Source organism: Notamacropus eugenii, chromosome 5 (genome assembly GCF_028372415.1).
Source record: "Notamacropus eugenii isolate mMacEug1 chromosome 5, mMacEug1.pri_v2, whole genome shotgun sequence".
NCBI classification, from domain to species: domain Eukaryota; kingdom Metazoa; phylum Chordata; class Mammalia; order Diprotodontia; family Macropodidae; genus Notamacropus; species Notamacropus eugenii.
Window position 1 is genome coordinate 93050134 of NC_092876.1, and position 72089 is coordinate 93122222.

The 72089-nt window shown below is 36.9% G+C and overlaps 4 protein-coding genes across 5 annotated transcripts; 2 read left to right on the top strand and 2 right to left on the bottom strand.

Moving 5' to 3' along the window:
- Nucleotides 1–1183: 1183 nt before the first annotated feature.
- Nucleotides 1184–2131, bottom strand: LOC140508786 (olfactory receptor 51L1-like). Its single transcript, XM_072616659.1, has one exon. The coding sequence runs from the start codon at nt 2129–2131 to the stop codon at nt 1184–1186; it is 948 nt and encodes a 315-aa protein (XP_072472760.1).
- Nucleotides 2132–21415: 19284 nt separating this feature from the next.
- LOC140504852 (collagenase 3-like) lies at nt 21416–40322 on the bottom strand. Of its 2 annotated transcripts, none has more exons than XM_072610211.1 (6): nt 40218–40322; nt 24118–24341; nt 23496–23644; nt 22502–22627; nt 22030–22194; nt 21416–21716 (listed from the first exon to the last, which is right to left on the bottom strand). In XM_072610211.1, the coding sequence occupies exons 1-5, from the start codon at nt 40224–40226 to the stop codon at nt 22031–22033; spliced, it is 672 nt and encodes a 223-aa protein (XP_072466312.1). In that variant the 5' UTR covers nt 40227–40322; the 3' UTR covers nt 21416–21716; nt 22030. The 2 variants fall into 2 exon arrangements, with proteins under 2 accessions (XP_072466312.1, XP_072466311.1); XM_072610210.1 differs by lacking the exon at nt 40218–40322 and adding an exon at nt 25163–25353.
- Nucleotides 40323–43146: 2824 nt separating this feature from the next.
- On the top strand, nt 43147–44088 carry LOC140508787 (olfactory receptor 51A7-like). Its single transcript, XM_072616660.1, has one exon. The coding sequence runs from the start codon at nt 43147–43149 to the stop codon at nt 44086–44088; it is 942 nt and encodes a 313-aa protein (XP_072472761.1).
- A 24048-nt stretch (nt 44089–68136) lies between these two features.
- LOC140508788 (olfactory receptor 51A7-like) lies at nt 68137–69078 on the top strand. Its single transcript, XM_072616661.1, has one exon. It carries the CDS (start codon nt 68137–68139, stop codon nt 69076–69078), a length of 942 nt encoding a protein of 313 aa, XP_072472762.1.
- The last annotated feature ends 3011 nt before the right edge of the window (nt 69079–72089 follow it).

A 72089-nucleotide genomic window follows, 5' to 3' on the forward strand; every position in this document is an offset into this window, starting at 1 on the left:
CCAAGAAGCCCTGTCCATTACTGGGATGGTTATTGTGGTTGGGAAAGAGTTGTTGTGACCATCAAATGAAACTGTGTGTGACCTATGAAAGCTACATAATCCTGGGCAAGTCAATTAACCTCTGTTTGCCTCAGTTTCCTCAACTGTACAGTAGGGATAACAGTAACAGGGTTGTTGTGAAGATCAAGTGAGATAATATTTAGAAAAGGCATTTAGCATGGTCAACAATATATGTTTATTCCCAAAAGAGATAATATATGCAAAGCACTATATTGAATGCAAGGTAAACCTTGGAAAACTACATGAACGTGAGCTATCAGCATCATTTGCCCTGTCTCTCAACTGGCTGAATGTAAGGGGAACTGACCGCCACACCATCTGGGACTCCACACTGACGGACATCAGGTAAACTAAGTCCGGTGCAGGGAAGGGTGAACAAGATGGTGGGGGAAGGGACGGCCCCACCCCTGGTTTGTGTTTGTCACTATAGTTCCAGCTTGTGTTCATTACTATAGCTTCGGGTTTGCTTGTGTGTGTTACCATGGTTCATTGGGCTGGCTGGCGGAGACTATATAATCAGAGGACTTGCTTGAATAAATCGGAGTTGCTTCATGACCCGCTCTCCCGCCTCATTCTTTTACTCGCAAGCTCCACAGGAGGACGAGCAGCCTGCTGGTCAGGTATAAGACTTGCTCCTCTTGGTAAGCTATGCTGTCACCATAGCAGCTGAACAGCTGGATATTAAAGATCAACTAAGCTCCAGTTACTTCCAGGGAGAAGTGTGTGTCTCAGCATCAGGAGAGTGCATATTAACAGAGTGGGAAGAAGTAGGGGTAGGGCAAGGAGGGACAACACAAAGAGAAACTTCTCAATGCTTAAGGGGTTGATACAGTCTATAGCCAACAAATATGCCATCAGGGATGTGGAATTTTCAAGGTGCCAAAGTTCTGACTTTATATTAAGAGTTGGGTAAACTGAAACAGTAAGGCATATCCTATGTCATAAAATCTTTCTTAGGAATATGTCCTAGTTGAGAAGGGAGACATTTAGAATGGGAAGAAACATTCAATGAAAGGTCTCTCATTGGAAATAATAGTTCAGTATCAGTCTTGGAGAAATGAGTACTAATCCCATAACTATCAGATGGAGAGTTGGTGGGAGGTTTGTGGGAGGAAAGTATCCCCTAAAATAATTTCCTTGTACTGAATTTGCGGATGATCCCTGCACGGATCTGCTTGGTCCTGACACTGTAGACAATTGGGTTCAGTACAGGTGGAAGAAGTAAGTAGATATCAGCCATAATGATGTGTATGGTGGGTGACAAATGCCTCCCAAAGCGGTGCACCATAGAAACACCAATTACAGGCACAAAGAAAATAAGCACCACACAAACATGGGAGACACATGTGTTGAGAGTCTTAAGCCGCTCTTCATGGGATGCAATGCCCAGCACAGTCCAAAGTATCAGCAGATAGGAGAGTAGGATGAAAACTGAGTCTATGCCCAGGGTGACAATGACCACACACAGTCCATAGATGCTGTTAACCCTAGCATCTGAGCAGGACAACTTCAGTACATCCTGGTGGAGACAGAAGGCATGAGAGAGGGTATTGGCACGACAGTACTGATACTGTTGTAGAAGCAGGGGTGTGGGCAAGACAACCCCCATACTCCTCAGCAAGCAAACCAGTGCAATTTTGACAATGACACCATTGGTGAGGATAGTAGAGTAGTGGAGTGGGAAGCAGATGGCAACATAACGGTCAAAGGCCATGGCCAACAGCACTGAAGACTCCAAGAAGGTGAAGGTATGGATGAAGAAGAGCTGGGCGTAGCAGGCACTTGCTTGGATATCCCGTGTATACTGCCATAGAACTCCAAGCATGGTAGGCAGCGTGGAGAGTGACATGCCCAGGTCAGTCAAGGCCAGAATGGACAGGAAGTAATACATGGGCTGTTGAAGAGAGGGCTCTGTCCAGATGACAGCCAAGATAGTGACATTGCCTCCAAAAGACACTAGGTAAGCAAGGCAGAAGGGGATAGAGAGCCAGACATGCATTGATTCAAGTCCTGGGAAACCTTTCAGAATGAAAATAGGATCCAAGGTATCACTGTTGTTTGATGACACCATGATGGGCCTGGGGATGCCTCATGAAGGGAAATGCTTGACCTGCCAGAGTGAAAAAGAAGTCACAGTGTCAACAGCTGAGAAGAAGCCCTCTATGTTCATCCATTAAACTATAATTAAATTCTCTTCTTATGGGTTTAGATTATATATTAGAATGAATCCCTGAAATTTAGAAATTCAAAGCACTATCATATCTAAGATGTGCAAGATGTCTTATTTGGGTTGTCATTTTAAATGATCTGGAACTTATCAGGTCAGAATTCTATCATTTTTGACCAAACATTAGTGCAAGACTTAGAGAGCCAAAGGGGATGTAAAGAAGTTTTGACATGTTGACACTATAGTATAATGAGAGAAAACAAGAATAAGATTAAGGATATATCACTTTTTAGAGGTGATTATGTAGAAATAGAGAAGCTAGGTAGTGGATATTCTCCACTGTAGTGGACAAAGCATCAGGCAGATATCAGGAAGATCTGAATTCAGGCCTTGCCTCAGATACCCTCTAGCTGTGTGACAGTAGGCAAACCACAACCCTGTTTGCCTCAGTTTCCTCATCTGTAAAATGAGCTGAAGAAGAAAATGATGAACCACTTTAGTATTTTAGCCAAGAAAACCCCAAATGGTGTCATGAAGAGTTGGACACAATAGAAATGACTAAACGGCATGTCAAAATAATCATTACTACATCAACCTGTTGTAGTTTAATGTCTATAACAAATGGAACATGACATAGTAGGAAGAACATTGGCTCTAAAGTTAGGAGTTGTTTTCAGTCACTTTTTCTTTTCTTTTTTTATTAATTATTAAATTTATTTTTAGTTACAACATTCAGTTCCACTTTTGGGTTCCAAAATTTCTCCTCCTCGCTCCTCTTCTCCCTTCCCACTTCCCCACTACAGCATGCCATCTGGTATAGGTTCTACATATACATTTAAATTAAACATATTTTCACATTAGTCATGTTGCAAAGAAGAATTATAACAAATGGAATGAACCACGAGAAATAAGAAACAAAACAAAAAAGCAAGAGATTAAATAGTATGCTTCAATCTGTTTTCAGGCTCTCTAGTCCTTTTCCTGGATGTGGGTAGCATCTTCTATCATGAGACTTTTGGAGTTGTCTTAGAACCTTGCCTTGCTGAGAAGAGCCAAATCTATCAAAGTTAGTCATCACACAATGTGACTGCAACGGTGTACAATGTTCTCCTGGTTCTTCTCCCCTCACTCAGCATCAGTTCATTTAAGTCTTCTCAAGTTTTTCTGAAGTTGGCCTGTCCATCAGTCATTTTTTATTGTGTTCATTTCTTTGTGACCTCATTTGGAGTTTCCTTGGCAGTATTAGAGTGATTTGCTATTTCCTTCTCCAGCTCATTTTATAGATCAGGAAACTGAAGGAAACAGGGTTAAGTGACCTGCCCAGCATTATATAGCCAGTAAGTGTCTGAGGTCAAATTCGAACTCAGAAAGACTCATCTTCCTGACTCTTGGCCCAGTGCTCTATCCATTGAATCAGCTACACTCAGGAGTCCAGAAATCAAATGCTGCCTCTGATTCTCATCACCTTTGTGAACTTTTACAAGACAATTTACATCCTTAGGCTTCAGGTTCCTCTTCTGTAATATAAGTGGATTGGACTAGATGATCTCTGATGTGCCTTCCAGCTCAAAATCCATGATCCTCTGAATGATTGTAAGGAGGACTGAAGGTATAGAGAGCCTTCTAGAGTTTGAAGTGAAGACCTTAGCTTATAGCTTACCTCAGACACTTCTTAGCTGTATGAATAACATTACCTAAGCAAGTAACATTACCTATCTAGGCATATTTTGTCATCTTTATAAAACATGTAGCATTTACCTCAAAAGGTTGTCATGACTGAAGCACACTACCCCAAGTAATGTTGACTCCCCTGGTTTTCTTTAAGTCCCATCTAAAATCCTTCCTCATACAGGAAGCCTTCTCCAAACTCTTAATTCTAGTGCCTTCTCTCTGATAATTATTTGCACTTATTCAGTACATACCATATTTTGTATATATTTGTTTGCATATTGTCTCCCCCATTAGACCATAAGATCTTTGAGGACAAGAACAGTCTATTATATATTTTTTTTATATTCCAAACCCTTAGCACAGTGTCTACCATACATTTTGTGCTTGATAAAATTTACTGAATGAATGAAACGAATGAAATAACATATAGAAAATGCTGGGTTCCCTGAAATTATTTTTTTCCTTTGTTTTCCCTTCCTTTGTTTTCCCTTTATCTCCCAATAGTAGGGCAAGATGATCAATTTTTTAATTTATTATTTTTCCAATTACATGTAAAATCAATTTTTGACATTTCTTTTTAAATTTTGAGTTCCAAACACTCTACCTCCTTCCCTTCCATCCCCCACTCTCACCCCCTAGTTTCACAGATAACACACTGGAAGCACTAGAGTTTTCAGTCTCCAGCTTCTAACAGGTTCACACTTGATCTGATCAAATAGGCAGACACCTTCAGAGGGGTTAATAGTCAGCTTTATTCTAGTCTAGTCTTCTCAAAGGATTGTTGATAATGGGACAACCAGCTCCTACATCATTCCTTAATCACCCTTCTTACAGGGGTTGGTGAGAAGTGGGGGACAACTACTCCTACATCTTAGTTGAGTCAATCAAGACAAGAATAACTTGTGCACTCCCTTAAATACCCTCAATCCTTGATGGGGGCAATCAAGGCACACACGATTCCTCTTTGGGTTCCCCATGGTTCCCTCACTCACTGACCAGTGCCCACTTATCTTACAGGGCAGAAGACAAAGAAGACATATTGCCAGCAATAGCCTCACAGGTTGACTTTAGTAATATTTTCATTAGGTGCAAGTGTAGTAAATATCAATTATGTCAGTCCCATATCTCATGGCAGAGCTTCAGCAGGACTGCCTATCACTATAAATCCAGGAATTACTATCTAGGGTCCTAGGGGCTATTCTGGGAGTTATTATCTAACACATGGAAACTAGACATTGTATGTCTAGATCTAGAAACCAGATCCATGGCCATGGATCCTGAGAAACTGAACTCTGAAAGGATAACAAAATCCTCCTTACACACACCCTCTCATTGAGAAAGCAAGAAGTTTGAAAAAGGTTATACATGTATATTCATGTAAAATATATTTACATATTAATCATGTTGTGAAATAAAACAGGCAAAGCAACAACAAGAAAAATAAAGCAATTTTTTTTTGTTTGTTTTGTTTTGTTTTTTAAAGTATACCTCAATGTACATCCAGACTCCATCAGTTCTTTCCCTGGAGGTAGATAGCATTTTTCATTATAAGTCATTTGGAATTCTCCCGGGTCATTAATTTACTGAAAATAACTAAGTCATTCACAGTGGGGATAATTTTTTTTTGTCCTTTAGCACTCCTTGGCTGTTTTGGGATATAGTGACTCATCCATTCCAGTTCTCTCTGCCCCAGTTCATATGGAAGAATCTCCTTTATATTGCTTTCCATAGTCCCCACTAGCCTTGTCTGCACCAGTCTCTCCAACCAAGGCACTGCTTTTTTTTTTCCTTAAATGTTCTCTTCATTGTTATATTGTTTAGACTACCTCAAGTACTTTAGTAATAGAGCATTTCTTTATTGGCTAAATTACCTTTGGTGTTGTAGAAAAATATTGAGCACAACCTCCATTTAAGACTTTGTATCACAAAATAATCTTAAAACAGTACTTTAGTCTAAAGCCCTTTGTCTCACTTCAATAAGATACCTTAATTTAACTATCAATTCTGACAAAAATGTCAGATACTATAATTTTTCAGATTCTTTTGCAATGCCTAACTCACTGCCCAGGCTCCATATCAACCCAGATAGAAATGTTCATAGAGTGGTTAGGGAAATCTCTCCCTATCCATTGTTTCTTTCTCTGCTACCTACAAACAAGGACATGTCTTCCTTATCCTCACCACACCCCAAAAAGCCCCTCACTTGATCAAATCCATCCTCATTAACTATCACTCCATATCCTTTCTTTCTTTTATGGCTAAATTTCTCAGAAGTCAATCTGTGAGGGGTGGAGCCAAGATGACAGAGAGAAGGCAAGGACTTTCCTAAACTCTCCCAAACCCCTCCAAAGATGGTTAAATAATGCCCTAAACAAATTCTGGAGAAGCAGAATGCACAAAAGGATGAAATGAAACAATTTTCCAACCCAAGACCACTTGGAAGTTTGGCAGGAAAGGTCTGTTGCACTGAGGTGAGAATGGAGCACAGTTCAGTGCAGGCTGTGCCAGCACAGACCAGGGCTCAGACAGCCAGTTGCAGACTTTGGGAGTAACTGAATCAGCAGCAGCAGATTCTGCTTCCTGACCTCTTAGCCCATAAGGTAAGAGGAGATTACAGGAGTCTCTTTGCTGGCACTGGTGGCAGGACTGTCACCCATGCTCAGATCCAGATTACAGTTCTGGGAGGTAGTCCCAGGACTAAGGAAGAGTTAGTAGAATATCAGAGCTTGTGGCTGCAGGGGAGAGGGGACCCTCATCACAGTTCCAGGGAAGAAAAGATGCACAAAAACCAGAGCACCTGCCAAGAGAGTAATAAACACATCTCTCTTTAACTTATAGGTCCCTAGAAATATCTCTGTAAGTAGCTGCATAAAACCTCTGAAGCTTAGGAAAGTGCACACTCCTCCCTGGAAGCAGAGTCCCACTTTAGTAAATACCTAAAAGTCAAAAGATAGATAGGGAAAATGAGCAAACAAGAGAAAACAATTCTGATAATAGAAAGTTACTATGGCAACAAGAAAGGTTAAAACATTCAGTAGAAGAGAGCAAAGTCAAAACTCCTACATCCAAAGCATCAGGAAAATATGAACTGTTCTCAGGCCATGAAAGGGCTCAAATAGGTTTTTTTTTGTTTTGTTTTGTTTTTTTTTAATCATGGATGGGGCAGCTAGGTGGCACAGAGAATAGAGCATCAACCCTGGAGTCAGGAGGACCTGAGTTCAAATCTGGCCTCAGACACTAGACATTTACTAGCTGTGTGAACTTGGGCAAGTCTTTTAACACCAATTGTCTTGCCTTCCCCCTTCCAAAACAAAAAAATCAAGTAAGATAGAAAGAAAAAAATTGAGAAGAGAAATCAAAGTAATGCAAGGAAGTCATGAAAAATGAGTCAATAGCCTGGTAAAGGAGGTACAAAAGATATTGAAGAAAAGAACACCTTAGAAAACAGGCTAGGCCAAATGGTTAAAGAGGTACAAAATCCAATGAGGAAAAGAATGCCTTAAAAAGCATAATTGACTAAATGAAAAAGGAGACATGAAAATTCACTGAAGAAAAATACATATTAAAAAAAATAAAATTGGCCAAATGGGAAAGGGGTACAAAAGATCACTTAACAAAATAACCCCTTAAAAATTAGAATTGAACAAATGGAAGCTAATGACTTTACGATACAGTAAGAAACAATAAAACAAAACCAAAAGAATGAAAAAAAGACAATGTGAAATATCTCATCAGAAAACAACTGACCTAGAAAACAGATCCAGGAGAGATAACATAAAAAATATTTTAAAATTATGAAAGCCATGATAAAAAAAGAGCCTACACATTATCCTTCAAGAAATTATCAAGGGAAACTGCCTCAATATTTTAGAACCAGAGGGTAAAATAGAGATTAAAAGAATCCACTGATCACCTCAGGAAAGAGATCCCAAAATGGAAACTGCCAGGAATATTATAGTCAAATTTCTGGGCTCCCAGGTCAAGGAGAAAATACTGCAAACAACCAGAAAGAAACAATTCAAGTTCTGTGGAGCCACAGTCAGGATAACCCAAGCTATATCAGCTTCTACATTAAAGGATAACAGAGCTTAAAATGTTATATTCCAGATGGCAAAGGATCTAGGATTACAATCAAGAATCACCTACCCAGCAAAACTGAATATAATCCTTCAGGGGAAAAAAGAGGACATCCGGTGAGATAGAGGACTTTCAAGCATTCCTGATGAAAAGATCAGAACTAAAGAGAAAATTAGACTTTCAAATACAAGATTCAAGAGAAGCATAAAAATGTGAACAGGAAAGGGAAATCACAAAACACTTAATAAAGTTAAATTGTTTACATTACTGCATGGGGAAGCTGATACTTATAACTCATTAGAACTTTCTCATTATTAGGGCATTTAGGAGTATATCTAGAAAGAGGTATGAATTGAGTATGATGGGATAATATATTAAAAAGTAAAATTAAGGAGTAAGAAAGAGAAATCCACTGAATGAAAAGAAAAGGGAGAGGTACAATGGGGTAAATTATCTGACCTAAAAGAGGCATGAAAGAGCTTTTACAGTAGACAGGAAGATGGGAGAAGTGGTTGGAAATGCTTAAACCTTACTGTCATTGGAATTAGTTCAAAGAGGAAATAACATATATACTCATTTGGATATAGAAATCTATTTTACACTATAAGAAAATGGAGAGAAAGAGAATAAAAGAAGAGGGCTTCTCATAGAAGGAAAGGTGGAATGGGGAATGGAGCAGTCAGAAATCAAATACTTTTGAGAAGGAACAATATGAAAGGAAATAGAGAATAGAATAAAAGGGGGGAAATAGGGTGGAGAAAAATACAACTAGCAATCATAAATTTGAAAAAAAATAAAGTAAGTGTCTTAGGATGTCCTCATCTCTCAAGTATATAGAGAAATGAGTCAAATTTATAGGAAGAAGAGCCATTCCTCAATTGATAAAATATGAAGTCAGTTTTCAGATGATGTTATCAAAGCTCTCTACAGCCATATGAGAAAATGCTCTGAACAGAATTGATTGGAGAATTGCAAGTTAAACAATCTGAGGTACTACCTCACACCTATTAGATTGGCTAATAGGATGGAAAAGAAAAAATAACAAATGATGAAGGGAATGGGGGTGGGGGGAATTAAGACACTAGTACACAAATGTCATCATCATTCAACAGAAAGTACTCTCTCCAAAGTTACTAGTGATCTAATAGCCTTTGCTCAATTCTTACCCTTTCTGACCTCTTTGTAGCATTTAACACTGTCAATCATCTTCTTATTTTTGATAATTTTTGCTCTCTAAATTTGTGTGATGCTGCTTCCTCCTGGTTCTCCTCATAACTCTTCAATCACTCTTCCTCTGTCTCCTTTGCTGGATCTACCTCCAGATCACATCCAACTATGCATCACCCACAAGGCTTTGTCGTAGCGTCTATTCACTTTTCTCTCTATACTGTTTCACTTGATCAGCTACCTGGATTCAATTATCATTTCTATGCTGATGATTTTCAATTCTACTTATCCAGTTTTAATGTCTCTGTAGACCTCCAGTCTTGCATCTTCAACTTCCTATTAGAGTGAACTGAATGTCCTGAAGGATAACTCCAACAAACTGTGCCCCAATATAAAACTCATTGTCTTTCCTCTTAAGCTTTCTAACTTCCTCCAGACTAGCAACACAGGCTGCCCAATTCTTAATTCCTCACTTTCTCACTCCTCATATTCAATTTGTTGACAAGATCTAACAACTTTACCTTTGTAACATTATTTGTGTGTATTCCTCTACACAGTCATGACCTGGAATGGGCCATCATGAAGTAGACTGCTGGTTGGTTTTTCTACAGGAAGTGTCTCCTCACTCTAGCCCATTCTAAACTCAATCTTCAAAGTGATCTTCCTTAAATGCAAATCTGAGAATGTAATCACTCCCTCCCACCCACCCTTCACCACTCAATAAAGTCTAGTGCCTGCATATCACCTACAGCATCAATTATAAAATGTTCTTTTTGGCATTCAAAGTCTTATAAGAGCTCTCTCTCTCTCTCTCTCTCTCTCTCTCTCTCTCTCTCTCTCTCTCTCTCTCTCTCTCTCTCTCTCTCTCTCTTACACACACACACACACACACACACACACACACACACACACACACACACACACACACACACACACACACACACATACACGCACATACATTTTAAGTCTTCTTACTCCTTATGCCCTTAACCCCCACATATTCTGTGGTACAGTAACACTGATTTTGCTCTTACTGTAACAAGGTGTATTTCCTGACAGCATTTTTAGTGGCTGTTTCTAGTCTCTGGGGAACATCTTCCTGTCTTGTTTCCTGGCTTCCTTGACTGCATTTAAGTCCCAGGTAAACTCATACCATATACAAGAAGTCTTTGCCATCTCCCTTAACTCTAGTGTCTTTTCTCTTCCTTTGGATTGTAGATTAGTAGGTGCTTAATTTATATTTATTGACTGACTTTACTGACTGATCTTTGAGCAGATAGAAAGGAAAATACTTGCAAGCATCTTTAACCTAGGGCTCCTGAACGTTTAAAAAAAAATTGAAAACTATATTTCAACATAATTTATTTCCCTTAGACTCAGGAAGACCTAAGTTCAAATTCAGTTTAAAATAATTACTTGTTGTATGTACCTGGACAAGTAACTTAACCTCTGTTTGCTTCAGTTCTCATTTGAAAAAATCAGGATAATAATAGGCCCTACATCCCAGGGTTTTTGTGAAGATCAAATGAGAAACAAAATCTTGTGGAAATGAATGTTGAAGACTAAAATAAATAAATCAATTTTTAAGAAAAGATAAAATGAGATAATTATAAAGTGCTTAGCGTAACGTCTGGCACATAGTAAGTGTAATATAAATGTTAGCTCTTATTTTTGTCTTGCATGTTTTATTTCATGCATTTAAAAATCATAATCATGAGAAGGGGTCTAAAAGCTTTAATGAGTTTCCAAAATGACCCAAAACACCAAAAAAAAAGTTAAGAGCCCAAATCTTAAAAGAAGTGGTAAAAGGAGGAATTGAATGGCTCAATTAAAATAATTCCTCAGATTGTGGTGTCATTTTACAATTACTGTTGTTCTGAGATTATTACTTAAATTCCAATCTCTTCTTTAAACTTGACTATGATTATTTTTGTCTTTTTTAAACTTCCATAAATTATAATTCCTAAACAGCTTCTGTTAGAGCAGCTTTCAAAGAAAAGTATCTACCCTTAGACCCTTCTATATATAAGCAGAAATGTTTGGTATTTGGTTTAATTTAATTAATAATATTGTTACTAGTAGATCTATAATAAAGAGTAGAAAATTTCCTCATTCTTCTCTTTATCCTTTCATATTTATCTTTGTCAGGGCTGTTACGAATATCAGGGATCATCTAGATCAACTACTTTATTTTACAGGGAAGAAAACTGAGCCCTAAGAAGGTTAATTTTCTGATGTCTGAAAACCTAATTACTCTGTCCAAAAGGGGGAAAAATATTATAAACCTATGCCCAGACGGAAATGGCTGAATTAGAGGAGGTTTCTATCACTCTTCTCTACCTCAGTATTTGTCTCTTTTCACCTTTTATTTGGAATTAACATGAGGGACAACCTAGTCCAACCAATTTATTTTACAAATAAGGAGACTGAGCCTAGAAAGTGCTACTGTTCTGGTATCAGGAGACTTAGATCTACCATTTTCTAACTATGTTACTAAAGGTCAGGCTATTTTCCCAAAGCGCCTCATAGTTTTCTTATCAATAAAATGAGACAGTTTGACTAGCTGCATTGGTCCAGTGAGAGGTATTCCTACCTGTCTCTCTTGGTCACTGTACTCTGAATTAGAGATTCTGCCAATCCTGGAACAACTCAGGTGACAAGAAGGTTTGACTCCCTTTGTCCTTTCTCTTTGAGTAGCTTAGACTGCTCCCCAGTGAGAGTCTATAAAGATTCCAATTCCCTGCTGTGGGGTCAGCTTCAAGTCCCCTGGGCTCCAGAGCTGAACGGGACATAAACAACTATTAACTTAGGCTATACCTTGACCCAGAGTTCTCTGACTACCATTACCTATTAACTGTTGAACAAAACACACATTATGGTCATGATATAGACTCTGAAGAAAAGCCGTTAGAAAGTTGTTTCCCCCACTTACACTCTTTATACGCTGCCATTCCTCGTGCTTTTCCTTCTTACAATCTTTATCACACCATCTCCTGTGGAAAGTGAGATTGAACCATAGGAAAAACTAGGATTCAACAAGATTGGCTATCAGCTGGGATATATTTTGGACCAAATTTTAAATGCCTGGTTAAAAAGTACTCTCATAAAATCATTTAACTCTAAAAGTTGGAAGGCATAACAATGACCATCTAATCCAATTTGTTCCTAAAAAAGATCTACTTTATAGCAAATCTGATTTAAAAAAAGATCACAGTATGTTCTTGGAATTTGCTAGTGACTGAGGTCTCTTTACCTCCCCAGGCTGTCCTGTTAATCTTTTAAGAACAATATTATTTTATTTTTTATCAATTATTTTTGTTAATGCCTTCTTTCTTATATTGTCATAATTATTCTTTCCACTACATTTTTCTGAAGAATCATTCCAAATATTTAAAAGTATTTTTAAGAGGAAAAAATATCAGCACAACTGATTATTTCATTGGAAAAGTCTGAAAGAACATGCAATATTAACATCTGTGGACCTCATACCTCCAAGAAGGTGGTGGGGGGAGGGGATGTCAGCACTGTTTTCTCAAATCTTTTCATTTGAGTCATGCATGATCTTTATAATTTTATTATATTCAATTTTGATTTTCTTTCTGTGTGTGATTAATAAATATAAAAATTATATGATTTCTCATCATAGAATACTTGATATGGTCACAGAGAATGTCCTGCTAAAAAATGGAAGAGGTAACTTCTACACATGTCAAGGTTCTACAGATGATACTACACCAGTGATATAATTATTAGTTGATCTGCCATAGAGAAAATTCTTAGTCAATCTACTGTAGAAAAAGGTATCTATTTCCTACACATTTTCATCTGTCTGTGTCTCTCAAACAGACACACATGTGCAGAAAAAAAATTCTCTTGTGAGTTTTAGAAAAAATCTCTGAACCAATTTATTAATATGACTGAATTTCTACTTAGAAAGATACTGAAATCAAGAATTCTCATCCCCCCATACACACTTAGGAACTGGCAACCATATCTGGCCTGAGTAATTTACAACTTACATACCATAGTAATGGTGAAAAAAATGAAGAAATTTTTACAATAAAGTGAAATACAATTCAGCTTAGATCTTCTTTGAAACTTTCATGCAACACTAACTAATGACCAGGTCAGCATAAATAGGAGGGACATCTCTTTAACAAACTAAGGGACTTTTCCTGTCTCCATCACGTGAATAGAATGACTTTCCATCTATTAACCTAATTTTTTAATTACGAAACTGGGTATAGATTTCTCTCTTCATTCTCTTCATCTCTTAGAACTAAGATCACTCCTTAAATTAAGGGAAAATTGATACGTCTTCAATTCAAGAAAGATTAAGGAATTTACATCAGGGAAGAGTGTTGGACCTTGTGTCTGGAAGACTCATACTCCTCAGTCCAAAATTTAGCCTCAGACACTTACTAGCTACGTGACCCTTGGGTAAGTCACCTAACCCAGGTTGACTCAGTTTCCCCATCTATAAAATGAGCTGAATAATGAAGAGGCAAAGCACTGCAGTATCTTTGCCAATATATCCCCAAATGGGATCATGAAGATAAAACAAAACTGAATAACAAATACCTATTATGATATCACTTCTGAACTTTTTTTCATAACAAGTTAGGGTACCAATGCCTTTGAAGCTCTATGCCTTCACAGAATCATTTTCAATGTATCAATACTTAGAATTTCACTGCACAAAGCCATCTAAACAATTGCATCAATCATAAACTTTTTAATGTAAATTTATGAGATAATTATTTTTTTCCTAGCCTCAGTGGATAGAACGAGAAGTGAGTTGAAGCTATTAAAACATAAGATTAGGCTTGATGTCCAAACAAACTTCTAACCAATTAGAGCTGGGCAATGGGGCTGCTTTCAAGGGTAGTGAGTACACCTTGTTCAAATATGCTGTGATGAATATTTTTGGGGGAAATTTATGGGTAGAAAGGAAGTTCTCTTTCAACTTTGAAATTCTGTTTCTATGATTACATGCAATTAGGAGAGATGAAAGTAATTAAGAGACTTCAAGATTCTATTTAGTTTGACCAAGAAAATAATTCTTGAAAATAAACAAAGTATACATACAATAGAATCATATAATTTCCTTATTTCTCATACGATTGTTAATCTACTATAGAGAAAACTGTCTGTGTATGTTTATCTATTCCTTTTTCATGATTTCAAGCCTCTCTCTCACTCTGTCTTTGTCTCTGTCACACACACTCTCTCCACACACACACACCCACATACATGTATATGTATGCGTGTATATGTTTCTGTATATGATATCCTTATTAGAGATTAGAAAACAGAAAAAAAAAAGTTTTGATAGCTGCTAATATATAATTGGGATTTGTTGTGTCGACAGAGATCTATAACCTGCCTGCAATCAATAGCACACTTCCATCACACATGGGCAACCAGGTTGTGTAGTACATAAAGTGTTCAGCCTGAAGTCAGGAGGAGCAGAGTTCAAATCTAGTCTCAGAAACTTACTATCTGTGTGACCCTAGGCCTGTCACTTAACCTTTGCCTCAACTTTTTCACCTGAAAAATGAGAACACCGGAGTAGCAAACCATTCCAGTGTCTTTGCCAAGAAAACCTCTAAAATGGGGTCACAAAATGTTGGACACAATGAAAATAACAATAAAAACAGTAATATCTTATCAATCATCTTTTTTGGCAGATAAAGTATCATTTATTTTTCAATTTAACTGAATTAAACCAGTCAGATAATCATCAAGTATTTATTATGCAATGGTAATGTTCCAGGTTCTGTGCTAAGTGCTGGGCATAAAAAAGACAAAATAAAAGTTTTTGCCCTCCGGGAATTTGCATAATATCAAGGGAGACAAAATGTGCAAAGACAAGCCTATATAAATACATAACAAATAGATATAATATAATTTGCAGAGCTAAGTAGCACAGGAAGAAGTGATTTTCCATCTGACCTCAAATATTTACTAGCTATGTGACCCTGAGCAAGTCACTTAACCTCTATTTGCCTCAGTTGTTCCAACTGTAAAATGGGGACACACTGATGAAGGAAATGGCAAGTCACTATAGCATTTTTACTAAAAAAAACCCATGGACTTGTGCATGGGGTCACAAAGAGACACAACTGAACAACAATAATTTGGGGAAATACGGCACTGGAATTGGAGAGGGTGGATCAAGACAGGCTTTATGTAGAAGATGATGCTTGAAATGAGCCATGAACAGAACAAGTAATTGGAGTGTTATGTATGAGGACCAGCGAGAAGCTCAGTTTGATTGCCCAACAAAATGGGGAAAGGCAGTAATGTAAATAAGACTGGAACGACAGGTTAGAATCAAGTTGTAAGTGAATTTAAAGGACAAACAGAGGAATTTATATTTTATCTTAAGTCAATTGGAAACCTTTGGAGTTTATTGTATACAGAAGTGACATGGGTGGACCTCTACTTTAGGAAAGTCATTTTAACAGCTGTGTAGAAGATATATTAGAGAGGGGAAAGATGTTCTATAGATAATTATTAACCATCTACTGTGTGCAAAGCAATGTTGAAATAGAAAACAGAAAAAGAAACAAAAGTCCCTACCCTCGAGGAGCTTATATTCAACTCATCTTTGATAGAGGGAGGAGGGCAGCATGTATTTTCCTGTCTTTAAGAGATACTAAAAATTGATCCTTGATTACCTTTAACATCATGGTACCTACAGCAAGGATTTATTTTTGGTATATTTCTAAGTCTGTCTGTTTTTTTAAAATGAATTTTCTTATAGCATTTTTTTTTCCACTTCCCGACATTGTTAACTGTAATCTGAGGTGTCAAAGGTCAAATGTGGTATGAGCAAACATGCTAATGAGAATCAGTTACTGTAGAGATACAGGCAGAGCTGTTTCATTTCATGTCTACTGTTCTCTTCTTGGTTGGATCTTACTTCCACTTCTACATTAGGTGAAAGAAGTTGAGGATGTAAAAAAAAGAATTTGAGTTAAAGATGAATAAAAATAAAGCAGGAGAAGGAATTGGAAAGAGGGGTTTGGACTTTTAAAGGCTTGAAACTGAAAATGTCATAGAGGAAAATTTTGTAAGAATCAAGGTGAAACTGAAGAAATTGAGAAAGTTTTAAAAGATACTTCAGAAAGAGGAAAAAAAGAGAACATAAAGCAATAGGGAAGGGCTCAAACTGCAAGATAAGGGGAAAGAGGAAAGAGAATGACTGGAAAGAAAAAAAAATGGGAAGATATAGAAGAAAACTGATTACTAGAAGAAAAAAATAAATTTGTTCCTGTCAAGGTGCCAATGACTTGATAATGTGACACATCTGGAACTGAGATTCCCAACCAGTCACCATGGCCCTTATAGAAGCTGCCCACTAATCTCAGAGGGATTAGGACCAAGAGAGCTTTAATCAAGAAGGACAAAGAAATGAGGAGCTCCAACAACTGTAGAAAGCAGGGAGAATTTTTTTTTTCTGAGCTGAATAAACTATGCAATATTCATTTTTTTACCTTAACCAAGTAGAGTAATGGCTATCTATGCTCAAAATGAAGACTTGTCTTACTCTTAGGGGAAAAAAAGGTAACAAGATTTAAGGATAGTATCTTCACTTCTAAGCTATCAGAAGGAATAAAACTTTTTTTTTTTTAAATGAACCTCAAAAGACAGATGGGAATCTTGCTTTGGGAGGAGTTTAAAGGGTTAATTACATTTAAGACTACAGCATTCTACTCTGTTAAAATTTGCACAATATCAAGCTATAGCACTTTGAGAGTTTCAACATCTGTATCCATGAGAGTGGCACATTCCTTTGACAATACATCTCCTTGAATCATGTTTTGTTTCATAATATTGATTAGAAGGTTGGCAAAGAAAGCAAATTATCTATCAAGGAACTGGTATATCTTTCAAGGAATCTTATATGGTTTTGAATATGAATATAGAGACCAGCAGTGGATTCAGAGAGGTACACTGACAAGCAAGGAAATACTGGTACAACCAACATTATTGAAACAGCCTTCCCTCACCCAAAAAAAAAAAAACCAAGTCAAGTGCAAGTCACATCATTATTTCTCTGATGCCTTGGTCTTCTTCGGCAACGAAGGATGAACGCACACACACACACACACACACACACACACACACACACACACAATGTACTTTAAGAGGAAAAGCTCTGTGGATTGGATTCATGTTTTTGTGAACAATCTCCAATTTATAACTTTTTGCATGTAGAAAAAAAAGATCTACTTTACACTTTCTTTTATGAAAGCCTAACAGTTCATTTCTCATACTTTCATCAAGGATGCTTTCAATGTAGGACAGATTATCCCCATAAAAAATTTTGCATTGTAAGTTGGTATCTAGTAACCAGTTATTTTCCCAGTCACATTTCTATGATGATAATATTTGTTCTTCTTCCTTTTAGATACGTTGGCTTTTGATCTTTTAATCACTCTAATATTGTGTTGCATTCCACAAAATGTCTCCTCTGTGTTAAATACTTGGGACTTTCTAGCTGCCTTCCTTGATTTTCTTTGATGCCGCTTCTATTTCATCATAGAGTACACCAAAGATTGAAATATTTAGGTCTAAATATAATGGCTCTTCTTTTGTTGATGGAGACAAGAACTTACTATTAAAATTAATGAATGAACAAACAAATAGTGCAATAAACCTACTGAAAAAGGAAATGTGCCAGCACAATTGTAGTCCAGGGGCAATTTTATTTGTCAAGTAAATATACATGCATTTTTGATTTCAAGACAAGGGCTTTTTTGTATGTTTTTGTATAAATACTGGTCATAATAAGCTAGGGGCAGATTCAGAGCTAGAATATAGATACATTGCCTCCCATTTTAGTATTTTCCAAGTATTTCCAAATTAAAAGATCCCTTCTCATTTTGTCCTTTGGTTATTATTGATCTCCTTTAAAATTGGCCCTTAATTGCAAAGGTCATGAAGATATTTCATGTTACTTCTCCATCAATTGTTGAAACCATTTCTTTCTAGAAGACAGATTGTGTGGTCTCTAATCACACTTTACCAATCAGTTCCTTCTAAACTGACTCTGTTTACCTGCTTTACTTTGGTATGTTGAAAGATCATTTTCCTTCTGATTCCCCAAAATTTCTAATCTGAATAAAGCCATCTATCTCGAGTCCACTGGATAGCTTCTGTTATTACATCACAGCCATCAACTCAAGTCAAATAAGCAGGCATCTAAAGAAGATACTGGGGACTATTCCTTGTTCAATATAAATGCTAACATTTCTAAAGCTCCCATGCTCATCTGATAACTGATTGAAGGAAAACACAGGGTTCTAAAATTGTTGTTGAGTCATTTCAATTCAGTGTTACTCTTTGTGATCCCATTTGAGATTTTCTTGGGAAAGATACTGGAGTGGCTTGCCACTTCCTACTCCAGCTCATTTTAGAGATGAGGAAACTGAGGCAAATAGTGTTAAATGACTTGCTCAGGGTAACACTGCTAATAAATGTCTGAGACCTGATTTTAGCTCATGAAGATAAATCTTCCTGATTCCAAAACCAGTGATCTATTTATTCACTGTGCCATTTAGTCCTAAAATGCATGCTAAAAATTGGAGAAAAGATAGTTGTTCCTTTCCAATAAATGCTAAGTGAATCAGCTCAAAAATATCTATCATTCTAGGGATGATGGTTATGACCTAGGCCAGGGATGTCCCATATGCTCACTATCAGTTAGTATGTTCTTATGGAAATAATACTTGAATCAGAGGACATGGATTGTAGTTGTCGTCTCTTCCCTGCCATTCACTTACTATTTGGTTCCCCACAGCCCCAAGCCAATCAGGGTTAAGTGACTTTCCTAGGGTCACACAAGTAGTAAGTGTCGAATGTCTGAGGTTGGATTTAGACTCAGGTCCTCCTGACTCCAAGGCTAGTGTTCTATCCATTGCACCACCTAACTGTGTCTGACTTATTATTTGTGACCTTGGCCAAGTAATTTACCTTCTCTGGGCTCATTCCTCTTCTACTAAAGATAGGAATGGCTTCAGGGGTTATTGTGATGAATCTAATGAAAAAAGGTAGTATTTGGAAATATTCCATAACAGTAAAGGACTATATTAATGTAAAATGTTTCAGAAAGCCAACATGTCATACTTAGAACTCTTTAGTAGGATTGACATCTGACCTGCTCCTACCATCACCTTCTCCTCTGGAACCCACTTAACTTAATGTTACAGTTTCTCTCTTGTTTTCTCCTATATGGATTAGAAATTTCAGGGAAAGAAGTTATTTTCACTGGGGTTATGAAAGAAAACACAGGTGCTCCATCAGCCACCACCACATCATCCATACATAGAACCATCAGTTACAACAAAGGGAGAAGTTTTGAATGTTGTGGATCAGTTAATTTACCTTGGTATGTGTGCCAGGCATGTACACATTGACAATGAGGTTGATACATGCATTGCCAAAGCTAGCCCAGTGTTTGGGAGGCTCCGAAGAAAAGTTTGGGAGAGAAGAGGTATTAAACTGACTACCAAATTGAAGGTCTATAGAGCCATTGTGTTGGCCTCATTATTGTAAGCCTGTGAAACATGGACTACCAGGAAATTGAATCGCTTCCACTTGAACTGTCTTAGGAAGTTTCTGAGGATCACCTAGCAGAATAAGGTACCAGACACTGAAATCCTTGCTTGAACTGAACTGCCAAGTACTCAAAATCATGCTTCAGAGAGAACAACTCTGATGGGCTGGCCACGTTGTTCGAATACAAAATATATACTTGCCAAAAAGACTATTTTATGGAGAATTCACATGGGGCAGGTGATCTTATAATGATCAGAAGAGGGGATACAAGGGCACTCTCAAGGTCTCTCTCAAGAACTTTGGATTTGACTGTTCAACATGGGAGACACTGACACAGGACTGCTCAGCATGGCAAGACCACATCAGAAAAGATGTTGTACTCTATGAGCAAAGCAGAATTGAGACAACACAAAGAAAATGTAGGATGCGCAAATTTGGAGTATTCACTCCAAAAATTCATATAGACTATTTGTGTCTAACCTGTAGTTGAGCATTCTGAGCTTGTATTGGTCTGATCAGCCATGGTTGGACACACTGAAACTTTGTCATGATGTTATTTTGGAAAACAACCAACCAATGAGGATAGGTGAGCAAAATCTTTATGGGAAAGGAGTTAATGGAAGGAAATCAATGATTTGAACAGGGCACATAGGTCAATTTGGGGCTTGGGCAGTCAATAGTGATGGAAAGCAGTCCACTAATCTAAATCATACAATACGTAAGATGAGGAGTATAAAAATAAGGATGGAAGATGAGGTGGTAGGCCTTGAATATCAAAGTTCATTCAGGTCTTTGGGTGTTGGGACAAGCAACGTGGAAGCAACTAGGTGGTACAGTACAAAAGTACGTGGGCATGAAATAAGGAAATCTTTGAGTTCATATCTGGTTTCAATATTCACTTAGCTGTGTGACCCTAGGTAGGTCACTTAATCACTATTTGACTAATTTTTTTCTAATCTATAAAATGGGGGATAAAAATACTACCTCACTGCAAAGATGTTGAGGATAAATTGATATTTGCCATGTTAATGTGTGTGTGATACCGGGGCAAGTCCCCTAGACATTCTGGGCCTCAGTTTCCACAATTGTAAAATGAAGAGGTTGGCATAAATAACCTCTTGAGTCCCTTCCAATTCTAAATCTATGATCCTATTAATAAAGGCTAAGTATGCCCTGTAGCTATGCAAGTACATTGAGCTGAAACCAGGACAACAGTAAATGATTAAGCCAGACCTGGGAATGGGGTGTTCCTGGTCTTGAGGGTGACTAACTTTTCATTGGCACTAGCACCTGGGTTTCTGAGCAGAGGTATGAGAAACTTAGTTAAGAGCTAAGTATTTTTCAGGGAATTGTGACAGGTATAGGAAAGCGGCAAGGTCTAGTTACTGGTGTTTTGATTCCCAACATAAATTAAGACAGAGAAGCAACTGACTACAGTGATTTAAGTGTCAGGCCATGTGGGAAGTATTGAAAGGAAAAATGCATTTATTAAACACCTACTCTGCGTCAGGCATTACAAGTATCTTATGAATAACAATGACTTCAAGGCCCGAAGTTCTACCTACTGGGCTACTTGTTGATCTGTGTCTGGAATCCTCTTTTCCTTCTGTCCTCCTGTCTTGTAAATTCTATTTGAATTTCCACATTTCAAAAGAAGCCTTTACTGATCATCCTTAAGAAATGAAGTACACACAAGCAGGACAGTTTTACAAATAATATGTACAATTTATTTACATACTTTAAAAAAAGGCAGTAGAAAAAGGACATTCAGTTTCACGTTTAAAATATTCCTTTGTGTTTTCTTGTTCAGAGTTGAAATTTTAAATTAGACCATTCCTCTCCCAATACTTTGAATCTTAGCTCCAGCAGGCATCAAAGGTAACATGGGAAGCATTTCTCCATGAGTTACCAGTTTGCTTCCTGGGTCAGGGAATTAACACTTTCTATGGAAAAGGATCCATGTGCGCCAAGTCTAGAACTTCAAGATATGGCATTTTCTTTTTCCCTGAGGGAAGAAAAAGTAAAGAAAATGAAGGCCGAGTAGGGGCCCAGAAGTTAATTTACTTGGGCATTTGGTATATAATGCATTATCCCACATTGAATTAAAAGACAAGCGTATACTCATCCTTCATCAAGATATGACATGGTGCTATAGTGGATAGAACGTTGAGCCCAGTGACTGGGCAAGTGACTTGCCTAAGATAATACAGCTAGAAAGACTGGAGTTAAAAATAAAGTAAGGAAGTCTGGCCAAGTCACCCAAACATGGGAGCTCTGAGGGTTTATTATCTTCACCCACTTCTTACCAAGGTACTGACCTTAATAAAGACTCTGGATTCCTATTATATCATCGTCACTGAGCCTGAAGAATTTTGGGTCCTGATATTGATAGTTAGGGAACATGATAGAGTCTGAATCCTGAGAGTGTCCCAGGCCTAGGGCATGGCCTATCTCATGAACAGCCACCACGAAGAGGTTGACTCCTGAGGTTGAAAAGGTTGAGAGACATGAAATAAATTTAATTATAAAAAATAAGAGGATTGGGTATGAAGATGGGAAAAAGAGTATAAAACTGCAAAATAAAACAAATAGTTTCCAAGGAGAGAAAGCATTAACCTCTCCTTCCCCTGAAACTCCTACCCTTTCTGATTTAAATGAAGAATTCTTAAATAATGAAGTTTCCATGTGAGTCAACCAAGATCCACTGGATTCTGCCATCATTTGTCTTTGCTTCCCAGTGTCTCTTGCATTGCTATGTTGGATCCCCGATTACCTAAAGGTCAGATTTACCCTCGTCATAATAGGACCATTCTTCATCCCTGTCAAAGTGGATTGCTCCTTGGTAGTTAGGAACTGGGGCAAAAGCATGAGCTAGGGTGTTTCCTTCTCCATCAAAGGGATAGGCATCTCCATGATCTGCAAGAGAAGGAGAGAATAAGCATTTGGCTTCCTAGTTCATTCATGCACCCAACTCTTTGTGATCCCATTTGGGGTTTTCTTAGCAATGATACCGGGTCAGTTCTCCAGCTCATTTAAAAGTTGAGAAAACTGAGGCAAACAGGGTTAAATTAACTTGCCTAGGGTCACATAGCCGGTAAGCATCTGCAGCTTGATTTGAATTCAGGAAGAAGGTAAGTCTTCCTGACTCCAGGCCCTGCACTCTACCCATTGTGCTACCTAGCTTCCACACATACAGGCACTGTGCTAAGCAATTTAAAATATCATGTTGGTGGACAGGAATTGAGAAATCACACTGGGGAATGTAGAAGAGAGATCTTCTTGGAAGCCTGTTGAGAAGCTTACGTCAGGGATTCATCTATCCCATGTTTTGAAATGGACATAAAGATAAAAGTTCCAAAGGAATGTTACAATGGGAGATGAAGAAAATTCTCATCTGTATAGAGGAGAAAAGAGGGTTAGTTTAAATCCTTAAAATTAGAACACTATCTTAGCACCCAAAAAAAGTTAATAAATCTAAAAGATGGCATTAAGGAGCTTCCAGAATGAGGAATATGTTCAAATATGACCTCAGATACTCACTATCTGCCTCCATTATCTAATCTTTCTAACCTCAGATGCTCACTATCTGCCTCAATTTTCTCATATATCTCCAAGGATGTCTGTCAGGACCAATGAAATGCTGCAGCACCCCTGAAGGAGCCTGAGAATGCAGTTTGCTTCTCTAATTTGCTTGATTACTTTCAGGTTTTGAGTCAGAGGCAGTTAGTCAGATAGGAAACATCTTCAGTGATCCCTCATTTTCTAGGTGTTATTGCCTTCTTACCTCCAGCCAAGAAAGCAAACTCAATGTCAGAATGTTGTTTATACACTCGTCGGAACTTCAAGGGCGTCACGCTACTCCAAACTTCTGCTGCTTTTCGCAAGATCTTTTCAACTGTCCTATGATTCATGCCCCTTGGATAGTTGATGATACTAGGAGAGACAAAATGGAAGGGAGTTGAAGTGTAACACAGACAATGTGAGGCATTATAGCCCCTTGGAAAGAATACTGGATTTGGAATCAGATCCCTGGGTCCAAATACCATTTCTGCTGCAGTTCACCTCATTCAAATTTATCATTTTATAAATGAGACTGGGAATCAGAAATTACATGACTTGCCTAAGTCATTATGTCATCTTGGCTCAGTTAAGAAAATACCAGCCGCTACTAGAGGGACCATATCATTAAAGGTATGGAAATTATAATCTAAGGATAGAGACACTTGAATAGGTACTTGAATACCCTGGAGGCTTATGGAATTTTCTTTTGTGGATGAAAGATTATTTATTGATGCTGTCCTGACAGAACAATGTCCCTCCATCACCACCCTCTTCTTCTCTCTTTTCCCCTTGGTCTCCACAGATCCTCCTGGAGATGCTCCATTCTATGACCTAAGAACAGTTACCTGTAGGTTATGGGGTTATTTCTAATTTTGGGCTTCCCAGGAAAAAATGAGTAGTCAGCAACATCTCGGACCCCACATCGAGGCTGCCTTATGATGGCCTTTGTGGGCTCATCCAACCACCCAGTTTCTTCCAGCCTGAAGAAATGCTGCAAGAAGCGCAACTGATCCTCAAGAGTTTGGTACTGGGATTCTTCTTTGGTGAAGAAGAATCGATGAAAGTAATTCTAAAATAAAAGGGAAATGAGCCTGAGCCAGAGGCATGAGAGAATATTCAGGGAGCTGAAAGTTCCCAGAGAGGACAAAGAGGACAATTAATAGGCACAAGATTTTTATAACTGGAGTCTAAACCCTTTATTTTACAGGTGAGAAAACTGGCCCTAGATAATAACTTAACTCAGGTTAAATGGAAAGCTAGCAATTGAGGTCCTCTGGCTTCAAATCCAGCCTTCTTTCCATTTTACCAGATCAAGTTATCAAAAATATAAAGTACTATTATGTACCTATATCCAATACCATTTGAGATCTAAGGATAAACATATGGTCTTGTGAATCTAAGGCCCTGTTTGGAGTGGGTGGGTGGTAAGACATGGACATAAAGCAAGTTACAGCCCAATGGAAATAGGCAGTACAAATCCAAATAATGCAACCATTTCATAGATGGTTAGAATTAGCAACTACCAGTAGTTAGATAAATGTAAATGATTGTCCCAGCCTTGAGATTCCACAGGTCTGGTGTAGAAGATAGACGCAAAATAGACCCAGGCTTTGCCTTATAGGTTGATTATGTACTAGGAATACAAAGAAAAGTATTTCTTGTAAGATACATCTAGTCATACACTTTGACCTCAAGATTAGTCCCAAATGGAGTCACAGAGAGATGATTAAAAAAAAACAACAAAAATTATGTAGTTCAGAGTTGGGTGGCAAAGAGTTCTTTAAAGCATTGGAAACTTATCTGTTTTACGCCTGAGTGCGCAGAAACAAGGAGACTTAGCCATGCTTCCTAAGATCACTACAGCAGGAAAGAAGGGCATATGATACTTACCTTAAAGAATTCCAAATCATCACGGATAGTTTTGGGGATCACTGGAAAGGACAAACAACAGGGCAGGCAAAGAACAAAGATGAGAAGACTAGACCACATGATTAAAGTTTCTTCCAGCTGTACTGTAGGCTATGACCCGTTTTTGGCCCTGGAAGAGTTTATAAGATTCAGGTCCTGGTGAGTCATATCAGGTACAGTCTTTTTTCCTGGATTAGTGAATGATGCTAACTTCTTAGGGGGAGGGTAGCAGTCTTGCCAAAGTGATGAGATTAGCTACTAGATATTAATCTCTCTCATTTCCATTCATTGCTCCCTCCACCCCACCTGAGGCCCTAGGGCTAGTACTAGCAAGTAGAAGTACTCTAAGCCTCTGAGGTCTCCAAACATTTTTTGAACTTGAATCTCAATCAGTATTCCCCCTCTCCCTAGCTCCACATCATACTTGTTAGGGGAGGGATGTGTCAGTCTTCCCAAAGGCACTTGAGCTATTCTTTCTATGAATTCTCCAGTCAGGAATAGGTTATAATTCCTTGGAGGAGTGACCGTTTTCATGCCTCCCAAAGGAAGAAAGGTCAGGACCTTTTAGAAGGAAGGAACTGGGGAAATGTTTAGCTGTAATGAGTGATGGCAAAATAAGGTTGTGTTAGACACAAACCTCTAGATTGACTACTGGGAAGTGAAAAGGAAGGGTGCAATGTTTCCCACCCTTTGATTACTTTATCACACATACTTTGGAGTCATGCCCTGATCTCCCAGGTGGCCATCAGCCCCACCATCAAGGTTCTGGGTCATACCATGAAGATTGGTGGACATGCCCTAGAGTATTCTAAAGTCTTTGCACAGCTATTTACATATTGGGTCAATCCTTTCCCCTAGAGTCACAGGAATAAGAAAAGCAAGGTACAGATTGAGAGACAGAAAGAGAGGTAGAGAGAATGGGAAAGAGGGAGAGGAAGAGACAAAGGCAAGGGCAATAACACAAGGCAGCCTGAGAGAGAAAGAGAGACAGACAGACAGACAGATAGAAACAGCATCAGACAGGATATAAATGGGAGTTAATGGGAGTTGGGGGTGGGTGGAAAAGGCCTCCTGTAGTAGGTGAGATTTGAATTGATCCTTGAAGAAAGACAGGAAAGCCATGAGGCAAAGATGATGAAAGAAAAGTATTCCAGGTGAAAAGGGAGGGAATCTGGAATTGAAGAGGCATGTGTAAGGAAAAGAAGACCAAAGGGTACATAAAAGGTGAGTAAACTGTGGTGTCTAAGGTAGGGTTTACACCCAAGTATAATTGAATCCATGTCCAGAACTCTATCCACAACTATATATTCATGCTATAAAGAAAATCAAGGAGAGGCACAAATAGGAGATATTACCAAGTGTCATTAAAAATGAGAATGTATGGTATTCAATAAGGATGGGAAAACATACACAAAGTGAGATACAATTGATCTGAGTGGAGGCCCCAGGCTCTGCTAGTTCTATAGTCATTCAAAGATAAATGGACCATGTTCCCATTAAAGGCAAGCCTAAGCCTATTATCCTACCTAAGACTACTTCCTATGCATAGGGAGAACGCCCACACCTATTTCAGCAAAAGAAAGACAGAAAAGGGGATGATTCAGAAGACAGTTCATCCCCAGGATTACTCTTTGGACTCATATGCTGATCTAGTCACACATTTTCTTTACTGATCCTTCACTGGGTGGGGATGGGGGTGGGGTTCTAGAGTGAGGAACAAAGAGAGAAGAACTTAGAAGAGGAATGCACATTGACAGGAAACTTGAAAATTAATTCCTTTTCCTTCCTTTTGAAAGTAGCCATGTGTTTCTTTTATCTTGTCATCTTCCCATTCCTTCAGCTTCTGAACTTCTCTCCCCACAAATCATCTGTAAGAAAATGACTGTATTTTTGTCTTCATTGCTTTATTTGATAGCTAGATAATATAATAGTGATAGATTCTAGGTAGAATAGTGTGATGGATCTGGGGTCAAGAACACCTTGGTTTAAACCTGATCTCAGACACTTACTAGCTATGTGACCCTGGGCAAATCATTTAACCTATGTCTGTCCCAGTTTCCATAACTACAAAGTGGGGATTATAATCATACCTACCTCCCAGGGTTATTGCAATGATTAAATGAAATATGTGTAAAACATTTAGCACAGTAGTAGGCACTATATATATATGTATATATATATATATATATATATATATATATATATATATATATATATATATATATATATATATATACATATATATATCAATTGTTGAGCCACTTTTTAATTATGTTGAACTCTTCATGACCCCATCTTAGGATTTCTTGTTTGTTTCGTTTTATTTTCGGCAAAGATACTGAAGGGGTTTGCCATTTCCTACTCTAGCTCACTTTATAGATGAGGAAACTGAGGAAAACAGGGCTAAGTGATTTGCCCAGGGTCACACAGCTAGAAAGTGACTGAGTCCAGATTTGAACTTATGAAGATAAGTCTTCCAGATTTTCATATAAATATTAGCTGTTATTATTATCTTTCCTCCAGGTAATATATCACTTCTTGCCCTAGGGAAACCAAGTTTCCACCTTGGTATTTCCAGCACCTTATACAGTGCCTGGTGAAATGGTATGGGTGATGTCTTTTGATATGTGTGTAAATTGGATTTAAGTGAGGCAGAGCTGCATGAAGTCATCAGCCTCACTCCTCCAGAGTCATAGTCCAATGTCATGACAGAGTCAAGACGGCTGGTGGTGACTCAGGATGCAGTGGATGACCTTGGCGTCTTCAGTGTCTAAACAAGCTCTAAGTGCTCCACATCACCTGCTTCATCTGCCTTCATGGCCATTGGAACAAATTGTTCTCATCCACCCATTTCACCAGAGGAAGTCTTCACAATCTCCTAACTCACCAATGGGTTTGAGACTCCTTGGTTACTCTCAACCTGATTTGGGCCATCTGACAAAACAGTTTACATGGGTGTGACCACTGCGCACGCTGCAGCTTCTTAGAGCCACAGGTGAGAGTTAGGTAGAACAGGTGGACACCAAAGTATGCATTGCCAGACCTAGTTCATTGTTTGGAAGGCTCTGAAGGAAATTTTGGAAGAGAAGAGGTATTATACTGACTACCAAACTGAAGGTCTACAGAGCCATTGTGCTGACCTCATTGTTATATGCTTGCAAAACATGGACAGTCTGCTGGCGCCATGCCAAGAAACTGAATTGCTTCCACTTGAACTGTCTTTGGAAGATTCTGAGGATCACATGGCAAGAAAAAGTACCAGACACTGACTGAGTCCTTGCTGTAGCTGAACTACCAAGTATTCAAACTATGCTTCAGAGAGTGCAACTGTGGGTTGGACACATTGTTTGAATGCAAAATGTATGCTTGACCAAAAACTATTTTATGGAGAACTCATATGGGGCAGGATATCAGATGGTGGCCAGAAGAAATGATACAAGGACACTCTCAAGGTCTCTCTCAAGAACTTTGAATATGACTGTGTAACCTGGGAGACACTGGCACAGGACTGTTCAGCATGGCTTGCCCACGTCAGAAAGGTTGCTGTGTTTTTTCAGTAAAGCACACTTGAGATAGCACAAAGTAAACACTGGATGGGCAAATTTGGGATATCCCGTCCAAATATTCACAGGGACTATCTGTGCCCAACCTGTATTAGAGCATCCAAGTCATATTGGTCTGATCACAGTCGGACACACTGAAATTTCAGTTTATCATGGTGATATCACTTTGATCCTCTTCGAAGATGAAGGACAACTACCAACCAACAGTGCCTGATACATAAAACATATTTAACAAATGTTTGTTGAATTGATTTTACACTTTATACACATGCCTACTAAGAATCTGCTCCCTTCATGTTAAAGAAAGACTCTCACCTTTGTTTCCCTCAGACAAAGTCTAGGATTTTGTTATTTTTTAATATTCAGTCTTTCAAGGCCCTGGGAAATCAAACTATGTATTGTAGAAGGGATCAGTGTTTTTATTCTGGTTTTACCAAGCTCTGTCTAACCCCTGAAGATTCCCAATGTTCTAACAATATCCCCTGAACCTTCCCCTTTCCCCCAGAATCTTCTGGCTTCTGAAAAATCGAATTTTCAAAAGCTCTCTCTAAAATTGGAAAGGCTACTTTGTAAATTTGTAAAGATTCTAGATTCTAAAGATTCTAAGACATATGCCCCTCTATGTCCCCTGTTTTTTGACAAATAGGTTGGTTAACCTACTGATCCCCTATCACTCTTAATCCATACACTATCATGAAGCAATAACCAGATAGTCACAGAAATTTTGGCCAGTACTCGAGAAGTCAGTAATATGATGCAAGACCTACAGTTCTTATCCGAATATACACACACACACACACACACACACACACACACACACACACACACACACACACACACACACATACACACACACATTAATTCCTCAAAGGCTCCATTCCAAGTCATCCGTTTTGCTGAACATTTCTATCGCTAGTGTATATGAAAGCAGAAATGGCATGCCTCTTATTCATGGATAACACGGATTAGAGAAGACAGCTACAATGCTGGCCAACAAGACCAGGAACCAAAAAGATTATGACAGGATTGAAAAATAGGCTGAATCTAATACAATGAAATATAATAGACAAAATGCCAACTCCCACAAATGAGAGTATTAGGGATTTATCAGCTTGGGCTGATAACCCAGGGAGTATCTTACCAACCAGATGTATTGACCTACCAGAAGTCAATTAACACTAGTAGCCAAACTGAAAAGAAAGTTATTTATTAGCATACTGAGGAAGACTGTTTACTGGTAGCAGCTTTTACTTCTTTGGGTAAATATTTGATTACTTTAACTTTTCTGGCCCAGTTAGAGCACATAACCAAACAACATCATTCAGAAGCAATTTAGAATATATAGGTAACTCCTTTTGAAGAAACGAGGACAAGTCTCTGGGGGAATATTTGCTGTGCAACTAGTTAAATTTGCTTTGGAGTGGGAAACCGCTTCTTCTTCAAAGAGAGCAAAAAAGAAGTGACTACATTGACTTTTAAATTTGCTAAATAAGTACATTTGGAGTAAGGTAATCATTAAAACAAGAGTTCCAAATGTCTGCTATCCAAGAAGAAGAAATAATTTTTTACTACTGTGACTAAGATCATCAGCTTTACAGTGTCCTTACTTAGTTGTTAAATTTTATTTCTCCTTCAGGTACAAAAATGAAATTCACTAATAAGATTGAGGGAGGCATAACTACTTAGTAATACGCATGAAAAAAACCTGAGGAATTTAACCAACCAGTACTCAACAAGTCAATAATCTGATCAAAGGGAAAGAATTGTCATGATAAAGCGGGCTTTTGCATCACTGTTAGAGAAATAGCTGATAAATGGTTTTTTGTTGTTGTTGTTGTTGAATAAGTACACATCACCTCAGTTTTTCATTAGTGGAAGCGATAGCAGAGTAAATCTACCATGTTGTAACAATCATCATCCTCTATCAACCCCATTCAGGGCTCCCTGACAGAGGAATGCCCATGGAATGGTGGGAGGAATGGTTTTTGTCAGGGGCATATTGAAAATCTATGTAAATTGACTCAGGATGAAGCATATTCATACACTAGCATCACTGACATGGAGCAAAAAAAGTAGATAGCAACCTGACCATGTTCTGGCCCAAGAACTAAGTTAACTAGGGAAGTCAGTAAGTAACATATTAAGGACTCAGCTTTGGAGGAAAAGGGAACATGCACCAAGTGGGGCAGAGGGGAAAAGAGGGGCATGGATAATGAGCACCAGGGGGAAGAAGGAAGGAAACTGGTCTTGAAGTGTAAAGTTTTATATTAGTCATAAAAGGTAAAGATCAATATGTGAAGGAAAGAGGTAGGAAATCCATGCATTTGACATGAGTGTCAGGTCATCAGTAAGAGAGGCTAGCAAATTTGCCCTCTCAGCCCAGTACCTCTGCGATGGATTTATGGCTTCTTCTCTGGAGCCTTCCCAACAGACTGGCAATCTTCCAATGACTCAATTACATTTTTAAAGAAAAAATTCTGGCAGGAGAGAGCAGGATAGTATGATAGCATATGGAATCTGGAACTAATCCTCATGATTATTATTTAGGAACTTCTTTTGCGACGCCTAATAAATGCTTTGAATTTGCTGAATTCAGATCCCAAAATATAAGGCATTGAGGAAAGCCAGATAGACAATCAGACAGTAGAGACTGAGGGAAACTGATGCTCTGGAAAGAGGTGACAAGGGGAGTCTTAGATGACTCCCCTAGAGATTTAAAAAAAAAAATGTATATCAACACTAAGCAGATTAAGTTCAGTTGGGTATCATCCAATTTGGAATTTGAGAACAGACTAAGTGATTACATAACTTCACAGAATCTCAGATCTAGAAAGGAATCTTAAAAGTCATCTAGTTCATATCCTGCCTCAGGCTCTAATCCCTTCAACCATATCAACTATCCTGTCATTAAAAATCCTCCACTGAAAAGAAAACTTAACTTCCCATCAACAAAAGCTGTTCCAGAAAGGAATGTGCTGTCTCAGAAAGTCTGCTCATTACTAGAATTCTTCAAACAGGGAGGCAGTAAACTTTCTTTGTGAAAAATTTTGTAGAGAAGCTGTATCTTTCAGGTAGAGAATTTGGTCGAGATGACCTTTACTCCCAATCCTACCGTCAACTGAAGGAGATATTAATGACAAGTTGTCCAGGTTCTCAGAAGTCTGTGACATTGCAGAGAGGGAAGGAGCAAAATAGTGATATAAAAAAATGTTAATTGACTGACTAACTTTCTGGAGGAAAGGAAATAAGAAACAAATGCTAGAATATAACAGAAACCTAAATCACACATGAACAGATAAAACAATAGGAAGGTTTTTTTTTTTTTTAATTATAAAAGGAAAAGAAGAACTATTCAGAAATATTTCAACAAATAGGTGAAGGGACATCTGGCATATAGGAAAAAACATTGTTGTACCAGTAACAAACTAGTAGAGATATAGTGAAGATCAAATGAGATAACATGCTAGTCTTAAAGCATGATACAAATGCTAGCTATTGCTCTTATTACCAAGAGCAGAGAGGGGAAAGGGAAAAAAAAATAAGCACTGAGGTATACATACATGCAATTGCATAAAATTGTACAACTTAAAAATCTTATAAACATTATTAGAATCTAAATCTAAAAATCCTAAATGTTCTATTTTGCCTTTTTAAATTAAGTCTTTGATTCATGTATATCTATCAATCATCTCCCTTTCGGTTTATCCATCATTTATCAAGGCCTGGTTTAGTGACATGCCATTCCCCCCCAAAACAAAGATCTATATCCTCCCTTGGCAGTTACATGGTCAAGTTGACCAGCCAACTCATACTGGTTCTCTTATGTGATTTCTAAAAACCACAGTGACCACATGCATTGCTCTAACTGCTGTCTTCATGCTGTCTTTGAAACTGTAGTGTACCCTAAGCAGAAATAAAAGATGACTCCCTCCAAAGTGGCTGTTTTTCTTCCAATTGTCTAGAGCCAAAGACAATCCATTCTGTCAAGGTGTAGCTCCTGTCTTCCAAACACACCTTCCCACTTGTACTGCAGGTCACCTGCAGTTACTAACTCTAAAGACTAGAAGTTTTTAATCCTTTTCACATTGCCTAGACACTACACCCTATCTCCCATAATGCACCTTATAACCTTATAATTGTTTGTTGTTTGTAAAATTTAAATTTAAACAACTATTCCCCCCCTCTTCACACACACACACACACACACACACACACACACACACACACACACACACACTCACTCTCAAACACAAGTCTCAACCTGTCTAGATGGAAGCAGAAGTTATATTTCCTTAACCCTCCTTCCCTACTAATACATTTTGTCTGAGTCTCAAAAGAAAAAATCAATTATTGAAAAAAATGAAAAAGTTAACTCTATTCCTCACCCCACTCCATTCTCCAGCAAATAAAAGGCAGAGAGTTATCTGTGGAGACATAAAAGTGGTATTTTGTACTCTGTGAGTTATAGGACAATTTGGAAGAACATTGAAGGGTAGTTTTAGGAGGGCACAAGGAAAGGATTTGGGAGTAGGGGATTCAGTAGGTATATGGAGGTCTAGTCCACTGAATTTTTTGAAATAGAAATTTGTCTTTCCTCTCTTACTGAAGAAAAACATGAATGACCCCTCTGCCGTTGCATAAGGTTGGCTTATCTTCAAAATAGCCTTTCTTCTCCCAGTCAGCCATTCTGGGAATGTGGCACCATGGTTGCCCATACCAATGGAAAACTTGTTGGATGACTCATGGAAAACAAATAGGCTAAAAATATTTTCCAGACTCCCTTTGGAGGCACAAAATCCCACCATTTCTCTTTACTTAGTCTCTTGATGGCTTTTTCAACGTACTTTTGACCATTTCTTCTTCATGACTTCAGTACTGAATTGAGTATAGTGACCAAATCCATTCCAGTTCCCACAAATGGGCTTGGGATCAAATGTTGGAATCAACCTAAATCTGTTACTTTAATATTTGTCTCTTCTCTCCCCCTTCCCCCCTTTTTGATTACAGCATTTAGGTAAACACAGCTATGAGATTGCTCCATATCCCTTTCATAGGCTTTATCTGATCCCACATCACAGTAACTCAAACCTTGGAGATTAAGAAAGCAAAGAGACTGCCAAACAAAAGAATATACATCTTTTTTCTTCAGAATATATCACCACTCTCTGCCAAGTCCAGAGTTTTTGGTTGGATACTTTATTATTAATTTATATACATGCACACATACGTACATACATATATACATACATACATACATACATACATATGTATATATATATATATATATATCAAGTTGCTTAATGTAGGCTTGAGTTTGTATTTGAAAATCTCAGAGAAAACCATTTTCAGGAGGTCTTTGCAGAAGTGGGTATTGAAAGAACAACAAGCATAAGGTCCTTACCACCATTAGAGATTTCAGAATGAAAAATGCTGTAGCTATCAAAATCCCATTCAGTCATTCTCACGCACATAGCACTGAGTTCATCAACATTCTTAGGTTCACCATACTGGGTCCAGGTTTTTCTAATGCATTCCCTCAACAATGTGTTCAGTCAAGAAGTAAATAGCCAAGAGTACTTTTTTTTCTCTTTGACTCATGTTCAGATACATCCGTTTTATATTTTTAAGTAAGAGGTGAGGTGGCTATGCCAGAAGCTTTCCTTGGCCTACAAGTGTGTAGAGACCAGATGTCAAAGGAGAGCATCAAGATGTTCATTCAGATAGCTGAATGACTTTAGGTGATTGTGGCACAGTGGATAGAATATTAGGCCTGAAGTCAGGAAGACCTGAGTTTCAATTCCACCTTAGACACTGTGTGATACTGGGCAAGTTCCTTAACCTGTCTTTGCCTCAGTTTCTTCATCCGTAAAGTAGGGATAATGATAGTACCTACTTCCTAGGGTTGTTTTGAGAATCAAATGAAATAATAATTGTAAGCCCAGTGCTCTAATCACTGTGTCATTTAGTTGCCCCATCTTTTATTGTAGACTACCCAGAATAAATGACTTACTGTCATGACATGGGGATTTGAAGTAGCAGAAGGCAGAAAAGGAGAAAGCAAAGAAGAGTGCTCTCAGGAACTAAAGCTTCCAGATTTCAAAGGGAATGAAGACTACAATTTCCAAGTTGGAGGAGAAATATTTTGTGTGATCAGAAAGGGAAAAATTGTGTTCTTGTCTAAATTAAGCCATATAAAAACATTTAGTAAAAGTCTACTGTAAACAATATACTGAGCAAGAAATGGTAGAAAAATAGCAGGGCTCTGTGTGACCAAATAGTTTAGGACAAGAGAGCTTACTATGAATTCCTTAAACCATGTCAGCTTTGGAGAAAGTCTACTTAACTTGTAGAAGGGAAGTTACTTTATCTTCCAAGATAAGGGTGATAAAAGCATATTTCAGCAGGGTGATTTCCAGACTAGAATGCAAGGTGTAGAAACTTAGAACTTGCTGGAATATCCACCCTAAATAACAACGGACTGGTTATCAATTGCCAGATAAAATCCAAGAAGAGTTAGCAGGAATGTGATATCACTTTAAGATATGTAAAGTGTTTTACTTTTGATTTCATTTCATTTTCATAGCCTAAAGCAAATATCAGACAACATAGTCCAAAGTAGTCACCCAAACTGAACTAGAAAGTCAGAATCAAGTTTTTAAATTCATTAAATAAAATGTATGAGATTACAAAGTAAATCAATTATGTTGAAGTGAAGTCATCAAAATGTAAACCAATCAACCAAATAAAAGTTCAGACACCTCAGGCTAAGAACCCTTACCTGAAAGGAAAATGGTATACTTTGTTAAACTCTAGGCACTGACTTGACTTTGTGCCCTCTAATTCCTGTTACTCTTTCTAGTGACCAAGAAATGTGTCACATCCCCTCCTGTTCTTTTGGCTCACCTCCACTTTCTTGTTTTAGGGGAAAAGAGAGCCATAGAGCTATGGTCTTCTGAAAATCATTAATAGTCAACTCACTATTACAGATGCACTGAGAGGTTTCTGTCAGAACAAAATGCAAGGTATACATTGTGACAGAGATTCATACCAGTTAGGTGGGGAAAAAAACAAAACAAAACAAAACTTCAGGCAAGGAAAGGTTTCTTGTAGCAAATAGAATAGGCTTGCACAAACTGTGGGCCCCTGGCAGCTTATGGCACCGGGCCGAGCCAAAGAATTTTGGGCAGATGTGCAGGCCTGAAGTAGAACAATGTAAAAGTCTGAATGAGTTACCTCAGGAAGTAGTGAATTCCCATTATTGGATGTCTTTAAATGCAGAATATGTTGAAGAGAGATGGAAGAGCTGGTTCAAAATGTGAATGAATTCACTTAGACTTTCTTTGTAGCCATTGGGAGCTTTATTGACACAAAAATAGTAGGCCTGAGATTTAGCAAGGAGTTAAACAAAGGCAGTGTTGTAGGAAAAGGACCCAGACTAATATAAGGGCACCAGCAGCTTCACAAAGTCAATCAATATTATTTTAACTCTTAGGGCACTGTTTCTAATCACTTCAGAATGGATGCCCATTTGGGGGGAATATTGTTAGAAGGATCCTTTTTTCCAGAAGCTGTACTACAACTCGAGAGATCTATGATTATATCACAATAGAAATTTATGTCATGGAGCCTGGCTAAAGTAGCCTAAGATTTCCAATTTCTACAACTCTGTAACCATTCTCCATATTTTGACATTTTTTTTTTAAATGCTAATAAAACCTTTTGGAAGAAAAAAAAAATCAGCAACCTCTCTCACTGGGGATAACCCTAAAAAGAAGTATATCAGTATATCAGACTATATCAGTAAAGAGAGAGAGAGAAGGAGCCAAACCTCTAGAGTCTTATGTACAAGGCAAAGTAACAGGTAATAAAAAAGATCAGGTTCAAAACTTGATTTGGGACAAACCTTCGGTGGAGTTTACACTAGACTGCATCCAGCTAGAGTTAGGAATCTAGGTTGCCCAAGACCTGCCTACAATCTTCTTTCAGTCAGCATTTCTCCTTTAGGAACCGAGGGGATGGGGTAAAGCTGTAGGATATCATTCCTTCCTTGTAGAAGAACAGAGAGGAAAAAAGTCCTGTATTTTTTTAGGGTGTTTTTTTTTTAGCAGTAGAGGTAGTGATCAGGAGATTGAGTCTGCTGGTCCTTCTGATATGAAAAAGAAAAAAGTAGTCTCTCCTCTGTCTCTCTCTTCTCATGCTACAATGGACCTGCACATTTGCCAAATTCATTTACCTAAACCAGAAATATAAACTTATTCCTGTCCTTATCAAGCACATTTCCATTTTGTCTTTATAGATATTAATTTCCGAAAGAGAGGAACTCACCCAGTCTGAACCCTACTTTGTAACACAGAAAATAAACAAAAGCAGGCTTTGGTGGATACAACCCCACCCCCTCTATATACAGAGCAAAGGCAGCCAGACATATTTACATTCTTCCCATGAAATCCTCTGTCTTAGTCATTGGAAGGAGGGATAGTTCTTTATTTAACTCAAAGGAGTAGTCTTTTTTGTTTACATAATTCCAAATTGATAACCAGACAAATTAGACCATTTCAGTGCTCCATTGACATTACTTGCTCTTTGATATACTCCATCTAAGATTGAATGTTTCTATTTTGTGTCAAATTTGTAAATATGTAGGGTATGAAGTGAAATCTCAACTTTATTTTAATTTGCATCTATTTTACTAATAGTGATTTAGAGCATATTTTCAATTGGTCATTTATAGTTTTGAAATCTTTCTTGGGAAATTGTTTACTGATAACCTTTGACTATTTATGTGTTTAGAGAATGACTTCTAGTGTTGTATATATCTGACATTTCTCTCTCCATATATTGCATAACAGACTTTTATAGGTAAAATTTGAGGTCAATATTTTTTCGCACTGTAATATTTCTCTTAATTTGTCTTCATGGATTCCATTCTTATAAAATCAAATTTTGCATGAAAAATGTCTTTTTTACCTTTTATAATCTTCCCTAGTTCTTATTTGGAAAAGAATTTTCACCCCAACATAAAACTTCTATTTTCTTTTATTTATAAAAATTGTAAGCTATTATATTCATATATTCATTTTGAGCTTATCACAATTGCTTTTAGGATCAAACCTAAACTGTTGCATTTGACATTTAAAGCCTGTCATAATCTGGCAGTAATCTTCTAGACCAAGTATATCTAAATCCCCTCCATTTACCCTGTCATCCAGGCAAAGTAAGAGTCTTAATGTTTCTCATACATGCCAGTGGGTAACTGCATAGTGCAGTGGGTAGAATGTCAGGGTCTGGAGTCAAGCAGACTCATCTTCCTGAATCAAATATGACTTCACACATTTACTAATTGTATAACCCTTGGCAAGTCACTTAACCCTGTTTTCCTCATTTCCTTATTTGTAAAAATGAGCTGAAGAAAGAAATGGCAAACCACTACAGTATCTTTGCCAAGAAAATCCAAAATGGGGTCATGAAGAGCTGGACCGGATTGAACAACAATAATTTTGATTACAATACTGCTACCTTTTTTTAGCATTTTTTTTTGTATAGTCACAGGGACAAGCACATTATTTGATTCCACATTACTATTTACAAGATCCCTGAAATCATTCAAATCAAATTCATTGAAAAATTTCACTTAAATGATGCATGTTTTTCCCTACCAGCTCTCCATGGTAAAGTTAGTTCTTCATAATGTCAAGTAAATAGTTCTAATAAATCAAAATAATTAAAAATGTTTTCATTATTTTTAGTCTGATAAAAGGCATAAGTTCACATGTTGAATTAAATTTCTTAGTTACATATTCTTAGGAAGAGAATTACATTTAAAAAAATATGAAATATCTTAAAACTTATCTGCTATAATAAAAACTTCAATTTGAGGTTCATGTTGTCTAGTAATAATCTTTACATTTTCCAAATCTCCTAAGATGTGTTTGATTACTGTTTTCTGAATATGTGTTCATCTTGACTGCAATAGAGTTGAAAGCAGTGAAAATTCTTCAAGAATATCAATCACTAAAGTAAGATATTCAAGAAATTGATGTTAGCTAATCTCTTCGCCAGCAGGGAATAAAAACAAGAAATTGCCTGTAGAATATGGGACACGTGTTCTACATCAATAGCAACTTTAAAGCACATGCTGCCCAGTAATTTACCAATATTAATAATTTCAAGTTCTTTAGATCCACCTTTGAACTGTTATTTTTATTAACTTGGTAGCTAAATTACATACAGAAATGTTTTTAAATGACTAACTAGTTTTACTCCTAATATTAAATTTTCAAGGAATAACAACAACTGTTCATTTAAACAGTTTCAAAGGATGATTTTTAGGAAAATTTTATAATAACTTAGTACCTACTCCAGGTCATCTTGCCAGTGTTGTATTAGCACCATCAGAATGAAATGTTCACTTTCAAATATTCATTATTAAATCATTTTAAGTAGATAATGGAGTATTACAAATATAGTCTCCTGTGTTTGACAGAATCCCATTAAAGCAATAAAAAAGATTACCAATATAGGAGCTCAATCAACTCTATTATGGCCGTTTACTAACTGACTTGCAAAATCCCTGAAAATATAACAATCCCTTCTCAAATTTGGGCAAATTAGGTTCAGCACAAAACTGTTCCTAAGCTACCATGTCCAGGTACTCTAAAATTCATTCTTATGATCCCTTCTTTTATCTCAAACGACAAATTTCCTAATTGTTCATTATCAAATATACACATTTATTCTTCAGCTCTTGACAATCTGACTTCTGGAATCTGCTGGATAATGTTATTAACAAATATGACAAGATTTGAAGAATTCAAAAAAAAGAGAGCTAAAAGTTCTGAGAGATGAACTAGCTCATCACACTAATTTTTTTTCTTCCACATAAGGAAAGTGAAGTGAAAGGTTAGTGGCCTTCTTAAAATTAAATTAAAAAGTTTTGTATAAATAAAATAAGCATAGTCAAGGTTAGAAGGAAAGCAGAAAATTTTGGGGAAAATATAGACAGTTTCTTAGACCAAGGTCACATATCTCAAATACATGAAGAGTTTCCCCCCCAAAGCTATACAAGTTCTAGCTGGGCTAGAACACACATCTCCTGACTTTTAATTCAGCTTTCTTTCTATAATATTATATCGTCTTGACTTTATCAAGCAAATAGGTATATATTAGGTACTTAATATCAATTAATATTAAGTGCTTAAAAATGTGGGAACCACAGTTAAGTACTGGAGATACAAAGAACGGCTCTGGAATAGTCCAAAAGCATTTCTATTACATTCACATGGTCTGGATCTTAATTTCCACAAGCAAATTTCCTTTATTATCCCACCTCCTACCCAACCCCAGCTCTCAGAAATTTAATTGTGAATTCTTGTGTTTAGTTTTAGAAAAGAGATAGTCCAACTAACATTCTCAAGGGCCTCTGCATCCCAAAGGAGGATGGATAAAAAGAGAAAGAGTATCCATGTTGAGCTTACCAAACCCATGGAGTGATGTTTTTTTGTTTTTCTTGCATCTGCCTTTCAGTCTCAGGAGCCTACCTGGTGGCTTTCATCCAGGTAAGTACTCTGATTTCTTCTGCTGCCTCCTAAATTACTGGAATTCTCCATTCAGCAAATTAGAAGTTTTCAGGTGAAACTTATCTGTGCTCAGTCTTTGCTCACTATCTAAGGCAGACATGTTAAAGGTTAAAGGTAGGGAGGGAGATTCCACTACTGACCACATTGTAAGGCAATATGGGGCAAGGGTACAGTTTTAGGAATATAATCTAGCCCTTTCAGAAAAAGTAAGAAGTCTAACAAAATTCTTAAGTGTTCAAATTATAAATTGGAAAGCAAATGATGCCCTTCCTGTTCACTGATGTCTAACTCTATCTTCAGTCTGGTCACTTTGTTTTCCAGTTATCATCCTGAATCCTTGTTTCTTCCCTCTAATTAATGATTACATTCACATGATGTAATAATAGAGGTTAAAACAAAAACTGGATGTATGACTTTTATTTTAGGGAGGATTCAAAGAGGGTTTAGGAATCAATTGGTTGATACAGTAATTCAGAACAAATTAAAGCAGTACTGATTTATTTTTTTAAAACAATTTTTCTGTGGAAAGAGCCCTGAAGTGCTAGGATAGATGTTAGATAGATGAATTCATCTTCCTCAGGCCAAATCCAGATTCAGACACTTACTAGCTGTATGAAGCTGGCAAATCACTTAATGCTGTTTGCCTCAGTTCCTCATCTGTAAAATGAGCAAATGAGTTACAGAAGGAAATGGCAAACAACTCTAGTATCTTTGTCAAGAAAACTCTGAATTGGGTCATTAAGAGTCATACATGACTGAAAAATGACTCAACAATAACAACAAAGGACAGATATTAAGTTTAGCTAAGACTTTATCCCTGAGTTCGTTGAACTTAGAAATGAATTGATTAGTAGAGAGTTGACAGTTCAGGCAGTCATAAATCACAAAGAGGAAAAAATCTCAGTTTTGTAAAAGACCTCAAAGATATCTAATCCAACCTATACTACACTACCTTTTATTGTGTCATTTTCCTCAGTGGTAAATGAGGGTATTGAAATTGATCTCTAAAGTGTTTTCCTTACCTCTAAAATCCTATGGCATTGGTGAATCGCTAGCCTGAACTCTTAATGAGGTCCCATAGAACCTCAGATGTCTAATAGATAATAGGGGGTTTGCGAACTTGGATTGGGGAAAATACATCTTTTTCTTCACTGATTTCTAATATAAATATATCATTTTCTTTCATTATGAGTGTAGGCAACAAAATATTCTTCTGAGAGGGGTTCGTAAGCATTCCTGAAATTGTCAAAAAGGTTTCATGACAGAAAAAAAAGATAAATAATTCCTAATCTAGCCTTTTCTCAGAGACTTAAAATGAGGTGAGACCAACTTCTTTCTGAGACACTTATTATCTGGAATAGATATTTATTTTCCATTTTTTTTCCCTGATGAAACCTGATGTGTGGTACAGGTCATTCCTCCTCTCACATTGCCCCCTCACCAGAAACACACATACATACTCACATATAAGTACAAAGTGATGGTGAAAATATTAATGATGTAGATTAGACTTCAAAGTATGATGTATACACACACACACACACATGCACGTATGTATATATATGTATATATATACATATATATGATGCAATTACATATATCTATTGTTGTTCAGTCATGTTTGACTCTTCATGACCTCATTTGGGATTTTCTTGGCAAAGATACCAGAGCGTTTTGTATTTCTTTCTGCAGTTCATTTTACAGAGGAGGAAACTGAGACAAACAGGGTTAAGTGATTTGCCCAGGGTCACACAGCTAGTAAGTGTCTGAGACAAGATTAAACTTACAGAGATGAGTGTTCCTAACTCTAGGCCCGGCAAACACACACACACACATATTCTCTTTCTCTCTCTCATCCCTCAGTGACAGTATCACTCACCCCTCTCCCTGCCCATCTTGTAAATCTTCCCATAAAGCTTGGCCTAGAGGCAATTATCTCACAGGTTGTTTCTGTGGTTTTTCAGTCTTGTCTAACTCTTTGTGAACTCATTTGGGGTTTTCTTGGCAAAGACACTAGAATGGTTTGATCTTTCCTCCTCCAACACGTTTTCCAAATGAGGACACTGAGGCAAAGTTAAGTGACTTGCCCAGAGTCACACAGCTAATAAATGTCAGAGGCCAATTTTAACTCAGGAAAATGAGTATTCCTGACTCTAGGCCTGGCACTCCATCTGTCACAATACCTAGTTTCTATCTTTCTATTAAGTTTCCAATGATATACTAAGGACTTCCTCATTTGTTGCCATGATCTCTACCGTGCATTCCTATTTCTACTATTGACATGGAAGACCTAGCATCATACCTGCTCGCCATATGTCTGGTTAAGACTCTCAGTAACTTTGTTTTTCTTGTTTCCTGAATTTTCTCTTTAGGTGGGTCCTGGTAACTTCTTTCTGGCATTTTCAGGCACATAAGTACACAGCTATCCCAACTATCTTTAACAAGAAACTGAAGAATATCTAGGCTCAAAGTAGGGGCAAATGATTCTCACCTGTCTCTCATTCTGCATACTACTCCATAAAGGAATCCTTTCTACACAATAGTTAAAAGTATCATCAAGCCAAATCTTGAATGCCTTCAATGATGGGGAGCACATAACCTCACAACAGGTGCTTCCACTATTGAACTAAACTAGTTTAAAAATATTCTTATGTATGTTTCATATGAACAACAATATTCTTCATTTTAATTTAAATTTGTAGAAAATGCTTGTGCTAATAAAGTCCTCAGGATTGGAGATTGCGAACAAACTAAGCCTCTGTTTTCCCATTTGAGGGAAAACCATTTGCCATACTGACTCTGCTTGGCTTCCTAACCCATCATTGCTATGTCAGCTCTTAACACATCTGAGGTCCAGATATCCACCTTCCAACTAATTGGGATCCCAGGGCTGGAGCAAATCCACATCTGGATATGCATCCCCATCTGCCTCATATATATTATTGCCACTGTGGGCAATTGTACTATCCTTATTCTAATCAAAACGGAGTCCTCACTCCATGAGCCCATGTACTATTTTCTCTCTATGTTGGCCTTTTCTGACCTTGGGCTGTCACTCTCTTCCTTACCTACCATGTTGAGAATTTTTTTATTCAATGCCACAGGAATCTCTATTGATGCCTGTATTGCCCAAGAGTTCTTCATCCATACCTTCACTGCCATGGAATCTTCGGTGCTGCTCATTATGTCCCTTGACCGTTTCATAGCCATCCACAAGCCTCTAAGATACAGCTCTATCCTCACCACTAGTAGAATTATCAAAATTGGTTTGATCTTTGCCATTAGATGTCTTATACTCATACTCCCATTTCCTATTACACTGAAAAGACTGACATATTGTAATAAAAACCTCCTCTCCCATTCCTATTGTCTCCATCAGGATGTTATGAGACTGGCCTGCTCTGATAATAGGGTCAACGTTATCTATGGGTTTTTTGTTGCTCTTGTGGGCATGCTGGACTTAGCAATGATTTCAGTGTCCTACATACTGATCCTGAAGACAGTTTTGGGCATTGCCTCTTATCAAGAGCAATTAAAGGCCTTCAACACCTGCATTTCCCATATCTGTGCTGTACTCATTTTCTATGTGCCCATTGTCACCCTGGCTATTGTCCACCGCTTTGCCAAACATGGCTCCCCATTTATTAGGATACTGACTGCTGATGTATATGTTTTGGTTCCTCCGCTGATGAACCCTGTTGTGTACTGTGTGAAGACTCATCAAATCCGGGAGAAGATCATGGGGAAACTGTGTCTGAAGAAGGCCTGATGAGGAACCACAATGATTTTGCTGTTTAGTTTTTATTTATTTATTTATTTTTTACTTTCACAAATAACTTAAAGGGTACGAGCTCTCCTGATTTCCCCCCGAGAAGTTCAGGATGAACAACCTTAAAATTAATCTCAGGCCCAGAATTAAATGAAAATCATTGGAACATGAATTTTGAATTGCTTGTTGGTGCAAAATATTTTTATTCCTTCCAGCCTTTCCTATTTTTCAGTTTCAGTTTCTTCTATTCTTCCTGCTTCTCTTCCTAGAGTTTTAGATATTTCTGTTCACTTTCCGTAATATATCTATGACCCATTGCTTCAAGATACTTTTTTTCATTTCTAACTCACTGCTTGCAAAGCACCTCCCCATACACATACCTGTGTGTGCGTGTGTGTGTGTGTATGTGTGTATATGTCCCTCTGTATACATACGTATGTACTCTGTATAAATGTGTGTGCATGTATGTATGAATGAATATATGTATTTCAATTAACAAATTTTATTTCCTTCCCCCAACTCTACCATACTGTAAAAAAAAAGAAAAAGAAAATACTTGTAAAAATACTCATTGTCAAATAAAACAAATTGCTGCTTTGGTCACATACAAAATATGTATCATTCTGCATTTTGTATTTAAGGAGATGAGTACATGCTTCATCATTGGTTCTCTGCAATCATGAGTGGCCATGCATTGTTCAGAGCTTTTTCCAAAGCTATTTGTCTTTATAATATTGTTACAACATAAACCAATCTGCTTCTCTTTCTTGCAGTCTGTATAAATTCACACAAATCTTCTCAGATTTCTCTGAAACCATTCTTTTTGTCCTTTCTTATGGCAATATAGTATTCCATTATCTTCGTATCCTTTATGTTGTTTAGCCATTCCTAATAAACACTCCCTTACTTTCCAGTTGTTTGATGCTACGAATGGAAATAATTTATAATACTTTTGTGCATATTGATCCTTTCCCTCTTTTTTTATATCTTTGGGTCTAGTAATGACCCAAAGATATGCATAGTTAGTGAATTTTGGAGTATATTTCCTCATTAATTTATAGAATGACTGAACTAATTCACATTTTTACCACAGTATATTGATGGGACTGTATTCCAAAAATCCTTCCAACATTTCTCAATTTTTCTCATCTTTGCCCATTTGATGGGAATGAGATTGAACCATAAGAGTTTATTTAATTTAAATTCTCTAGGCATTAGTTATTTGGGATAATTTAGGATAATTAGTTATTTTGGGATTAATGATAGAGTGAATTTTTTCCTTATATGACTTCCTTTTCATATATGTAAACCATTTATCACTTAGGTATGGTTCTAATTCTTGAAAATCCAAATACATTTTTATGTATTGTAGAAAAGAGATTTTTATCAGAATAAATTGCTATAGAGATCTCCTGCATCCCCGCAATTAACTTTTTCCTTGATAATTTTATCTGCATTGATTTTGTTGTCCTAAAGCTTTCTAATTGTCTATATCAAAACTGTCCATTTTATATTCAGTGATCATCTCTGTTGTTTGTATGGTCATAACTTTTTCTTTTATACAGCAATCTCAAAGGTGTGCTTTGAGATACGACCCTTTATATGTAAATAATAAAATCTTGACATATGATACAAAGTCTAAATATAATATCTTCCATACTACTTTGGAAATTTCCCTTGTTTTTGCTGAGTAGTGAATCTTTAAGATCTGGGTTCTTTCAGTTTTTCCAACATTTGGTTATTAGCTTCATTTGGTTCAATGTGTTACATACTTAATCTGTCCCACTCATTAAACTCTTTTTGTTTAACCAGCAGCAAATCATTTTGATGATTACTACTTTGTAAGAGAGCTTGTCATCTGGCACTGCTTGGCCTCCTTCCTTCATATATGTATACACACAGACACACATATATACATACATACATGAGAAAGCCTTGAACTTTTGTTCCTCCAACTGAATTTGTTTGTTTTTTAGATAAAAAAGCATATATGTGTATATATATATATGTATATATGTGTGTGTGTGTGTGTGTGTGTGATCCTTTGATTGGGTTGAGACTGAATAAATTAATTTAGATGATATGGTTATTTTAAAAATATTGAGTCAATCTACCCATAATCAATTAATATTTTTCTGCTTAGGTCTATCTTTATTAGAAAGATTGTTTTTATAGTTATATTCAAATAATTCTTATTTGTATCATGATAGGTTCACTATGAATTCTGATAATTCTGCGGCTGGGTGTTTTTGTTAATATACAGAAACACTAATGAATTTTTTCCGTATTTTGTATATTCCTCATTATTTATGAAGTCATTATTTCAACTAAAATTATTACTCTTTCAGAGTCACTATTAAAATCATCATATCATCTACAAAAAAGTGATAATTTTCTTTTCTTTTCTTGTCTTATTGTTGTAACTAGTACTTCTAGCACCTTATGAATAGTAGCAATAATGGACATCATTTACTAATTTTTTCTGCCTCTGTTGAAAAAATGTTTGTTATTTTTGTTATTCTTATTTTTTATTTTTATTATTAATATGATCTATTATATTTATAGTTTTCTTAATATAAAAGCAATTTTTTTTCATTTCTGGTATAAATTAGACCTGATTGTAGTGAGGATATTTTTTTTAAAAAACATACTATAGCCTTTTTGATAATATTTCATTTAATTTTTAAATCATTTATTAGGTATATTGATTTATAGTTTTATTTCTTACTTTTGATTCTCTCTCATTTAGGTTTAAAGACCATATTTCTGTCATAGTACATGGTTTACTGAATCTTTTGTTTTCTGATATTTGCAAAAAAGTCTACATGATATTGGAATTGTTTTTGGACTCTGATAAAATTTGCTTGTAAATCCATCTGGTCCTATATCTTTCTTACTATCTCCTTCCCTTAGGAGTATGTTTATATGTTTTTCAATTTCTTTTTCTCAGATTGGATTATATAAGTTCCTTCTTTCCTATTGTCTTAAATAGGGCATGTGACATTTTGGTAGAATTTATATATTTAATTTTTTTTGTCACAGTTAAAAAATAGTTTCTAATAATTTCCTTTATTTTTTCTCCATTGACTGTGATTTTTTCTTTTGTGTGTGTGTGTGTTTTGGATATTGAGAATTCATTCTTTCTCTTCCTTCTCAATCAAATTAGATAATAATTTACCTTTTTTTGTCAAAAAGAACCAATTCCTCATTTTATTTGTTAATTTTTGAAATTTGCTTCAATTTTGATAGTCCCCCCATGCTTAGCAATGCAAATTTAACAAGCTTCAGTTTCTGTCCAAAATGACTTCTGGGATAATACTAGCACCGTTCTCATTTTGATGCTAGACACTGGAAGACCACATAACCACTCTGCCACACACATATATTGTTACAGTTCCCTTTTCTTCAGGTCTCTGTCTGAGCTCTTTTGCCAGGCAGAATCTTACTTTGCTGTCCTTCCAATTTGAGGAGCCTCTCCCTTTTGGTTTTCTGCCCCTGGGAGGAGGGAGGATTAGAATTCTGTTGCAAGTCGGAGAAAGGACTGTGGAGAGTGGGAGGAAGGATACTGAGGAAGCATGTTAGGGGTTAGAGATTAGTCTTTTCTAATGTTGGCTAATTCATTTATTATCTAGTTATAGTTCTTGATGTTCTAAACCATAGAAATGACTAAAATCACTTTAATTGTTTTGCACAAAATTCTTATTATGGAAAAGTTTTGAGAGTTTGTGAGCAGCATGTATAATATCTGGCCTTCCATCTCATTGGTCACATAACCTAGATGTCACCTGTTTGTCTGTTGCTGTTTTTTTTTTTTTTAACAAAATCTAGTTTGACTGTTTCCTTTTCTGAGATCATGATTAGAAACCCATGCATTTTTGAGTTTAGCAGAAATATAATAGATTTTGCTCCAACCCCTTAGTTTAACAATATATGAATATTTATATTCCAGAAGTGTTTGTTGTAAAGAACATATATTGGATTTTGCTTTCTAGTTCATTTTTCTGTACTCTTACACTTATACATAAATTTCATCCATTCATATTCATGTGGGCTGATGTTTTTTTCTGTGATTTTTATTGGAATAGTTGAGAGAGAGAGAGAGAGAGAGAGAGAGAGAGAGAGAGAGAGAGAGAGAGAGAGAGAGAGAGAGAGAGAGAGAGCTAGATTTTTAATGATATTTTTTAGGGACCCAACTGTGTCATCACTCACCATTTTGAGTTCTTGAGGTTAAGGTGGAATAATAGCAGGAAGGATTCATTTGTGAGCAAAGGAAATAGCTAGACTAAGATATGGACAACAGTCTATCCCTGCATAAATAAGAGTTTCCTTATGTGCATATATTTACAGCAACATTTGTAAGCTAAACATTATTCAAAGTAATATTGAACAAAAGGAAAGATGGCTATCCCTACAATATAGGAGGTAATACAAAAAGAAGAGTATGCTTGTTGGAGAAAAAATTCTGTTCTTAACTAAAAGAGATAGACTTTGTAGGTCTAAATGTAGGTATTGTTATTCAGTCTTTGTAACCCCATTTTGGGGTTTTTGTGGCAAAAATACTGAAGTGGTTTACTATTCCCTTCCCCAGGTCATTTTACAGATGAGGAACTGAGGCAAAAAGGGTTAACGGTCTTGCCCAGAATCATACTTCTAGTAAGTGTCTGAGGACAGATTTGAATTCATGAAGATAAATACGTTTTATTGACTCCAAGTCCAGTGTTCTACCCACTGTGTCACCTAGCTAAAAATCTAGGTGTTTCACAATAAATCAAAGTAGTCTGCCCATCAGACCAGAAAGGAAGGAGAGCTTTCCTTGTAAATGTAAAATTTTCCATCTTCAGTAGCTAAATTTTTAGTTCCTATAAGAGATGAGAATGAGACACTGAAAGACACATTTGCAACAGCTGTGTTCTTCATGTCACTTACAAGAAAATAGATCAAAACAATACTGATGTGAATACAAACAGTGGCCCAAGAGTTAAAAATAACATTGAGTTGACTTTGTGAAGCCCATAGTTTATTCTGTTACCTGAAGGTGCGTTTCCCACTTATCTTGAACCTGTACCAAAAGAATTGCTTTTATCTCCCTTATGCTGTGTTCCCTGGGTCCTTCTGCCTTGTCCTTAAATCCTTAAACCATAAAACTTCCTTCTTGTCTTCCCCCATCTGGGGTCATAAAATTTTCCCTGTCTCCCTTCTCTTGTGTCTCCTATACTGCCACCCATCTTCTTCATCCTGTCCCCGATCTTTAGCCTCTATAAAAATCTCTAGAGCTGCATCACTGTTCTGAAACCCTCTATATAAGCATAACTCCCCCAAATATAGAATATCAGGGTCTCACTTCGCTTTCTTGCTAGGAAATATGTGCTGCTTTTTCACTTAAAATAAAACTCCCAGTGTCTACAGAGAAGGTCTAAGTGAGTACTTTCACACTTGAACCTGTTCTACCAATGCTAAACCTCATAATTGTTGTATACTTGGGGTTCATGTGGGGTTGTGAGTGGTGGGTATTTGTGCACTTTTCACACAGCTTTAATGTTTCTTTCTATTCTGACATCTTTGCTAATTCTCCCTTACAATGACTTTTAATAAGTAGATGGTTCTTTCCTGGTCTGAATTCTTACATGTATTCTTTCTGATCTTCATGCCTTTTGCTAGCTGTACCTCTGGTATTTTTGTTGGACTCTGACTGACTCAATGAATCATCATTTGAGTACATTTATTTGTTCTTTCAGCCATAGAATTATTAAATTATTGATTTAGAGGATTTCAGACCTTGAGGGGTTTTCAGAGGGTATTGTGAAATCTCCTTGAAGAGAAATTCCATTATTAATTTGTTGTTTACTTTCCTCTTGGAGTCCCCCAATGATGAAGACCTTACTATTCAAGATATCACATTCTTTTTTAGATTTCCTAATTTGTTAAAATATTTTCTTTACATTAGACCAAAATTAGCCTTCCTGCTTCTTCTATTTACTGATCTAGGTTTGCTTCCTGGGACTAGGCAGATTTTTATGGCTTCTATCAAAGATAGCCCTTCAATTAATTAATAATACCTATGAGGATCCTGACAAGTGTTTTCTCCAGACTAATCCTCCTACCAATCACTCAAAGTCAACATTTGTCACATAACCTCAGGACCTTTTTCCATCTTGGTTATCTACCTGTAGACTATTTTGATTTTTCTATTTTCTTTCTATAATACTGAGAACTGAATACAATACTCCAATTGTGACCTGATCAGGAAGAGAATTCATACACTCTGCAATCCACCTGAAAGTTTGATTTAAAGAGGCAAACAGGCTAAATTCATTATTTTTTTTTTATTCCCTTAAAACTAGCAGTTATATAATCATGGAGCCAGAAGGAAACTTCTGACTGTCTGATACAAGAATGACCAGGCTGAAATATACTTTACCATGAGAAAGGAATTATCTATGTATAAGTCATAAACACAGTGAGACAAGACAATTGACAAGGTAGAGGCAGTTGGAAATTAAGATCCTAGGATGTCTGTTTTCCTCTGTCTCTGTGTATTAAGATAAGAAAAATCCCACCATTCTGGTTGTAGGCACCCTGTCATAAGCAGGTTTTTGAAGTTGACACAGGAAAGGGCACTTCTAGAGAAAACCAAAGGAGTCTAATTGATTAGTTCAGGCTTTAGCCCTTATTAAAATTCAAAATGATATGAAATATTATCAGTATACATACATATACTGCATATATATGCATATACCATTTTATGTACTTGAAAACATTATTCTGAGAAGAGGTTCATAGGCTTACCACCCTGCCAAAGAGGACAATGACACATACGCAAAAGTTACGAACCTCTGATTTAAAGTATCTCAAAATGAATGAAAACAAAGAGATGACATCAAAATATTGCTCTGTTTTTATTTTATTCCACTTTTTGCATAGGGACAAACTGCTCTTCAGTTGTATTTCTGTTCCTTTCTGTGCTTTTTGTGGGAGTTTATTACTATTATAATAATTGATCATCACTTATGTAATGCCTTAAAGCACTTTATAAATGTTTCATTTAATCATCATTATAACCCTAGGATGTAGATACCAGTATTATCTCTATTAAAGTTGAGGAAATTAAGACAGAGAGATTAAGTAATTTGACCAGGGTCATAAAACTAGCAAGATTTTTGAAAGTGAATTTGAACTCAGGACTTTGTGAGTCCAGATCTAGAGCTCTATCCACTATGTGGTTGAGATGCCCCAATAAAAGTTATTAATTAATCATTGCCATATACCTCTTGAGCTCTCAAACCAAATTGACAGAGCTGTACTGGCTCATTTCTGAGTATTCAACTAGTTAGGGGTGGCTTTTCCTAGAGAATGTCACCTTTATTTTTTGAAATTAATTTATTTATTTTTAGTTTTCAACACTGGCTTCCACAAGATTTTGAGTTCCAAATTTTCTCCCCTCCCCCCCACAAGACAGCATGCATTCTGATTTCCCCTTCCCCCAATATACCCTCCCTTCGATCATTCTCCCTTTTCTTATCCTCTCCTTCCATTTTCTTCTAAGGTAACATATATTTCTATACCCATTGTCTGTATGTCTTTATTTCTCAGTTACATATAAAAAACAATTTTTAACATTCATTTTTAAAACTCTGAGTTCTGAATTCTCTCCCTTTCTCCCTCCCACCCATCCCCATTGAAAACGTAAGCAATTGGATATAGGTTATACATGTGTAGTAATGCAAAACACTTCCATTGTGAAAAAACTAACTTACTTGTCTCTATCCTATCTTGCCCCCCTTTGTATTCTCTCTTTTCATCTTGTCCCTCCTCAAAAATATTTACTTCTAATTATTCCCTCCTCTTATTTGCCTTCTGTTCTATCATTCTCCCCTCTTATCCCATTCCCCTCTTACCTTCATATAGGGTAAGATAGATTTTCATACCCAATTGAGTATGCATGTTATTCCTGCCTTAAACCAAATCTGATGAAATTAAGGTTGACTCATTGCCTCTCACCTTCTCCCTCTTCCCCTCCATTGTAAAGTTTTTCTTGTCTATTTTATGTGACCTAATTTACCCTATTCTATTTCTCCCTTTCTCCTTTTCCCCAATATATTGCTCTCTCTCATCCCTTAATTAAATTTTTTAGATGTGATCCCTTCATACTCTACTCACCCTGTGCCCTCTGTCTATATATATATTTATGTATACACTTCTTCCCTAATACTGAGAAATATTGAGACTTACTGAGACTTACAAATATTATCTTTCCATATAGGAATGTAAACAGTTCAACTTTAGTAAGTCCCTTATGATTTTTCTTTCCACTTTACATTTTCAAGCTCCTCTTGATTCTCATATTTGGAAGTCAAATGTTCTGTTCATCTCTGGTCTTTTATCAAGAATGTTTTAAAGTCCTCTATTTCATTGAATTTCCATTTATTTCCCCTGAAGTATTATACTCAGTTTTGCTGGATAGATGAATCTTGGTTGCAATTCTATCTCCTTTTCCATCCAGAATATCGTATTCCAGGCCTTCTGATCCCTTAATGTAGAAGCTGCTAGATATTTTGTTATCCTGATTGTATTTCCACAATACTTGAATTGTTTATTTCTGGCTGCTTATTATATTTTTTCCTTGACTTGGGAGCTCTGGAATTTGGCTGCAATATTCCTAGGAGTTGTCCTTTCAGGATCTCTTTCTAGAGGTGATCAATGGATTCTTTGCCTTTCTATTTTACCCTCTGCTTATAGAATATCAGGGTAGTTTTCCTTGATTATTTCTTGAAAAATGATGTCTAGACTTTTTTTTTTTTTGATCATGGCTTTCAGATATTCCGATAATTTTTAAGTAATCTCTCCTGAATCTATTTTCCAAGTCAGTTGTTTTTCCAATGAGATATTTTACATTGTCTTCTAATTTTTCATTCTTTTGACTTTGTTTTATAATTTCTTGATTTTTTCATAAAGACATTAGTTTCCATTTGCTCCGTTCTAATTTTTAAGGAATTATTTTATGCAGTGAGCTTTTGAACCTTCTTTGCCCATTTGGTCAAATCTGCTTCTTAAGGCATTCTTCTCTACCTTAGCTTTTTAAGCCTCTTTTGCCATTTGGGTTAGTCTATTTTTTGAGATGTTATTTTCCTCAGCATTTGGGGGGGCCCTTTTTAGAAATCATTTGATTTGTTTTTCATGATTTCTCTTCTAAATTTTTGCTCTACTTCTTTTACTTGATTTTCAAAATCCTTTTTGAACTCTTCCGTGGTCTGAGACCAATTCATATATTTTTTTTTTTGGAAGGCTTTGGATGTAGGAGCTTTGACTTTGTTGTGTTCTTCTGGTTGTAGGTTTTGACCTTCCTTATCATCAAGGGTTAGAATAAAGTAGAATTCTTTTGTATGACTTTTTCCCCATGGTGTTTGCTTATTTCCCCAGCCAATTACTTGACTTACGAACACTTTGTCAAGGTATTTCTCTGCTTCCAGTGGGAGTAGTGGTGGTGTACTGTTCCAAGATTCAAGGATTTTTTGCAGTTGTTTTTAGAAATGCTTCTAAGGACCTTCCAAGTTGTCCTCAGTGTTTTGGGGTCAAGAAGTCTAGAAAAGGCCACAGTTGCCAGTGATTCAGTCCCTGAAGGCCAGCTCTCTGTGTCAGGTGTGGCCTGTGCTGGATTGTACTCTGATGCCAACCCAGCATGACAGTCACCTCCTATTGACCTTCCAGATTGTCTTGGGCTGGAGATTTGCTTCACTCTGACATTCTTTGAGTCCTGCAGCTGTAGAATTTCATTAGAATCCTATTTTTTGTAGTTATTTGGAGGCATTTGGGGGAGAGGTCAAGAAAGTCCCTGCTTTTCTCTACAATCTTGGCTCCATGTTGAGAATGTCACCTTTAAAAGTATATTGAAAACAGGATGTGAATAAGTTAAAAGGAATGGATAGCTAGGATTTAAATATCTATTTTATTTGCTGAAAAGGGGAGCATAGAAAACAAAAGAAACACCCTTGCTTCAGATTCTCATCTAGGGAAGTAAGTTTACTAGTGAAGAGACTACAATTCTGGCAAAGCCCAGCTTTCCTATCTACCCTATACGATGAAAATAACCACCTAGGAAGAGTAAGAGGGCTTAACATCATTATCCTCTGCCTCTGCCTCCATTTATTCATTAGTCTGTATCTTTTCATGTTCTTTTTTCAGTATTTGCTCCTTCTACTCTTTTAAAGACCAGTTAAAAACTTCTTAGGCCAATGAAAAGGCCTATCATTTTAAACCATGTTGCAGGCCTGGCTCTTGCTGTGCTATAAAGATTATAATGAGTGGGGTTCCTTGTAAAGGCCTGGTTATTAAGGAGTAATCAATACCGTTCCAAGTCTAAATAGACTGCAAATCTCTCTTCTCCAGGAAATGATAATAAAGCCTTTTTTCTTTTTGATAAAAAATAGATACAAATACCATCCCCTTCTCTTTGGACTAAACAATGGAACAATATAGAGAGACCATGAAGACCAGGAGAGGTGAAAGGCGACAACAATTAAGAGTCCTGATTCTAGAGTGGGTAATGGCAGGAAGAGAGGGTTGAGGCAAATTATAGGTACAAATAGAGAAGAGAAAGTAGCTGATCAAAGAAGTCCCTGGGGAAGACTGCATTTTATCTCTGCAATTACTAAGAATAAGGCTGATTCACTGTCCTGACTAGGTTAGTGCCTAGGCTGGATACAAATGTCAAGGATAGACTTAGTTATGGAGAAGTTTTGAGTTAGTTGTTCTGTTTTTGTTTTTTTTTTTCCAAGCTAGAGAAGAAAGAGAAAAAAATCTCTTTCAGGATGCATGCATTGTAATGGACAAGAAGTGAATAATCAAACATGCTATTCAGGTATTAAAAACAAACAAACAAAAACAAAGGAAAGGAAAAGAAAGAAACTAAGATCTAGTTTCAAACTCTCCTAAAGTGACTAATTTCAAGATTACTTGGTCTCACAGAAAGTAATTCATTGACCTTCATTTTAGTAAATTCTTACAGGCATCCTAGGCTTCCCCATATTTCACTGATTTCTTCTTACTAAGCTGTCTGACTCTAACGACCACTAAGGATTCTTAATTTCAAGAGACTTTCTTAGACTAATTATAGTGTACATACAGTATGTGTATATATATATATATATATATATATGTATATATGTATGTATGTACGTATGTATGTATATAAGCTTCTAACACCTGATCATTCCATGGCCCCATTTCCCTTGATTCATAGGTTCCACAATGATGTTCAAGATTTCTGAACTTTGAAAATCTTACATGGGACCAGACTAAAATGGGTTGTGTTTTTCCTCTGTATTCTGCCTTCATCACACCATTCCTAGATGGAATATTCACTTATGAACATTTTAGAAAGGACATTGATAAGCTAAAAGTGTCTAATGCAACCATGATGGAGATAGATCTTGATATTGTGCCATTCAAAGATTGGTTGAATGACTTGGTCATGTTTAGCTCCAGTAACCCTGGCAGGTCAGGAAAATGGGTATTATCATCAACATTGAAGAGATGAGGAAACCCAGGCTTCTTGTGGTAAATGGTTTCTTTCCTAAAAGACACATATCTAATGAGTTCTAGAGGTAGTATTCCAACTGTAATCTTACTGACTTTGGGTTCAACACTCTTTTGGGTTATGTTATCTCTTACTACTAAAAGAATCTATGTTGTGAGGTTTCTAAACATAATAAGACAAAGGTAGATTCTTAGGAGGGCAAATAAAATTCTAGCTAACACAGTAGAATGGGTAATCAATGACCTTAAGACCTAGAACTAGGATATCTAACTAAGGGTCAGGGTTTCTTTTCTTATGAGAGAACCATATGGCCAAACATGAGTGAACATCTGATCCATTCATTTTATCTGTCTACTCAATTGTGAATGAAAGATGTTGGTAACTTTATTTGGATCCCCAGAAATGCTAGTAAGGCTTTCCTAATTAAAAGGGAAATTATGTTAAATGATTGAAAAAGTCTAGAAACATAAATAGAAAAAAAATTAAAAGCACATATCTTCAGTAGCAGGAATGACTTTACTTTTCTGTAAGGGGCATGCTGCTGATCCATGTAACCCCACTGAACTAATAAAATATGTATCAAATCAGGTCTCATTTAATCAAACTCCACCCTGTCCTCTAGGTGGTTACTCTCATTGCCACAAAGAGAGGACATACCAGTTTCCTCATAGTGCATCCTTTGGTCCATGAGACCTACTTTTAGTCTATTGATCCAAAAGATTTCCTCATCTTTTAAACTATCTTGACTTGCATATTCATCAAGTTTACTTAAAGTGTTCTCTCTAAAGTAATAAATGGCCTCATAATCCCTAAATCTTTTCTCAGCATTTATCTTCCTTAAGCCTAATACCCAAATGACCAATTCCTTTCATTGCCTATTCCTCTGGACTTTTGTTTATTATGTTTTGTGTTTACTCTGAGGCCATAGAGAGAAATATTAGTTACCCCAGAGGTTTTTAATTTTCAGGGCAAAGAAGAGGGAGTGGAGAGCTATATCTGTGATAAACTCTCCTGACTGAGTCTGAAAATGATACTGGATCTTGTCCAGCACTTGTCCTATACTCTGGTATACCCGTCTACTAGCTTCTAGTCTGGTGAGTGGTCTAGTTTTGATTAAAGTTTCTTAAATCATTTGATTTCTTCCAGGCAAATGGAAGCCTTCATGAGATGCCTATCTATATTCATTATTTTGTTAATCATCTAGGATCTTTTCAAACGGTAGATTGGTGTTTGAAGTATTAAATTCCAGTGCATTCCATCTCCCTAAGGTCATATGGACTCCTTCCTGGGGTCTAAAGTCATTGGAACAGAGCATTGCTCCACTTTTATCTCTTCCATATGTACATTTCCTTGACAATGAGTCTTTAACAGCAGTGGTAAATATGGAAAAGCTGCTTTGCTTCCAAGGAAAGTCATTATAAGAGTTTCAGTGATACATTGGGAGACTTCCTGCACTCAGCTCCCTTTGTTCAGAAATGTTAATTCTACCTCCTCTGCATGTAACCTATTTTGATGCTGGCCCTATTTAAATCAATACACCTACATATTTTTCTTACATTTCTATTTCCTTTTAACTCACTCCAAGTCAGACAAGCCAAAACTCTCTCTCTCTCTTTGAAAAAATGATCCTTTCAATTTATAATCCTTATTTAGTTCATGTTCATCTTAATTCATCCATTCTAAAAAAAAAAAATGATTCCAGTACATAGCATAATTGTACCAATTATAAATTTTCTGTCAGATAAAAAGGTGAGTTTAAGGGATGATCACAGAGCTAATTGTATGCGTCTGTAACAACTGTGTCTAAAACAAGGGCAACTAGATGCTTAGAAATGTAAACCTCTAAGATGGGGAGACTCAGAAGGCCTGCATGAAAAAGAAATAACAGTTAAAGAAACCTTACCCTTCTGGTGAAAAATTGTTACTGACTGAATTTAGAGTAAGATACTCCAAGATCATAACTGAATTTTCAGCCCATCTTAGAAAGCCAACTAAATCAGTAATAGGAAATAAGAAGGTGCATCTTGAGAGAGACGACCACAAAAACAGGCACATTGATGGTCAAATGGCTACCTAGCAATTCTGAGGAGGTAGGTGGAATGTAACCCAATGATTTCTCACCAGGTTCCCTTTTTACCACATTTATTTCACATCACTTCTTTTCACACTTTCTATGTCACAACTAAACTGAATTCCTCACTCTTTTCTAAACTCAGTACTCTTCTCTTCCCTCTGTGCTTTTGCATATGCAGTACTAAATTCTGTAAACTATTCTGAAATGCACTCCATCCACATTATATCTCAGGGGCTACCTTTTATGAGGAAACATTTCTTTATGCCCCAACATGTTAATTCTTCATTCCTTCTCAAATTACTGGCTCTGAAGGAGAAGTGAAGCTGGTGACCCTGCACAGCACCCCCACCCCACTCAATACAAAGTCAAGTGCAAGTCATGTCATCATTTCTCTGAAGGCATGGTCTTCTTTGGCAATGAAGGATGAACATAACGGAGTATTTACTTCTCTGGGTAAATGTTGTATTCCCCCAGGAGATGCGACCTACTTGAGGACAAGAAAAATTTGTGTGCGTGTGTGTGTGTGTGTGTGTGTGTGTGTTTCTATTTCTTAATCATTAGATAATACCTCACTCATAGCAGGTGCTATAAATCAGCATGAATTGATGAATTGAACTGAATTAAATTGCAGGAGATTTTTATTTTTCTGACTTTGTGCCCAGATCCTATGGGTGCCTTTAATTGGTATCCCCTACAAACTAATCATAAGAAATATGGGCATGATTTTAGGACTCTTCCTATCATAACCAATAAGAAGGATTTTGATGCTTACACATTAAATTATTTCGACTTATGTAATATCAAGCCTTAAGTAGCCTCTTTCTTATTATTTTGTTGTTCAGTTCTTTTCATCATGTCCAGCTCTTCATGACTCCTGTTGATTTGTTTGTTTGATTGTTTTCTCGGCAAAGATAATCAAGTGGTTTTCCATTTCCTTCTCCAGCTAGTTTTACAGATGAGAAACTGAGGCAAATACTTAAATGGCCTGCCCAAGTTCATACCAGTAAGTGTATGAAGTCAGATTTGAATTCAGGTAGGTGACTTCAAGCCCAGGACTCTATCCACTGTGCCACTTAGCTGCCCTTCAGAGTAGCCTAGCATAGCTTATTGTATTTAAATCCAATAAAAACTTCTTGAGTTGATAAAAATTATAATTCTCATTGAAAAGATGAGGAATCCAAGGCTCAGATAGATTTAAAAAAATAAAAAAAAACTACTCCCCCAGGTCACACAACTCATAACTGTTGGAGATAGTATTCAAATCCAGACATTTTTGACTTCAAGTTCAGTTCTCTATCCACTAGAAAATAACACTTTCCTCTAGTGATAGGATTGTTCAAGAAAATGCAGACCCTGAAGAGAGAGCTTTACCTCACTCAACTACACTTTAAAGTAATACATGATTGAAAGGGAAGGCCCCTTCTGATCTTGGCCCAAGAGAAGTTGTCAGAGCAGAGTTCTAGCCAAGTTCAGTGGACTCATTGCTTTGAGGGAAGATTCCTCCAAGAGCTTCTGCGTTGCAGCTGTTGGAGCTTTTTCAGTCTTCTCTGACCTTAACACAAAGCTTGAAGATAATTGTTGATCTATAAAATGACTTATCTCTGCAGCCTACTAGCCAGGTCTAAGATTAAAAGACTGTAATATTAAAGTAGAAACAGCTCTGGATTTGTAATTAGAAGACACATGCATATCCTCATTCTACAGATTACGAAGTTGTTAATAATTGACAAATCATTTAACCTGTCTAATTTTCAATTTGCAAATGTACTTGATTTTTTTAATTGATATTCTTTTTAAAAAATCTGTATCTTTAACATATTCTCCCTTCTCTAGCACTCAGAGAGTAATATAATAAAAAAAATAAGAAAAGAGGGGATAAAAAAATAGTTCAATAAAAACTAAGCAACACATCACTTGAGATAGAATACCCAGTGCTTTGGAAAATGTACATATGCTTATATATATATATGTGTGTGTGTACATATGTATACACATATATGTATATGTGTATATGTATGTATATACATATGCATATGCATACAAATATACTATACACACACACAACACCTTTTCTGTACCTTTCACCTTTATATTTTCATGGGCAAAAAAATAATCAGAATTAAACCCTTATAACAAATATGCCCAGTCTAAAGAAAATAAAATTTCACTGGAAATGGTATCTGATGAAGAGTTGCTACAGTAAATATGGGTTTTAATAACTGTATATTTTTTATATCTTCTACATGCTTGAATGTATATATAAATTGCCCTCACTAAGACAGTCATACTTTAAGACAAATTTTTCCAAAAGCCAAAAATAAAAGATCAGCAGCACATGCTCAACACATTAGACAAATCACACATTATATGCAGCTGTTACACATGCAGCTTCCTATATCTACAAAGATGGTAGAGAAGTGAGTTCTCTTATCTTTTCTTTGAGATAAGTTTGGTTGGTTGATTGGATATTGCCCTTCGTTCTCAAAGAGAACCAAAATGATATCACTATGATAAAGTCAAGTTTCAGTGTGTCCAACTGTGGCTGATCAGACCAATACAAGATCAGAATGTTCTACCACAGGTTGGGCGCAGATGGTCCATGTGAACATTTGGACTGTTTGAGCTGTTTCAATTTTGCTTTGCCCATAGAGCACAGCACCTTTCTGATGTGGGCACGCCATGATGAGGGGTCCTGTGCCAGTGTCTCCCGTGTCACACAATCAGTTCCAAAGTTCTTGAGAGATTTTGAGAGTGTCCTTGTATCCCCTCTTCTGACCACCATGTGATCACCTGCCCCAATGAGAGTTCTCCATAAAATAGTCTTTTTGGCAAGTATATGTTTTGCATTCGAACAAAGTGACCAGCTCATCAGAGTTGTGCTCTCTAAAACATAGTTTGAACACTTGGCAGTTTAGTTCAAGTAAGGACCTCAGTGTCTGGTACCTTATCCTGCCAGGTGATCTTTAAAATCTTTTTTAGATAGTTCAGATGGAAGCAGTTCAGGTTCCTGGAATGGTACTGGTAAATTGTTCATATTTCACAAGCATACAACAATGTGGTTAGCACAACGGCTCTGTAGTCCTTCAGTTTGGTAGTCAGTCTAATACCTCTTCTCTCCCAAACTTTTCTTTGGAGCCTCCCAAATACTGAGCTAGTTCTGGCAATGTTTGCTGTTGTTCTTTCCTTTTACATTTTTTCAGTCATTTAATATAGTATTTTCCTGGTTGTTTTTCAATCTGCATTATATTGTATGTCTTTCCTTTATACTTTGTAGTCATTATATCTTTCATTTCTTACAGAGCGATGATACCACATTACATTTGTGTATCCATGATTCATTTAGAGATTCCTCACTAAGTAGATATCATTTTACTTCTAATTCCTTGATGCTACTATATTTTTGTCTATATAGTTACTCTCAAAATCTCTCTCAAGTACTTTGGAACTGATTGTGTGACACGGGAGACACTGGCACAGGACCTCTCATCATGGCGTGCCCACATCAGAAAGGTGCTGTCCTCTATGGGCAAAGCAAAATTGAAACAGCTCAAACAGTCCAAATGTTCACATGGACTATCTGTGCCCAACCTGTGGTAGAACATTCTGAACTTGTATTGGTCTGATCAGCCACAGTTGGACACATTGAAACTTGACTTTATCATAGTGATGTCATTTAGATTGGTAACAGAAGACTGTATACCAGTTAAAACAGAGATAATCAGAATAATCATTGTGCTTTCGTTGTTTTTAATTTTATTAATAGCATATTTTCATAGAAAAATGAATGCTAGTTTTGTGGTCAATAAGAACTCTTAATGGGCAGTTTCTATTTCCTAAAGTTCAAATCTTTCATCTTGCACTAACCATCAGTGTGACATTGAGTAAAACATTTAACTTCACGTGCTTTTAGTAACTTTATAGCATTTTCCTATTAAGACATAGATTGGCTACTATTTGTATTAGTGAAGATCATCCCCATATGTGGAGTTCTCTATGTTGAAAAAATTGCATATCTTGCATATATTTATGGATTGAAAATCATACTGATTGTAATACTTTTTTGACAGTATTATGTCTTATATTATGTTTATTCTCTAGGTTTTGATCCCAGTCACTGTAGCTTCATAGGAATAATGTTCCCCAACCCCTTTCATCCTCTACACATATTAAAATGAAAAACATTTGAACATAAAAGTTTGCCTTTTTTTATTATTTATTTTTAACACAGTTTATAACAGATAAAACAATTCCAACTTTTGGTCAGGTGATACTTCTTTTTAAAACATTTACAATATGGAATATTTTTTTAAAACATTAACCGAGACAGAAATAATATTTATGTTGCTAACTTCACAAGCTCTTGACCTAATTGTCTCCACAGTATTACGAAGAATTAAAGGACCCTAACTTATTGTTGTTGGTCTAAAGTCCTGTGCCTAATAGCTTAATTTTAGACAACCTCCGATGTTCCCCTACCCATAATCTATAATTGAATAGATCTGATATTAAGCTTACAAGCCTTTTGACTATAGGAAATTGCCACCAAAAGTAAGGACATTGCAGGGATACTATATCTCCCCAACTTCATGTCAATTCCAGGCAGGATTAGATTATTCACTTGCATTCAGTCAGGCTTAAAGTCTGCCAGGTGTCAGTGGGGAAATTGAGTCAGGAGAATCCCACCTCAGCCCATGCTGAGCAGCCACTCTCCCACCTTTCCCTTGAGATCACCTATGCAGTTTCTACCAGCATCTCATCAGCTTACTGGCATCATGTACTGGAGGCTCAGATCGGCTTTCTTGCTACCCATACCTGGAGTTAGACTCAGAAGAACAGTCATTTAATAGTGCCATATCATCTAAAAATGGCAAGTTACAATAATCAGGTTTCAAATATGATTATAATTTCACTTTGGCTAAGGAATACCTTTTGAGGCAAGTCTTAAGTGGCTTACATGCCTTTCTATACATGTTCTATTTCCTGTTTAAATGGAAATCATAAAATCAAATTTACCATTAAAACCTTGACTTTTCTATCAATGCCAAATTTTACCTGAGGTTACCTTCCTCTAGGAAATTTAGACTGAAATTCTTTTCTCCAAACTAAAGATTTCATTGATTTATTCTCAGTAATTAATTCAGGCTATTGTTTTAATACTAATTACTTTTACCTCACTTTGTAATGTGTCCAATTTTTCTCCCCATCACTCCCCTCCCTCTGCTTCCTAATACCTTGCATTCTGATTACTCCTTCCCTCAATGTACCCTCTCCTCCATCACACCCCACCCCTGTCCTATCCTTATCTTCTCTCTTTTCTTGCAGGGCAAGATAATTTTCCATACCCCTATCCCTGTAGTTCTTATTTCCCAATTATATGCAATAAAAATTCCCAACATTCATTGAGTTGTTTCACATAATCTTCCATTTTTTTCAGATTTTTGGTTTTGTTTACTAACTGTTTGGTTTAACTCAAACTCATTCATTTACCTGGACTCAATTCTCTCTTTCAATGAATTGTTTTGTTCAGTGAGCTTTTGGACCTTCTCCTCCATTTGGCTAATTCTGCTTTTTAAAAGCTCTTTCTCTTCATTGGCTTTTTGGACCTCTTTTTCCAATTGAGTTAGCCTCTTTTTAAAGTTGTTATTTTCCTCAGTATTTTTTTGGTTCTCCTTTAGTAAGCTGCTAACTTGTTTTTCAAGGTCTTCTATTGCCTGGCCCATTTTAAGTTCCCTTTGGAGGCAGAGGCCTTGACTTCCTCTGACAGTAAGCCTTGTTCTTTCTTATCCCGAAAGGATGGGGGGAGACACCTGTTCCCCAAGAAAGTAACCTTCTATGGTCTTATTTTTTTTCCTTTTTGGGGCATTTTCCCAGCCAGTTACTTGACTTCTGAGTTTTCTCTCCACAACCACCTTACCTCCAGGTCAGGCAAGCCAGTACTTGGGGGCTGAGATTCATATGTGCTGCTCCCAAGCCTTAGGGGTTTTTGGTGGGAGCAGGGCTGCTATTCAGCGTGAGATTAAATTCAGCTCCTCATGTGGTGGCAGGGCTGCCACATGGGGCTCAGTTCCCTCAGGGGGTTTACGAAGAGACCTTCAGCAATTGATGCAGGCTACTGCCTGCTTTGGGAACCCCTTTCTGCTGCTGTCTCTGCTGCTATCTCCTGAGGGGGCCTGAGTTATGTGGACATCCCGCTCCCCTCTCAACCAGCCGAAAGACCCTCTCACTGACCTTTGGCACCTGTGTGTTGAGGGACCTGTGCTACCACTGCAGATTCCATCCCTGAAGCCTGCTTGGATCTGCTCCTCTCCCTATCTCATGGCCAATGCAGGGCTGGGCTCTGCTCCAGGTCCGGTGCTGGTTAGACCTTTCCCTTTGGTTTTTCAGGTCTCTCTGGAACAGGAATCTCCTCCACTCTGTTGTTCTGTGGCTTCTGCTGCTCTAGAATTTGTTGAGAGTTCTTCTTTACAGGTATTTTATGGGCTGTGGCATAAGAGCTAAGCATATGTGTATCTTTCTACTCCCCCATCTTAGCTCCTCCCCAAAAAGTCTGTCTTAAGACTGTTTAGATGTACAGGAGATTTTACCCATGGAGAATGACATAACAGGTGACATGGGCTGACACAATCTGAGAGGAAGGAAGGACAAAAACATTTATTAAATACCTACTATGTTTCCAGCTAGGTCATGCAGTGGATAGCATGCTGGGCCTGGAGTCAGGAAGACTCATCTTCCTGAGTTCAAATCTGGCCTGGGACTCTTTCTAGCTGAGTTACCCTTATTGCAATAAAAATCTACAATAAAGAGAACCTGAGACACAAATTTCTTAGCATTTTCAATTTATTAGCAAGGCTAGTAATTGGCAATGACTGAATTCAATGACTCCTTAGTAGCCAAACACAAGCTGGGGTTTACAAAACTTATTTTTATAGTTGTAAAAAAGGAATAGAAAAATTACAGAATATTAAGAAGCTTGTTTTGATTAATTTCTTCCTGGCAAGAGCATGACAAAAGGCTTGAGGTTAAAGTAGATATATCCTGGAACATTCTGAAGTTAGGTAGGTCCTGCTGCCAATATTCAGACCGTAGGCATGTCAGGTGGAGATTGTACAATGGGGAATCTCAGGGGCACAACAGTCCTCAAACAATCTATCTCATTGGCATTGCAACAGTCAGTCTTGATATTATGAAACTATCGAGCTAACTGGAAGGTGATTTGTAGTAAGTGTGGTTGGGAATGCAAACTTATCCTACCAAAAATGAGAATTTAGATTTCCGCAAAATGAGGAAATGTTCATGCCAGCTCAGCTTAGCTGCAGGGACTCAACTCTGAAAAATGAGGAGCTTAGCCTCTGCCTACTGTGATCATATATCTCTTAATCTAAAAGCTATGTGAATTAGGGTTTACAAGCCAAAATACATCATCAGGTTAATCAATACTAACTTGATTAGGAATTATTTCTTTCACCCTGGGCAAGTCATTTAACCTTGTTTGCCTCAGGTTGTTCATCTGTAAAATGAGTTGGAGAAAGAATTGGCAAATTACTCTAGGATCTCTAAGAGTAAAACCAAAAGTAGGGCCATGAGGAGTTGGACGTGACTGAAAAATGATTTAATAGCAACAACAATGTGCAAGGCATTATGCTAAGCACATTAGAAATGTTATCTCATTTGATGTTTAAGATAATCTTGGGAGGTCGGTACTATTATTATCCCTATTTTACAATTAGTAAGCTGAGACAAAGAAGGTAATATTACTTGCCTCATGTCACACAGCTAATAAGTTTCTGTGGGCAAATTTGAACTCTGATCTTCCTGACCTCAGGTTTGGTGTTCTGCCCCATAGAGCTGTGTAGAAATGGATGAAATGTTGCTAGGAAAATTGGAATTGAGAATGTTTATGTGAAACAATAAAATAAAAATGTATTTATTAGATTCTTTCTGTGTTCCAGGAACTTTACTAAGCATTAGAAGCATAAAGAAAAAGAAATGGGGAAAAAAAGTACCTCATCTCAATGTGCTTACATTTAAAATATAGATAAAATGAATGTAAATAGGAGCCTATCTGATGCATATAAAGTAAACAGAAGATAATCTTAGAGGGAATGGCATTAGTAGATAAGGACCCCCCAAAATTCTCCTGTGTCTTGGTGGGATTTGATCTGAATATTGAAGAAAGCCAGTAATTCTAAAAGGTGGATGTGAGAAGGAAGAATATTCCAGACATGATCAATAGATAGATAGATAGATAGATAGATAGATAGATAGATAGATAGATAGATAGATAGATAGATAGATAGAAGGGAGATGAAAAGGAAACAGGAAAGGAAAAACAATTCACTAGAATTTATTGTTATTCAGCTTTTTCAGTTTTGTTCCACTCTTTATGACCCCAGTTGGGATTTTATTGATGAAGATCCTGGAGGGTTTTGACATTTCCTCCTCCAACACAATTTACAGATGAGAAAAATGTGGCAGAGTTAGATGACTTGCCCAGACTAAGTGTCTGAGGATGAATTTGAAATCAGGTCTTCCTGACTACTGACCTGGCACTCTGTCTAACATGCCATGTAATATGCACCCCACTATGTGCTAGGAAGTATGCTACGCCCTAGTTCAGTATGGCTGAATGATAGGATGCATGAAGAGGGGATAAAGGACAAGAAGACAAGAAAGGTAGGAAGGGATAAGTTTTGACAGAGTTTTAATAACCAAAGGATTTTATGCTTGATCCAAGAAGGGATATGAAGTAAATTCAGTTTTACTGAGGAGAGGGGTTGACAAAGTCAAAACTATATTTTAGAAACAGTCATTTTACTGTGTAGAGGATGTATTTACATGAAGAAGAATGTGATCAGTGAGTACTTCTTTTATAAAAGAACATAATAATGAGGTCATGTACCTAATGCAAGTCCCATTCAAATTATATTGATTACTGATGATATCATGCAGAAAGCAGCTGACTTGTGATTTTGCCTATGATTTAACTTTATTTGGAGAAATGGATTTATAGGCAGTAGTAGGATCAAATAATGGGCTCTTTCTACTACCCCACATTGTCTCTGAATATTTATTTTCTTTAAAATAATTTTAAAAATTTTCTTTAAAAGTCATGATAATCACTGCATAAGACATCTAACTAGGTAGGCATCTAGCTTCTGTAGGGTGGGTATGTCACAGACAAGAAGCTAAAATCAACAGCTTCCTCATATTTCGTGGTAATCTTAAGATCCATATGTTTAGAAATGAATCCAGGGACTCTTGATACCTCAGATGCTTTCACAGAAAGAAAGAGGAATAATAAGGGTCTTCTTTTTTTCCCCCATTCAGATCGAAAATACCTTCAAGAAAGATGGAAGGTTGTCTTAACAATGTAGAAATAGCTAAAAAATGCATATAAGGACAAATAGATTGAAGGTATTTTAAAATGTACTTAAAAAGCACTTCAAAAATAACTCAGTAGTACCCAAGTATCCAGTTATTCAAAGTTTTCCTTTTGTTCTACTTTTGTTTTACTATTTGTTTTAGTTTTGTTCTACTATTCTGTTTTAAAATATTCACTAAATATTTGTTCTCATTTGTAACTATGACTATGTCTATATCTCTCAATGTGTTTATATTTTTATTTCTATATCAATCTGTGTCTCTCTGTCCCTCTCTCTGTGTCTCTCTCTGTGTCTCTCTCTGTCTCTATCTCTCTGTCTGTCTATCTATCTATCTATCTATCTATCTATCTATCTATCTATCTATCTATCTATCTATCTATCTATAATTAAAGACCAAAAAAGACAGTGTAATACAATGAAGAAGAACTGAAGTAGCAGTCCTGGGATCTAGCTGCATTTCTTTCACTAACCAACTTGATGGATTGTCTTTGGCAAATTACTCTCTCTGTTTTTATTTTCCTCTTATGTAACAGGAAAATCAACTAAATTACTTTTATGAACACTTCCATCTACAGAACTCTATGATATGTCTTCACATACACAAATACACATACACACACACACACAAAACACATTCAAACACTACATATACTTATTCATACATGCATAATTTGAACTTGGTATTCTCTGAAATTCTTTCCAATTATATCATTTTTTGGGAATATCTTTATGGGACTCAGGCATGCCTTTATCTTTATCCAAGATCCCTATTATCATAATTGTCAGTGTCTGGCATATTGTACTTACTATTTAAATGCTTACTCTGCTCCCGCTTAGTCACAGATTAGACAAACTCTGCCAAACATTCTCAGTAGTGAACATTGGGGGATATATAAGATAAGAGATATTAGATGGGGAATAGAATTGTAGATTATTAAACCTAGAAAGCAGCTCAGATGGTACCTTATTTAATCCATCAATCTGTTTTCTTCTGTTTTTTTGTGCCTTTCAAGGAATGCCATCTGTCATATAAATCTTACTTCTCACCTCTAGCATTCATGTGTTCTCTCAGCACCACTGAGGTTGAGATTCCTACCTTTTTCCTCATTGGGATCCCAGGAATGGAGCATGTGTACATCTGGATATCCATTCCCATCTGCCTCATATATATCATTGCCACAGTGGGCAATGCCACTATTCTCTTCCTCACCAAGACAGAGCCTTCTCTCCATGAACCCATGTATTATTTTCTCTCTATGTTGGCTGTCTCAGATCTTTGCCTATCTTTCTCTTCCTTGCCAACCATGCTAAGAATCTTCTTGTTCAATGCTCCAGGAATCTCCATAGATGCTTGTATTGCTCAGGAATTTTTCATCCATACCTTTACTGCCATGGAGTCCTCTGCACTTGTCATCATGTCCTTTGATCGTTTTATAGCCATCTGCAGCCCTTTAAGATATAGCTCCATTCTCACCAACATCAGAGTCATGCAAATTGGGTTGGGCTTTTCTATTGCCTCTTTTGCATGTATAATTCCATTCCCTATCACTCTAAAGAGACTAAGATTCTGTAAGGGAAACCTCCTCTCCCATTCTTATTGTCTCCACCAAGATGTAATGAGATTGGCCTGTTCTGATAACAGATTCAATGTCATCTATGGCTTCTTTGTTGCTCTGTTAGGCATGATAAACTTAGCATTGATTTTGTTGTCCTACATAATGATCTTAAAGACTGTTTTAGGAATTGCTTCCCATCAAGAGCAATTAAAGGCCTTCAACACTTGTGTTTCCCATATCTGTGCTGTGCTAATTTTCTATGTTCCCGTTGTCACCTTAGCTATTGTTCATCGTTTTGCTAAACATGGGTCACCATTAATTAGGATCCTGATTGCTGATGTCTATCTTTTGGTTCTCCCACTGATGAACCCTATTGTGTATACTGTGAAGACTCATCAAATCCAGGAGAAGGTCCTTGGGAAACTGTGTTTGAAGACCCGATGAGCGATGAGTAGTTTTGTTATTTTTTTTTTTTTTCAGAATCTCTTATTTTTACTCATTTACAATGTAAAGATTATGGTCTAACAGACTTATCCCTCCTCTTACCCCTTACCCCAGAATCACCAAGCCCTATACTCAATATCAACCTGAAATAGAGAGGATGTGCTCATGGAAAATGGATATTCCCAATAATGTTATTTTACTTGCTGATAGTGCATAAAAAGTACTCTCCTTAATGATTTTTAAAATTTTTTTCCTTCAATTACTCTGCATGCCTTTTACTAATTTCCTCCCTAAACTTTTAGCTGTCTATATATTTTTTCCCTTTATGTATCTGTGACTCTTTCTCCTAGTTTTCTTTATTATATCAACTTCAAAAACTTGTAGATTGATATGTCCTAATGGTTTACTGATCTGAATTCTCACTTACCTCCATGTTCTGATCTTCATGTGTTTTGCTCATCAGACTCTCAGAATAACTGCTTGACTCTGCTCTGAATATTGACTGTGCACATTCCTTTGGTTTTTCAGCTACACAGTCACTGATTTATTGAATCACTGAGTTATATTGTCTGAGATTGGAGAAGACTTCATTATGTATTTGAAGCATAACTAATGCAACTATTCTGTAAAGCTGTAATCAAACATCCAATTAATTGAAGACCCACAGTAATTAGAATTTGTTGACAGTGGAGGTACTCCATTCTATGTTAGATAGACTGAATTGTTAGGAATTTTTCTTTATATCAGGTTAAAGTCTCTCTCTTTCTGGAACCCATTGTTCCTAATTTTGCCCCCTGAGACCATCAGTACAATTTCACCTCCACCCTCCCCAAATAGTAATTTGAATTGGAAAATTTTTCCTATTTATTAATGGACCTATTAAATCACCTGGACACCTAAGTCACATGTGATGGGAGGAGCTTGCTGAACAGATGGACTAGGAAGGATGGAGCAGAACCAGGAGGAAGTGAATGAGGATAAATTGGAAGGTCAGTGGGAAAAGCCTGTGGGACCAGTTCAGGAAACAGGAGTGATCAGGCCCCAGTCCTAGGGCAGCAGAGAGGGGAGGGGGCAGAGGAACCTGCAGCAGCCACAGCAGCAACAGAGGCAGCTACAGTCACTGTTTCTGGAGCTCAAGGCTCACAGATTGTTGGGGGATTGAACAGTGGACAGTACACCCCACCCCCACTGGAAGCATAGAACTACCTTGACAAAGAGTGCAAAAGTCAAATAAATAGCTGGGGAAATGAGCAAAAACTGAAAAGAAGAATCAGACTATAGAATCTTACTTTGGTGACAAAGACAAAGGCATGCAAACAGAAGAAAACAAAGTCAAAGCTCAAAAAAAAAAAGATTTTGAAAATGAAGTAAGAGAAGTAGAGCAAAAATTGGGAAGAGAAATGAGAGTGATGCAAGAAAACATGAAAAACTAGTCAATTGCTTGCTAAAGGAGACCCAAAAAAGTGGGAAGAAAATAACATTTTAAAAAACAGACTAACGTAAATGGCAAAAGAATTCCAAGAAGCCAATGAGGATAAGAATGCCCTGAAAAACAGAATTAGCCAGATAGAAAGGGAGAATCAAAAGCTCACTGAAGGAAATAATTCCTTAAAGATTAGAATGGAGCAGACTGAAGCTAAGGACTTCATGAAAAACTAAGAAATTATAAAACAAAAACAAAGGAATGAAAAAAACAGCAGATAATGTGAAATATCTCATAGGACAAACAACTGACCTGGAAAATAGATCCAGGAGAGACAATTTAAAAACTTTGGGACTACCTGAAAGCCATGATCAAAAAAGAGCCTAGACATTATCTTTCAAGGAAAACTAATAAATGTTGAAAGAATCCACCAATCACCTCCTGAAAGAGACCCCAAAAAACAAACTCCTAAGGAATATTGTAGCCAAATTCCAGAGTTCCCAGGTCAAGGAGAAAGTATTACAAGCATCCAGAAAGAAACAATATGAGTACTGTGTAAATACAATCAGGATGACAGAAGATCTACCAGTTTCTACATTAGGGGATTGAAGGTTTTGTGATTTGATAATCAAGAAGTCAAAAGAGCTAGAATTAAAACCAAGCATCACCTACCGAGCAAAACTGAGTATAATACTTCAGGGGAAAAGATAGTCATTCAATGAAATAGAGGACTTTCAAGCATTCTTGATGAAAAGACCAGAGCTGAATAGAAAAACTGACTTTCAAACACAAGAATCAAGAGAAGCATGAAAAGGTAAACAGGAAAGAGAAATCACAAGAGACATACTAAAGTTGAACTGTTTATATTCCTAAATGAAAAGATAATACTTGTAACTCTTGAGAATTTTCTCAGTATTTGGGTAGTTGGAGGGATTATGGAAAGTGGGCACAAGGTGAATTGAATAGTAAGGGATTATATCTAAAAAAATAAAATCAAGTGATGAGAGAGGAATATTTTGGGAGGAGAAAGGGAGAAATGGAAAGGGGGAAATTATCTATCATAAAAGAGGCAAGAAAAAGTTTTTTCAGTGGAGGGGAAAAGGGAGAAGGTGAGAGGGAAAAAGTGAATTTTACTCTCATCACATTTGGCTTAAGGAGGGAATAACATGAACACTCAATTTGGTATGAAAATCTGTCTTACACTAGAGAAAAATAAGGGAGAAGGGTATAAGTGGGGTATGGGGGGGGTAATAGAAAGGAAGGCAATTGGGAGGAGGTACAACTTAGAAGTAAACACTTTTGGGGAGAGACAAGGTCAAAAGGGAGAATACAATAAATGGGGACAGGATAGGAGGGAGGGAAATATAGTTAATCTTTCACAATATGACTATTATGGAAGTCTCTAGCAAAACTACACATATATAGCCTATATTGAATTGCTTGCCTTCTCAGTGGGGATTTGTTGGGAGGAAGAAAGGGAGAGAGAAGTTTGAATTCAAAGTTTTAAAAACAAATGTTCAAAATTGTTTTTACATGCAACTGGGAAATAAGAAATACAGGTAATGGAATATTGAATTCTATCTTGTCC

What these genes read in the sequence shown, in the direction of transcription:
- LOC140508786 (XM_072616659.1), bottom strand. Translation starts at nt 2,131, where the DNA reads ATGGTGTCATCAAACAACAGTGATACCTTGGATCCTATTTTCATTCTG.
- LOC140504852 (XM_072610210.1), bottom strand. Translation starts at nt 25,261, where the DNA reads ATGTGGTCTAGTCTTCTCATCTTTGTTCTTTGCCTGCCCTGTTGTTTG. An exon ending in ATGATTTGGAATTCTTTAAG is followed by an intron (nt 24,342 to 25,162) that starts GTAAGTATCATA and finishes CTTTTATTTTAG; the next exon opens with AATTACTTTCATCGATTCTT. An exon ending in ATGGTCCTATTATGACGAGG is followed by an intron (nt 22,195 to 22,501) that starts GTAAATCTGACC and finishes TTTCAACCTCAG; the next exon opens with GAGTCAACCTCTTCGTGGTG.
- LOC140508787 (XM_072616660.1), top strand. Translation starts at nt 43,147, where the DNA reads ATGTCAGCTCTTAACACATCTGAGGTCCAGATATCCACCTTCCAACTA.
- LOC140508788 (XM_072616661.1), top strand. Translation starts at nt 68,137, where the DNA reads ATGTGTTCTCTCAGCACCACTGAGGTTGAGATTCCTACCTTTTTCCTC.